Source organism: Abrus precatorius, unplaced genomic scaffold, assembly GCF_003935025.1.
Source record: "Abrus precatorius isolate BTA unplaced genomic scaffold, Abrus_2018 Scaffold8, whole genome shotgun sequence".
NCBI classification, from domain to species: domain Eukaryota; kingdom Viridiplantae; phylum Streptophyta; class Magnoliopsida; order Fabales; family Fabaceae; genus Abrus; species Abrus precatorius.
The window spans coordinates 4,793,120-4,864,159 of record NW_020874428.1 but is presented as its reverse complement, the minus strand read 5'-3'; the positions used below and the strand labels follow the sequence as shown (position 1 = coordinate 4,864,159).

Here is a 71,040-nt window from a genome sequence, read left to right as displayed (position 1 = left end):
TGTTTTCTTTTTTTCATTCATTCATCTATTATTATTTATGACAATGCTTTTCTTTTCTGCATTAATATTTTAACATACATATTTTTACAGTTGAACTTTCTCAAGCGCTTTTTAGGGGGAGGGTTCATCAAGCATATGCAGGTTGGCTTTCTCTTGGCACTTTTCATTATTTTCTAATTTTGCTGAAAAGCTTAGAATAGTGTTATTTTTCTCTTCTGCCTTGGCAAATTAGGAAAATGAGTTCCTTCAGGATGTCTTTGATTTCACACCAAAGAGAAGATATCCTAATGATAATGAACATCGGATGTCTAGTGGTGAGAAGGTTAGTTTGTATGACTGATTGTGTTTTAACTGTTGTATTTTTGTTACTGAATGTTCTCTTATCTGTTGGCTACTCTCACGTGTTTTATACTGTTTTTTTCCTTTTACATGTCATTATGTGCTGATTTTGATCATTCTCTCTCTTGCAGAGAATGTTCAAGTCTCCAAACTCAATTCAGAACAAGGCTAGGACCCAATTACTTAATAAGCAACGGTTGTTATCTGAGGTTGGCATCCTTGTCATACAAAGATTATTAACTCGTATTTTCCTGTTTAAAATGCTTGGTTAAGAATGGGGCACTCAAATGCCATTTAAAATTACTAGTCAACTATGATAGGTTTTACTGCAAGAAACAAGGGGCAAATCGTAGCTTACACCACCATGTAAATAATAGGGTTACCTCATGAATAGACATCATTTGCAGTTAGCCTGTAACACTCAGACAATAAAAACATTCAGTCTGTTTGACCAAATCTCTCGATGGGATCTCAATCTGTATTTCGACTCTATTGATCTAGACTGTTTAATACAAGTGTCTACCTAAAATTTTTATGTACACACTACTGTCGATAGTTATTGGTCTTTCAGTGTTTTCCAAATTTGGTCCTAAGTTGCTAAAATGTAGTCATCTTAAACATTACATGGGTTGCTTTAACAGGCATACAGTACTGAATCTTGTTTCCTGCATTTTCTTTCTCCTGGTGAATTAACAGGGCAGAAACTTGGGTCACTATGCAGCAAATAGGGTTGATGACGAGGCGTTTTGAGTGGGGCATATAATAATTTGCAGGGATTGTGTTCATTTGTGGATTCCATCATCAATTTTATACTTCATTATTTTTAACTTAATGACTAGGAAAACTGTTTCTGCAAACTATACCAGTGTGAATTGATATTTGCATGTTATATATATGCCTAGAAGAAGCTGATCTTGTTTGCTTAACGAGTCTATTGCAACGAAAAAGTTAATTTCAGTGCAATCAAAAGCAGAGTCTGAATGCTGTGCTTAGGTTCCACGGTGTTCCCCTTTATTCTTACACACTTTGTTCGGTAGTGGAAGGAAGATGATGGACAAAAAAAAAAATAAAAATAAAAATTGAAATTGAAGGAAAAATATAAAGAAGAGCTTGAATTTTTTTTTTTTTAATTTTTTCCTTTACCAAACAAAGAAAGATGCATTGTTATCTATGATTTCATTTTTTTCCCCATCTTTCGAAAAACAAGCTTAGTTTCTAATGGGGACAGAAGAATTATTGGATTGACAGTGCCGTTGTGGCAGAGTTGAGGACACATTGGACCACGGATTGCACAAGGCTGAACATATGTCATGTTGTTAGTTGGTGTAGTTAATGACATTAAATATTATAATTTGTAATAAAGTTTATTATTTTATTAAATATTTTTGAGCACAAGTTGAAGATATTGAATGAAAAAATTACCAACAAAATTTTACTCATTTAAATAAATTGACCAGCTTGACTTTTTAATCAAAACTGTCAAACATAATCATTTAACTTAATTGTGAAGGATAGAGGATGAAAACGAGAAGGAAGGTGACATGACAGGGGTATGTAGGGGAAGGTCGCCGAAGGAATCTACCGCAGAAAATTATGTAACGACAAACGAAAAGCCAAAGAAAGTAGGACTCCATGCTAATATGCTTTTTGAACCTTCATTCAGCAGATGCCCATGAATTCACCTCCACGTGATAGCCACTTGTGTTCTGTTCTGTTCCAAGGATGTCTCCATGTGCCTCCTTTTGAAATTTTTGCCAAGCATGATTGATTGTTTCTTTTTCCCAACCACTAACTTTTGAAATTTGTCGTTGATTATTAAAATGATTAAAAATATTTCTCTTTAAACACGTTAAACAGGCTTGATTTACACATGATTTATCATCTTTTTGAATTTAACCATTGATCAAGGAAATCGAATTGAAAATTCCGTAAATTAGTTTGGTGCAAGGCCATTAATCACATGTCCTGTCTCACTAATTTACAATGTCAACCAACCAAGTTGACCCGATCATGTTTCTTATAGTATGGAGTCATAAACAAGTCTTTAGATTCACGTAAATGATTTTATAAACACTCTTAAAATAATTAAAAGAAAAGAGTTCGTTTAATTTAATCCGTTTGAAGAAGAGAACACACATAGAGTCAGAGAGTTTAATTTATTAAAAATATATACATAATTTTAATAAATTTATTCTCAGATAATTTTTACAAGCCTCGGAAATCAAGAACATTGTGTACTCTCACGTGTAAGACGTTTGTAGTAACATGATGAAATTAATAATTTATTTAAAAAATTGTAAATATCTTTAATTTTTTAAAATATTAACCTTTTATTTCAAGAAAGTATACATTATCCTGTCAAGTTTATAAATAACAAACAACTCTATTTTATCATAATTAATATTTAATTATATATATTTTAAAATATTTAAGAATTTAATTTTGATACATTTTTTATAATAATTAGAATTGTTATTGACTTTTAAATTAAGCATTATAAAATTTAATAATTTTTACTGATATAATAGTACATAAATAAATGACCGTGCAAAAAAATTTTATATTGTGAATATATTTTAATTAAACACAAAACTTATCTCACTTTAAAATAAGTTAAATTTTATTCCATTTAAATCATACGATTACAAGATATTTTTCTTGAGTCAAATTTAAAATCAAATGTTAGAAGTTTATGTTCCTTAACTTTTTCTATCATTAAGTTCATTATCCTGAAGAAACAACTTAATGAAACTAAATATACCAACACTAATATTTTGAAAGAAAAAAAAAAGAAGATTAAAATTTTTCCTTACTCAAATTTGGCTTCCCTCCAAAATTAAAAAGTTTAGAAGAGTGATGAACGTTTAATTAAATAAAATTATTCTTAAATATATAATAGTAAATTTATTTATTTTTCTTCTTTTCTCTTTATAAACCAAACAAAGTATCTCTGATTTTCATTAATTTTGTTCCTCTTTTTTGAGTCAACAATACATAAGGACTAATTGAATAATGGCCACTAAATAAAATTATTTGTTAATCTCCCTAATATGTCAATAACCTCTTCTCCAAACAGGATTAAGTAATCTATTATAGCGTGGCAAACAAGAGAAAGCAGTCATTATTTATCCGCTAATCTCGTTACATGGATTAGTGTAATTTGGATTACTTTCAATTTCAAAAAGTGAAGTTATTATCCGAGACATATGTTTTCAATAATGCTGAACGGTACGAAAATCGATTCTTGATTTTCGTTTTTCTTCTAATTTATTTACAAATATGGATTAAATTAATTTCTGCTCATATGTGCTTCAAAAAAGGAGAAGACCTTAATTCCCTTTTCATGCCTAAGAAATTAAGATTCCTATAAAGACCTAATTTATAGGAAGGCTGTTTTTTAATGATTTCAAAATGAGAGAAATCAACAAAATTAATACTTTAATATCTTTTTTTTAATATAGTATTTTAATCTTCTTTTTTTTTTTTGTCAAAGCACCTGATTTTGATAAAGATAAAAAGAATAGGCACAATTAATAAAAAAAACTAATTTAAGAATAGTAAGATAAAATATCAAAAGAAATAAAAAATTTAAAGAAATAAATCACAACAAAAATATACCAAAGTAGTAATTTTGTCTGAAGAATTATTTAAGGAACAAATATGATTTTTTTTTTCTGTTAGAACTTATTTTCATTTTCTTATATCTCATTGAGTTAGAAGACGTCAACATGTGATACTTTGAAATGTTATACAGAGTTATATTTTAAAATTTTGGAGATTGAAATATCTCACTCATAATTTAGAATACTAAGTTAGGAATTTTTTCTTAATTTTGTGCTCTCATGAAACTATGAGAACTTTTTAGTAAAATAATATAAAATTTTGAATAATTGATTAAAATAAAAACACATTAGTTAAGTTATTTTAAACATATATTATATATAAATATCTTTGTAATTAGTGAACACATAAATAAACTAGTGAGAGTTCTTTTCGCTTAATATGTAATTTTAAATTTAACTTTTAGTGTCACTAATTACTGAAGGGAAGAATTTTACTACTACAATAAATAAAATATGAAATAGTAATCCTAATTAATATTTTTTAATAAAACTTTTTTATTATTAGATTATATATATATATATACTTTTTTTTAAACAGTGACAATTTTGAACGCCCACAACACGCAACACACCAAAATGTAATACGAAATGTTCTTTGGTGAATATTTTTATTTTTGCTTATTTGGACAATTTGTTTTTAGAATTTTTAAAAAATATATATTTTAAATTATACCTTTTCGCTTATGCACCCAATAAAAATGTTACTTGTTTCGTAGCATCCAAGAATTCATGTCTCACACCTTATGACATGTTGCAAGGGTAATAAATCAATTTGTATATATAACTTGTGAATATGCATTTTTGAACGATAATATCTTTAAGAATTTTATTAAATGAGAATATTTATAAAAATTTGTTAAATTTTTAATTCATTGATTAACGACATACCCTAACATTTACTCATTAATAAACAGTGAAATATTTCAAAGAGGTGTGTGAATTCTTATATAACCAAGCAGGTAGCAAAGTCATTATTTATGTTGTTGATACAGTGACTGACGAGAAGCTACAAAAGTAAACCACATTTAAGGCGACACCAATGTATGGGGACAAGTTGATGAGTTTCCTTTTGCCATGTTTGTAGCAGCCTTTTCCCTTGCTTTCATTTCACTTTCTTCTGTTAAATGTTTCTCCAACTCTCAAACCACCTCTTTACTTCACTGTAACACTATCACCATCAAGTATGAACACACAGCCACATTGTTGAAACTTTAAACTAACTCAAAGAATCAACCAACCACATCTGCTTCTTCTCTGCACCACATTGTTACTCCCATCACCTAACATTCAACACACAACAAGAAAGAGAGAGATAAGGGGTGTTGTAAAAAATATATATATTAAAGTAAGATCTATGAATATAGTTCATTCATTACATAGGTTTAAGTTTTGGATTGGTTTTTGGGTGCTCTTTATTTATTAGGCTAAAAGGTTTTGAATTTTTTAAGGTGCTGTGTCTTTTAAACCAATGAGGAGCAGTTTCAAATAATCCAAACATAGAAACAGAAAGTTCAACAGAAGGGTAGCTTTCATGGCGTCCAACACTGATAAAGTTCAGGTCTTTGGAATATGAGCTATGGTAAGTCCAAAGCACTGTTCTCATTATTGTTTGTCTTGCTTTTTTTCACAGCTTTCACATGGCCTGTGTTCATCTGGAAAAAACTTTTGTTCTCTTCTCTTTCTTATGACACCCATCATTGCCTTTGAATAATATGTCATAGCTCTCTCTCTCTCTTCTCCTTTTTTTTTCCTGCCAACGAACTTGGTTGTTTGTTCCCATGAGTTATGCGGTTTGGTTTTCTGTTGCATGAAAGTGTTATTCTTTGCTTTATGTTTGGAGAAAAAAAATTGTCTGGAGTTGTCTAAAAGCCACGTTCTGATTTTCGTTGGCGTCTTGTCACTTGTGTTTTATCAACCATTTCGCGACACAGGTTGTGAAATTCAAAATTCAAGGTAAAAGGGTACTTTGTGGCATTCTTCATTTATTTACTTAAGACCAATGTTGTTCTAATTCTATAGGCCTAGGCATCAGATAGTGTCATAGTAAGCATATTGCATTCCTTTCATTTCAACTGTGTTTAAGTTCATCAATTTACGTATTGTAATGCATTGTTGACTTTTAACAGAAGCGTGTTTCTTCAAGGTGTTGTGTCCTTTGTGAAATCATCCACTGAGAAGGGAATTATACGAGTTTCACTTTGAAACGGAAAAATGTTGTGTGCTTGTTCCGGGGAGCAATTCAAATTTGAAGAGGCGCCACAGTCACCTGAGTCCTTGGCTACAAGGGACTTCTCTGCCAGTGGAATTTCTTCAAGGACTGGGGATTGGGAATCCAAATTTGATGAAACACAAGTCGAAGATGTAGAATCTACTCTAAAAGAAGCTCTCTCATTAAACTATGAGGTAAGGATTAATGTGTTTCTTTCTTGGTGAAATTATGATTCAAAGTAGCATGTGGGCATTTTCTGCTAATATAAGACGAGTGTTTAATTTTAACTTTCTCTTTTTGGTGAATTTAAGGAAGCTCGAGCTTTATTAGGGAGGCTTGAATATCAAAGAGGGAACTTTGATGCTGCTCTTCAAGTGTTTCAGGGTATAGATATCAAGGCTTTGACCCCAAGGATGATCAAGGCTATAGCTGAAAGAACCAAACTAAGAAAATCACGTTCCAAGCCAGATAATGTGCTTCCTAATGTGATGTCAATGCATTCAGTAAGCCTCCTTCTTGAGGCAATTTTGCTAAAAGCAAAATCCTTAGAAGAACTTGGGCAATACACCGGTATCACCACCTTCATAACTCTTTTTGTGTTTTACATGTTCTTGTATTTTGTTTGATTTATCATGCTCTTGCTTAAAGCTACAATTTTTGCGTGTATGACATTGAAAGTTCTGTTTTTTTATGAAGTGTATCTTGAACAATACTCCATATTAGAATCAATATCATAATTATATGAGTGGTTTGCCTCTCAATGGTGACAATTATAATTACTGCTGCTTTCTTGTTTACCAGAGGCTGCAAAGGAGTGTAGAATAATAGTGGATACAGTTGAATCTGCACTTCCTAATGGAATGTCTGAGGGTATTGGTGAAGATTGTAAGTTGCAAGAAATGTTCCACAAAGCATTGGAGTTACTTCCAAATTTATGGATCAAGGCAGGTTTTCTAGATGAAGCTGTCACTGCTCATCGGCGGGCGTTGGTCAAGCCCTGGAATTTGGAGCCACAGAGGTTGGCCTGTGTGCAAAAAGATTTAGCTACCACACTACTCTATGGTGGTGTTGAAGTAAACCTACCTTCTCAGTTGCAAGTGAAGGGTCTAACAACACCTATGAGTAATATTGAAGAAGCAATACTTTTGCTATTAATTCTCTCAGGAAAGATGATACTTCAGGAAATAGACTGGGATGCTGAAATAATGGATCATCTCACATTTTCGCTTTCAATTACTGGGATGTTTGAATCGTTGGCAGATCATGTGGAGCAGATCCTTCCAGGTATCTATGATCGAGCTGAGAGGTGGTACTTTCTTGCTCTTTGTTACAGTGCAGCAGGGAACAATGAAGTAGCCTTGAACCTTCTGAGAAAGGCTTGTGGTAGTTCTGAAGCAAGGCATAGACCCCATTTTCCTTCATTTTTGTATGGTGCAAACCTGTGTTCCCTGTATCCAAACCATGCTCATGAAGGCATTAAATTTTCACGGGAAGTTATTGATCTAGCCAAGCATCACAATGAGCATTTTTTGGGTCAAGGCAAAAAATTTCTTGGCATTTGCCATGGTGATGCTGCTAGAATATCTGTAGTGGATTCTGAAAGAGTTATATTTCAAAGAGAATCCTTGAACTTTCTAAATGATGCTGCTATAACGAAAAATGGTGATCCAGAAGTAATATTCAGCCTTGGACTGGAAAATGCAATTCAAAGGAATCTAAATGCAGCTTATGACAATATAATGATGTACTTAGACATGATGGCTGGAAGCTCAAGAAGAGGTTGGCAGTTGTTAGCACTCATAGTATCAGCTCAGCAGCGGTTTAAGGATGCGGAAACTGTAGTTGATTTTGCGATCGATGAGGCTGGGAGGACAGATCAATTAGAACTACTAAGACTGAAAGCTGTACTTCAAATTGCTCAGCAGCAACCCAAACATGCAATAGAAACCTACAGAATCTTGCTAGCAGTAATTGAAGCACAAAAGGAGCTTTGGCTTCAAGCTAAGAATTTAGATCAAGCACAAACATTCCGGCATGAGGTGTGTATTCTTGTTGAAGGGAATGACACAACTTAACCTCTCTTGTATATACTTGGATTAAAGTTAACTGCTTAGAAGCAATGGCTCTTGTCTTTTGGAAGTTGCATTTATGTTGAGATTAGTTAATTAAATTTGAAACCATTAACCAATACTCCTCTACCTTATTATATGCTAGAATTTTTCATTTTTTGTTGCCCAAGATCGTATGCATCAATATCACGAATTTATTGCTAGTGACAATTTTGAATATTGTTAGTTCCTGAGAAGAATTTCCCTGCTTGACCTTTTATCTCTTTGTAGGCATTAGCAGAACGAAGGTTGGAAATGGAAGCCTGGCAGGATTTGGCTACCATTTATGCAGATATTAGTTCCTTTCTTGATGCAAAAGCTTGTGTTGACAAGGCCCAGTTGATAGAATTTTTTTCTCCCAGAAGTTGGCATATTACAGGTATGTTTCTGTGTTTTGTGTTCATTACACCATGCATATTAACAAATCACTAATCTGCAATGAACTGGCTGTAACGATGGCAGGGACATTGTTTGAAGCTCAATCATTAAACAAGGAGGCCTTTGTTTCCTTCTCTGTCTCATTGTCAATTGAACCAGATTACATTCCCAGTATCATTTCAACTGCAAAATTATTGCTTAAACTTGGCATGCAATCACTTCCTCTTGCAAGAAGCTTTTTAATGAATGCTTTGCGAATAGAACCTACAAACCATGATGCATGGTTTAACCTTGGATTGGTTTCAAAAATGGAAGGTTCATTACAACAAGCAGCAGATTGCTTTCAAGCTGCATATGAGCTGAAGCTTTCAGCTCCAGTACAAAAGTTTGAGTGACTGAGGCATTGGGATAACTTCAATTTTTTGTGGTTGAGGGAAAGTGAGATCAACCAACAGTGTTATATAGAAAAACCATGACAGAAACTAATGGAAAAAAGAAAAAACAAAAAAAAAAAACCTCATTCCATGGTTACACTTGGTTTCAACATTTGTTCAAAAATGTGTAGCTAAATCTAGCTACTTAATTTTGGATTCTGGTTCAACGAAATGTCCTTGCACTTGACTAGTTAACACGAAAGGACAAGTTAAGTGGCAAGGACTTGCCCTTATAACTTACTGTCCCACAGCAGACTGTACTATATAGTTTTGATCTCCTACAAGGTGTTAGGTTAGGCTAAAATAGAACTCCGCATGTTTTATTTTGAAATAAACCCTTCACTTTAGGGAAGGTTATAAAACTCATTATTTAAAGCTCGTAGGAAGAATTTCTTCAAATGATTGGGTTAAGTGTCACTTTTAGTCCCACGATTATATATTTTTGTTTCTTTGATACGCTAAACGTATTTGATTCTTCGTAGTAGCCGAAGATGGATAGAAAAATATCAGGAAATATACCAGTTAGTCTAATTATTAATCTGAATAGATCCAATTTCTCCACTGTGACTAGTAATACTCGCGCCAAAGCTCATTCCTTATATGTAAGATGCTCAAAGCTGGAAGTAAGTACACAAATTGATGGCTTGAATTTTTATAGAAAGAGAATGGAGTTGCCAAAATATCATTGAAGAGGGAAAAAAACACTACATTCTCAACTTATCCCCATTTCCAGTCACCATGAATTCTTTACAAATTTACAATCAACAGAATATTTCTTGGTCTGGAAAACAACAATTCCACTTATGATACAATGGCAGTAAATATCTTTTGTTCATCTGTTGAACATGGGAAGCATGCGAAGCATAGAATTTCACGGGAGCTGTCATTAATACTGTAACACAAAAAAGAAAACTAAGGCAAAATGTTCTCCCACGAAATAAAGAGACATTTACATTCCATGAGGTCAAAAGTACTTGATATTTGTTTCTACTTTAACACTAAGTTACAAACATAATACATGGTCCTAATCAACACAACCTGAAGAAATCAGAGAGTTAACCTAATTCAACTGAGTTGGTAAGATTCAGTATGCAATTTGTTTTTTGTCTAGTTCAGAATCAAATTACTATATTATGATAATCCAGGAACGATGGAATATATTGATTGACATAAAACAAATCTTTTTGCTACCCTCCCCCTAGCATTCTAAATTTTTAATTGCTGTATTCACTGAAAAAGAGTGGTCAGTGTGTAGTTGAGTAGCATTTTGCAGACACTGTTATAATACTACATATGCAGGGCTTGAACAGAATGTCTAGGAAAATTTATAAATTTGATTATCATCAAAATTTTATTGAGATGCATACCAACAAAATCTTTTTCTTTTCAACCTTAATAAATGCCATCACTGCATTTTGGACAGTGAGGTGCATCGCTGTAAACAAACATTGAACTTCTGTTTATGTAAATCTTGTTTACAACCCAAAATAGACCTAACATGCTTGTTTGTTTTCCATAGGTTTCCTCACATTTTTCAAAATCGGTTCAGTCCAGTATAGGCAGAAACTCGCTTTTATTGTCCAATCTACTGTTCTACATAATTTCATATAGATGTTAATGCTATCTGTCTTAAAACAAATTCTGTCAATAAAAAATAGAGTTACTTTTTGTAGAACTTAAAACTAAACAAAATTGCATTACTAAATAAATAGGAAAACTAGAATTTATCAGATAGATTGTTCACCTTACAAGTAATAAAAAGTTGACTTTAACAAACAGAATGTCCAATCTCAACCCATTTGCCACTGCATCCACAAATGAAAGTGTCAAAACATATCATTAGTGAGGTCTAATAAATGTGTGTCGTACAAATCTATTTGATGATTGTTAGTCAAGAAGCATGGGCAAGAAAGAAGCATATTACAGGGAATGATATTTTTAAAGAAATTAAAGAACAAATTGCAACGAACACTTAATCAAGAAGCACTGGATCTATCTCTGGAATTATATGATGAAACTTTAGCATATTTAAAAAAAAATAAAAATGCAGCATCTTGAATCACCAAACCTTTAGAACTGGTTCGCCTTTGTTGGAACTTGCAGCTTGCTTTGCCATTCCTTGTTGCTGTGCACGTGCAGCTCTTCCTGCTGGAGAATTCTCAAATTGCTCTTGCCTGCAATTCCAAACAACACATATCAGTTAATCTACAGTTACTTATACAATCACTACCAAATAAAACACCATTATAACAACATTAAAATATCGTTTGTTTTCACCCCATCTCTAAAAGTAATCTTTATTTCATTATCTATTTGTTATTTACAGTAATCCTTGCACCCATTTTCTATTGACTTCCACAAACATGTCAGAACATTTAGTAATACCTCACTCATAGGACCGTCTTTTTCTGTTATCCTATCTAAAATCTTGCAATAACCTGAAAGGCCTTACTCACTCTCAAAAGTTAATTCATAGGAGGGAGGTTACCCAAGCCTTCTAAAGCATATTTTGGTTCATTTCCTAGTTGATGTGGGATATCTTAACACACACTCGTCACACCTAAGACTAGACATCTAGTGTGTGAAGTTTTGTAGGACTGGACATTTGCAAGTGGCCCAACAGGATTGGACATTTGTGGGCAACCTAGCATTAAGCTAACTCATAGAAGAAGGATTATCCAAGCCTCAAGCCTTATAAAGAATATTCTGACTCTATTCCTAGTTCAATGGGAGATATCTTAACAATATCAATGTATGACAGTCAAGGATGAGAAGCAGCAATGAACTCTATGAACAAAATTAAGGCTTGGAACTGTAAAGCAATATATTATATTCAATTGAAGTTTAGACAATAGTTACCAAAATTCAGTTTGTTTATTTTTTTTTTTTCAAATTGGGGTTTACTATTGTTCTGAAGGGATAGAAGAGCAAAAAGCGTGATTGCCGAGATATAAAGCAAAAGGGCAAACAAAAGCAGATGCATATTTTTTTTTTCATACATAATGATAGCAAAAATAGATTAATCTACACAAGTACACTAAGCAAGATTCTAAAATACCATGTGGGTTCACAAATAAAAACCCAAATCAGTTTTTTAATTTATAATTTTTGCAGGAATAAAGTGGTTAATTAAGATCATAGAATATTCTTCTTGAAATTAAAAAGGAAAAAAGAAAGTTTGAGAAATGGACAAAGGTAAACCTTTTCTGTGCGGCTTCAGCGGCTTTGGCACGCGCTTCTTCGGAGGCCAATCTCTCTTCTTCCTTGGTCATGCGTTTGTCGCCTGCGCCGAAGCAACCAAAGCAAAGACCCATCTTTGATGTTTTCTCTCTCTTTCTCTCTTTCTGTGTTGTGTTCTGCGCTTCACCTTCTCTTCCAATCTCTGGTTATTTTATTTTATTTTTTGGACCTTGTCACCTTATCTTATATATTGTGGATTAGCAAATTACTATGTTAATTCATATTAATATTTCTTTTTTATGTGGTACCTCATATTAATTACTACAAAAAAATGAACAAACATTGCAAATTTAAGGGTAGACGTTAAGCTCTCCTAGCCCATGTTTATTCCGCGTTAAGTTGGTGTCATCCCTATTTTCCGTTGAAGCCTCGGGATGATTATGACACATTAATTGTGAATAAAACTATATTAAATAATAATATAATAACTAATTTTTCTAATACGTGTCAAACAGAACGTGTTAAGAATAAATATACTCTATTAATGTACATATAGAATATTTTTATAATTTTAAAATGATAAATATTTTAATGTAAATAAGAATATTATAAAATTGTATAATTAGTGTATAAAAATTAAATGTATATTAAAATTATTTTTTTATTTTTAAATATTGTGAGTATCTATTAAATTTTGTGAGTTAAGCTAAATTAATATTTTTTAATCTATTTTTTAAAATGAAGCAAACTAACTACTTTGTAAGTTTTTTTTTTTATAACTCAACTTACCAAAAGTTTATTATACATATTCATTTATTTTACACGTTGATTTTTGAGTTATGGTTTATTTTAATTACTTGAATTTATTTTTAATACTAATTTCTAATTTTAAAACTCAAAACAAATATCTTTATACATATTAGTTAATAAAGAAAAATTAAAAATTCAGTAACTACTTGTTAGTTAATTATTTGATATATATTTTGTTATTTTGACTTTTTGCTTGGACTTTTTTGTATAAATTTTTTTGTATATATTATTTTAATATAAAATAGGGTCATTTTTTTATTATGATTTTTCTAAAATAAAATTATAAAAATATAATATTTTTTACAAAATTACATAAATATGATGTATATAAAAATGCCAATGGCGATTTTAAGGCGCAAAAAAATAAAATTTGATAAAGTAAACTCGTCATTGCTAATTTTACAGTACAAAACAACTTTTATTTGTTGGAAAAGCATTAACTTTTTTAAACTCGCTAATAGCGATTTTTTACCAATGTAAATTTTCAAAAAATGTTATAAAATGTCATTAGCGATTTTTATTTGATAAGGCTATAAATACTAGAATTCTTTGCAATTCGTCTCTACAAGTTCTTAGAGAGTGTGTGTGAAGCTTGTGTGTTTATGAAAAGAAAAAATGAGTGTGTCTGTTGTAATTTATTTTAACGATGAGATTATACCAAATACAGCGAAAGCATGTCATTTGCATGCGAGAAACCAACATGTGTGTAAATTCCATATAATGTATCATTTGAAGATTTAAAGCGTTGGCTTTGTCAATATGTTCATGAAGTTTTGTTTCTAAAAATAGTGGAAAGTGTTATGTATCGATATCCAGTGTCGATATTTGGCAGTTTTATGCAATATCATTTGATTCCAATAACCAACGATGATGACATTCAACAAATGTTTCAGATACATCAACAACGTCATCCTCCAAGTGGTACGGTTGATTTGTATGTTGTTTTCAAAAGTAATGAAGTTCAATAAAAATTTGTCATGCTATTAGAGAACAACAGTGAAAGTGATGACTATGACGTTGAAGGAGATTATCAAAGTGATGAGAAAAGCGATGAGGATCTTGATGATGATGTTGATGAAGAGGAGCCCCATATGGGTGGGCAACATTCTTTTGGCGAGCCACCCTTCATGCGTGAATTAGATCTTAATTCTATGAATACTTCTAAATTTTTGGAGTATGCAAACTTATGTATGTGAAATTTGTAATTATATTAGTGAAATTAATTTTAGTTTTGTTAATTAGTTTATGTTTGCTATTAATAGGTGACACATAGATAGATGATGAACTGCATGTTGGAAAGCAATTCAGTGACAAAGAAGCTGTTATAAAAATAGTAAAGCATTACAGTATATCAAAAGGAGTGGATTACAAAGTGTTAGAATCAGAACCAAATACTTTTTATTGCAAATGTGTAAGATATGACTTAAATTGCAGCTAATTTTTTTGAGCTAGTTTCAGGAAGAATGAGTATTTTTAGAAAATCCAAAAATATAATAGTCCATACACTTGTACTGTTAGAATCATTTATCAAGATCACAGAAAGTTAGATACAGACACAATTGCTAAATGTATAAAACCAATGGTAGAATATGATCCTTCTTTTAAAATCAAAGTAGTGATTGGGAAAATCCAGTCTCGATTTAGGTATACGATAAGTTATCGAAAAGCTTAGTTAGAAAAACAAAAGGCAATTGAAAATGTATTTGATCAGTGGAAAGCCTCATTTGAAACTTTGCTGCAATGGTGCATAGCAATGTGTGATGCTATTCGAGGATCTGTTTTGAAATTAGATGTTGCAGAGGCTTATCGCAATGGTAAAATAGTTCCTAATGTTCAAATACTATGATGAGTATTTTGGAGTTTTGGTCCTTGCATTAGAGCATTGCAAAGGAGTTCTACTAGTGGCTGTTGCACAAGATGAAAATAGAATATATTGTCGATTGCATTTGCTGTTATTGAGGGTGAGACAACAAATGGTTAGAGTTTTTTCCTAGAAAATTTATAAAAATATGTTGTTACTAAAGATGGTGTTGGTATAATTTCTGATCGTCAAGAGTCAATTATAGCAGCAATAAGAAGAAGCAATGGCCAGTGGGAACCTCCAAGAGCACTCTAAATGTATTGTATTAGGCGCATTGCTAAATTTTTTTTCAAAGATTCAAGGCTCCTAACTTGCATAAACTTGTTATTCGTATGGGTAATTAACCTCATTTCCTTATTTGAAGTAATACAATGTACTTGTTTTTAGATGACAATGTTTATGCTTATGAAATTTGAATTTGTTATTTACAAGTTACTCAAGAACTGAGCATGAATTTAATATTTATTATGAGCGAATATAGAAGCGTGGACAAATTTATATAGACTGGCCTAATGAAATTTCACGAGAAAAATGAGTTTTAGCATTTGATGGCAGACATCAATGGGGCCATATGACAACAAATCTCGTTGAATGCATTAATTCTGTATTGAAAGGTGCTCGCAATTTCCCTATTACAACACTTATTCGAGCTACATACTTCCGATTGGCACAATTGTTTGCACGTAAAGGGAGTGAGGCTTATGCACGTAAGAATGTTGGACATTTGTTCTCAAAAAATATAACAAGTCGTTTTCAATCAAACTAGCATGGCTCAAGAAACCTTCGTGTCACTCAGTTTGATAGACGCAATGAGACTTTTCATATTCAAGATTTATCCAACAACTAGGAATATAGAGTTCATCTAAAACAAAATTATTATGATTGTGGAAATATTCAAACTAATAGATATCCATGTCGCCACGTCATTGCTGCTTGTTGTAGTCAAAACATTGACTGGCGTGCTTATGTGAATGAAGTCTATACAATCAATGAAGTGTGCAAAGTCTACAAGAAAGAATTCGGAGTTGTCGGGAATGAATTGAAGTGGCGCAAATATCAAGGACAACTCTGCCTTAAAGCGTACTTTAAAAGGTCGTCCAAAATCAACTTGTTTTCTTAATGAAATGGACGAGCGACAAATGAGGCAGCCACGACGCTGTAGTCTTTGTCGAGGTGAAAACCATAGTCGTAGCGGTTGTTCTAATGCTCTTGGCCCTAGTTCATAGTGTGGAGTAATGATGTTTTGCTTGTTATATTGTTATTGATTGTGATGAACATCAGTTTCTTTTATATTAATGTATTGTTATTGGTATCTTGTAATTTTTTAACTTATTCGATTATGTTAATTTACAATTACATGACCAACCACATTTTAGTAACTTCTATTTAAATTTAAACACATAGTGACAATAATAAGATTTAAATAAATAACATTACATTACAAATATAATGTAGAACAAGATTTAATAAACACATACTAACAATAATAAGATTTTGTTGACAAATGCAGAAACCACTAATAACTTAATAACAATATTACATTACAAACAAACACCACTCATAGTAAGATGTAGTAAATAACAACATTACATTACAGACATTGTCACTGATACAAAAATCACTACTAAATTTAATTACTATCCTCTTTTTTCTTTTTCTTTTTTATTAATGAAGGACTATATCTATCAGAAGGCTGTGTAAAGGGACGTAACATGCGAGAAAGAAATTCCCTTCGTTTATCTGGTTGACTTGCATCCTCTTGTGTGTCTACGTCCTCATTTGTTGCATCCCCATCTGCTTGGGGTTTTGACTCTTGTACATTTTCTGATGATTGGGTATCTATATATTCTTGAGGTGTGAAATCCCATGAGCTAATCGGCATAGACCATTGCACAGGTAGAGCATCATACACTAGTTCTAGTCGATATACATTCTTCTTATGTACATAAACATCTTCCATAGTTGGTTCTTCATTTAAATGAAAGTTTGGAGCCAAATTGCTTTGGGAAGGTGAAGTTGGATCTATCATAAAATCATATGTTGAAATAAATCCATGAGAAAATTCACTGGTTCTACTACAATCAACTGACCTTCGACCTTTTTTCTGCCTGCTTATTCTACCACATCCAAAATCTACCCTACCTGTAAACATACGTCCTTGTTGTGGTTATAGTGATTGTTCATCCCATTGAAAAGGTTGCCGCTCATTCCTTTCAGGTGACCAATAACACTATTGATTTGGTTGTAAAGAAGCTGTTGGAATATCTTATGGCTAGATAGGCGGTGCATCCATAGGAATGTCATCATGCTCAGAAAATGATGGCTCTATAGGCAACAATCATTATTGAGGTGCTAGGTCTTGCATTTGTGGGGATAACTATAACCAATCCATTGCATACAATGTGTACCATGCACAATATTCATTAGAAGAATAGAAATTTTGAGGCTGAACTTCTTCTAAAATATATTCATATCGATGCTCCTACATTGTTACCCACTCATGATGTATGACTATCCAATCCTTTGGTTCTTTTGCTCCATGTAGGTCTCTGTTATGGACTCCTTCAAGTTATTGGGGTTGAAGAGGAATAAGCTGAACATATCCAAATTGAAGTATCACACGGTCGGTTGCATGTCACTCTATAACTTCAAAATATATAAGAGGACTAACAGTTGATCACACTTGTTGTTCATGCCTCACTTCATCTGGAGTTATTGCATCAATTTCGTCGTCTAAATATGGTGTGCACAAAAACTGCAATATACAAAATTCAGTAGTGTTAATTCCTATTAAGAAAGATTTGTATAGATATCATGATGTAATATAATAATAAAATTTAGTAAAACTCTTTACCTCATTAACTTCCATTTGATCCAATACTAATCTAATATTCTGAAGATTCTTAAATAGAGTATTTGCTTGATATCTAAAGTGTCTCCATCTAAGAGCAAGTGGAAATATTATTGGTTATCCTAGGATTGGAGCCAGCCATGGGAGGTGATGTCATGCCCACACTTGCAAAAGTATCAAGCAGCCACAAATTTCTTTAGCATCATGTCTAGAAGCACGATCCAACCAGATAAAGAGAGGCCAAACATATTGATCTCCAACTGTATTTGTCAATTTCATTCACATTTGTTAACAACTGCAAGAACTTTAGATGTACCACTGAATTACTTTTATTTGGCATCAAAACATGTCCCAACAAGGAAAGAATATACCCACGAACATGTTGTAACATAATGTCATAATTCAAAGGAAGCCAACCAAGATGTTGTGATAATTACTTTAATCTAATTTTTGATCTGTCAATGCCGTTTGAATCAGGTCGGCCTTCTATTAAATTTTCACACATAACTGTTGCACCATTGATCTTAAGTCTAAGTAACATATAAACATCTTGTAATGTAATTGTGCATTCTCCAACAACTAGGTGAAATGTGTGTTTCAGGCTTCTAACGTTCTATAAGTATATTTACAAGTGAACTGTTTATTTGTATTTGACAAAGTTGAGAAATTCGATCAAAGTCATTATGCTGTAAAATTTTCATAATTTCTATTCTTAGAGGCGTTATCAACAAGTGATGAGAGCGTAACAATCTCATCACCTGTTATAAATAATATAAAAAACATTATTGAAATACATTATCTATATTAAATAACTCATACAAAATATTTATAAATTATAATTATTTAAAATACAATAAATAATTATTAGAAAATGTAGTAATTACTTGTTATTAATTATTTTAAATTAACTCTCAGATTTTATTAAAATATTTTATGCATGCAAATAATTTTTTACTAATTAATTTATTTATTATAAATTGCCCTAAATCATTTCATAGAAAATTAAAACATATTTAATAAATTTGAAACAAATTCAAAATAATTACTATTTAAATTATAATTATTTAAAATGTAATAAATAATTATTAAAAAATATAGTAATTACTTGTTATTAATTATTTTTAAATTAACTCTAATATTCTATTAAAATATTTTATGCATGTAAATAATTTTTTACTAATTAATTAATTTATTATAAATTGCTCTAACTCATTCCATAGAAAATTTAAAAATATTTAATAAATTTGAAACAAATTCAAAATAATTACTATTTAAATTATAATTATTTAAATATAATAAATAATTATTAGAAGACATAGTAATTACTTGTTATTAATTATTTTAAATTATCTCTCAAATTTTATTAAAATATTTTATGCATTCAAATTATTAATTATTAATTAATTTATTTATTATAAATTATCCTAACTCATTTTGTATGAAACTGAATATATTTAATCAATTTAAAAGAAATTCAGAATAATTACTATTTAAATTATAATTATAATTATTTAAAATACAAAAAATAATTATTAAGAAATATAGTAATTACTTATTATTAATTATTTTAAATTAACTTTCAAATTTTATTAAAATATTTTATGCATGCAAATAATTAATTACTAATTAATTCAGTAATTATAAATTATCCTAACTCATTCCATATAAGACTTAACTAATTTATTACTAAATTAACCTAACTAATTTTATAGAAAAATTCTTATAATATAATACATAAAAATCTTAAAATTAACATAATACATTAAATAATTATTATTAAATTAACCTAATTAATTTTATTGAAAAATTACCTTATAATATAATAATATTAAAAAAATCTTTAAATTAACATAATAGATTAATGATAATATATAAATATATATATTAAAATACACATTAAAAATACATTAAATAAAATTATAAAACTTACATTTAAATTCTGAATTTGTTCAAAAATATTTTCTTAAATCAACGGTTGTATCTTTCACCATTTTTTTAAAATTTTTTTTCTAATTTCCTACTATCTCTCTCACACCCTTCTTCTTCTTCTTCTTCTTCTTCTTCAGGCCTTCTTCTTATTCAACAGAAAAGTTCTTTTCTTCCTATTTATAATATCCCTCTCCCGCATGGAGCATCAGTCCAGGCATATATAAAGAGCATAAATTACCAATAATGATTTTAATAGTCTTTATTGCTACAATTATCTACAACGCATGATAAATAGAGTCAAAACTCGTTGATGGTAATTTTACAGTGTTCAGAGCTTAATCTTGTCATGTTTATGTGCATTGCAGTGTTTGCTCTTGCTTAAAAATGTCCTTGGCGATTTTAGCTCTTGACCAGCATCAAAATCGCCATTTGCAATTTTACAAGAACATGAAACTGTAGTTTGTTCAGATTAAAATCGCCATTAGTGTTTTTGTGGGGACCAAAAATTGCAGTCTGCATTCTGTCATGGTACTATTCATAGTCAAATCGTCATTTACGTTTTTTCCCAATATTCCGATAATAATATGAAAAAGACCATATTTCTGAACTTCTTTTCTTAATATACCATATTCAAATCACTTTCCCTAAAATAAACAATTTTCAATTTTATTCATATTCTTTTATGCTATCAAATAATTTTTTTGTAAGACTTTGTCGCACTTATTTCTTTCACACATTCATACTCTTTTATTAACTTCTCTTGCCTTTATTCATGGCTGAAGAAAAAAAATCAATCAAAAGAAAAGTCTCATTGAAAGATAAAGACCAATCACAAAACTTGTGAAATGCATATTATCTTTATCCAAGAGAAAAATTAATCACCATTATTGTTGACCCTCAACTGAATGGGCCAATTATCATTCTTTTAGCAAGAACTGCAATGTTGTCCAAGAACAAACACAAATTTCTTAATGGTTCCATTAAGAAACTTGATGAAAGCAACTCAATTAAACTTGATGCAACATTATTATATCTTGGATCATGAAAACACTTGTTCTTAAGATTGCATACTGTTATATATATAGATGATGCTTAAGAACTGTGATAAGATTTAAAGGATTGATTTTCGAATGGCAATCATTTTAGGATCTTCAATCTTCTCCAAGATGTCAATTATATCAAGCAAGGTGAACAAAATGTCTTTGTATTCTACATTAACCTAAAAATGTTATGGAAAGAATTGAAAATTTTGAGGTTAAATAAAATGCTCATGTGATCCTATAAAGACTATCAAGAAACAAAGAGATGTTGAATATGGACTATGCTTTTTAAAGGGATTGAATGATATGTGAGGAGTTAGATTCTTATAATGTAAGATCTTCTGTTAATAAAGAAAGCCTTTTACTTGCTAATGCAACAAGAAAGACAATGCACAAGATCAATGGGATCAAGAGTTTTTCCTACTATTGTGGACCAAAATTATGGTTGGAGAAGGTTCTACAATGGGAAGAGAAAAAATTCAAGGTCGCCAAGGGAGAGGTAGATCAAACCAAAGAGGAGGAGATGAAGGAAATTTTAAGGTATGTAACTTCTCTGGAAAAGAAGGACAAATAGTGGAAATATGTTACTTTAAGCATGTCTTTCCACCAAGCTTCAAATTCAAAAAATGTCTCTTAATCCTTTTGTTAATGCTTTGAGTTCAAAATACAATTGTGATGTTTACAAACCTCTATGAGTCAAAATTGTGAATGTTTTGATTTTTTCAAAGATCTTACATAATAATAGTACACACAAGTCATTAAAATAGTCAAGAAAACTGATATTTAGGAAAAATGAAACAAAATTAACCAAGTTTCTCCCTATACTTAAGATGACACTCAAACTCATAAAAAAAAATTAAGTAATCTTCTTGGACTCAATGTTTGGATTTTAGATATTGGGGCCACTGATCATGTCATAAATTTCCTTGAAAATTATATTACTTCCCATTACATAGATTTTATCCAAGTTAGCCTGCTTAATAGAGTTGTCACCTATGCTAACTTTCTTGAAACTTTTGCTTTCACCAATAATTTTTATCTTGATAATATTCTTTATATAACATATTTTCAATTTAATCTTATATGTATTAAGAGTTTAGGGTTTAATCTTATATTTAATCTAATTGAAATGTTGAATTATTTTTTAATTTTTGAAAAATCCTTGTGTCATGTATGATATGACTTCTTTAAGGATAATTGGTCTAACTAGAGTGAACAAGAACTTATACATATTGCAGGAACCTAATAAATTTCTGTTAAGAATGATGTGTTGAATAATCACACTATGTTTGACTTATGGCACTTTAGGTTAGGTCACCATCTGCTAAGATTTTACATCATATCAGACAACAATTTTCTTATGTACATTTTGATTCTGTAAAAATATGTGACTATTATTATTTGGAAAAACAATAAAAACTTTCTATTCCTATTAGTAATACTAAAACATTGTTTGTTTTGATCTCATACACATGGATATCTAAGAACCTATATCTGTCACATCCATGCATGGTTATTGGTTATAATTTTTTTTTTATTGTTATTGATGATTACTCTAGACATATGTGATTTTATTTTATTTTTGTGTGTGTGAAATCTAAATTGGAAACTAGAAGTTTAATTGATTTCTTTAATTGTATTTATACTCAATTTGGTACGAGAATAAAAAATATAATAAGTGATAATAGGATTGAAAATGTCATGCATCTATTTTTGCTAAGCATGGTATACTTACCAAACATCTTATGTTGAGACTCTCCACAACAAAATTTTATTGTGGAAAGGTAACACAGACACGTTGTCATCATTAGAACCTTGTTATTTCATTCTTATTTGTCTAATATTTTTTGAAATTTTACTATTATGAATGTTGTCCATTTAATCAACAAACTTCCTTGATCAGTTCTGCAAGGTAAATCTATTTTCCAAATTTTATACAATGAACATCCTACCTTGTTAAATCTAAAGGTTTTTGGAAGTTTATGTTAAGCTTCTACTTTGACTCAAAGAAAGAGTAAGCTTGATCCTAAGACCATGAAGTATGTTTTTCTTTGTTTTAAAACTATAAATAAAGGTTACATAGTCATGGATATTGGTAGTTGACATATTTCTATTAATAGGCATGTAATTTTCTATGAATTTTTTTTTTCCTTTTAAACCACATAAATCAAATACAAATGAAAATTTTAATAATATTTTTCAATTTTAACATAGATAATCTTCCTTCATAAGGAATTGATATTGTTATTACTGATTCACTTTTTGTTTCTATTTCTGATCTTAATATTATTTAGGAACCTATCAAGAGATTTGTCAGAACTAAAAGCTCATCTGCCTACTTTTCACACACTCATTGCAACCTTTTGTACAACACTGATTTTGTTAACAACATAACAATTAAACATCCACTATGTTTGTTCTTTCCATCTTTTCTCGAATTGAACCTAATTCCTATCATCAAGATAGTAAAGATGAAAAATGGATACAAGCCATGCAAAATGAGCTCTAAACCTTGGCTGAAAATAAAACTTGATTCATTGTTCTTATTCCTCTTGGAACATACTCATTGGTTCAAAATGAGTATATATAAAAAAATATAAATTTAATGGGTCAATTGAAAGGTATAAGTCCATATTAGTGGCAAAAGACATCACCCAAATAAAAGGTCTAGAATATTTTTATACTTTTGTTCCTATGACAAAATTAAGTATTGTTAAGCTTCTTATAGTAATAGACAAATAATGTCTTCTTACATGATAACTAAGATGTTTACATGAAAATTATCTAAGAACTCATTTTTCCTTCACCAAATTTTGGTTATAAACTTCACAAATTCCTATGTGGCTTGAAACAAGCTAGCATGCAATGGCTTGGTAAACTGTTCTCTTACTTAATAGTCTTAGTTACCAATAATCTTTAAATGATCACTCCTTTTTCACAAAATCTAATGATGACTTATTTTTATTTTTTTTTAGTATATGTTGATGACTTAATTTTAGCAAGTAACAACCTTTCTAAAATTGAATCTATTAAGAAGAAACTAGATAATCAATTTACAATTAAAGATTTAGGTCTTTTTACATATTTTCTTAGTTTAGAAGTTGTAAGATCTCATCTTGACATCACCCTATTTCAAAGAAAATATGTTTTGGATCCCCTTGCTAACACCGATTATCTTGCAGCAAAACCTATTCCTACCCTTATGACTAAGCCACATGAAGTCAAACCAATTGAAGAAGGACTTTATCCTAATGTAGCAAGATATACGAGGCTTATTGGAAAACTACTCTACCTAACTATAACTAGGCTTGACATCTCTTTTGTTATTCAACAGCTTTGACAGTTTATGTCATCCCTACAAACCTTCATCACAAAGCATCATTAAGAATCCCCATATATCTTAAAGTAGCTCTACCTCCTCCCTGTTGCAACTTAAGGCTTTTAGTGATTTAGATTAGGCAACTTGTCCCAAAACTCATAAATCTGTTACTAAGCTACTGCATCTTTTTAGGAGACAACCTTATTTCATGAAAATCAAAGAAACAATCAACCATATCTAAAATCCTCCTTAGAAGTCAAGTACAAGCCCTTGCCTTCACTGTGACTTAAGTGCAATAGCTAACTCATTCTTTAGGATTTAAAAATTCCTTTTATAAACCTTGTTATATTATGATAGTTAACCTGCATGATACATTACGTTTAACGCAATTTTTTTATGAACGAACAAAACATATTGAGATTGACTGCCATATTGTAAAGAATAAGCTCCAAAAAAAATTGTTTCATCTTTTTCCTATCAGCAATTATGAACAAATAATTGACATTTTTACTAAAGTCTCTAAGTCATATCTATTTTTTCATTTGATTTTCAAGTTAGGAATCACTAACATTTACTTCTAACCTAGTAGGAGAAAGTATCAATTAATAATTAAAAATTATTAATTAATTGTTAATTAGTTATTTGTATGTATTTTGTTGGTTTAACTTTTTTGTTTAGACTTTTTTTTATATAAAGTCTTTTGTTCATACTATTTTAATATAATATATAATTTTTAATTATATTTTTTTAATATACTATTTGAGAAAGAAAATTTACCTTTAAAGGAATTTTAATTTTTATAAAGTCAAACTTAAACAAATACTACTCATAACTAAGTAAAATAAAAGAAAAAAATTACTTAGAACAAATGTATCTATGATGGAGAGAAGATTACTATGATGGAAATTAAGAATAAAGTATTTCTTTTATGTATTTGATTAATTGTTGGTAAAAAAATTATATAATTTAATTATAAAAATATATTATACTTTAATTTAAATTGATTTAAATATATTTTACATATAATTAAATATGATAAAATAAATTTAAATCAGATGATATAATTTGATTTTTATAACTTATTTTTTAATTTAGTTAAAATGTGATTATTAAATTATTTTATTTTGTTGCTTTTTATATTATTAAATTATAAAATAAATATGCTTATAAATGTATAAAAATAATAAAATATATCTCTAATAACACTTACATAATTATACCACCGAATACATGGATGAAATATGACTTAAAATAGAATTATTTTTAATAATATTCATAGTGTAAATAAAAAATATAATTATAAAAATAAAAAATATTATAATTTTATAAATATTTAACTATATAAATATGAATAAAAAGTTAAATACATATGTGTATGATTTGAATTAGATTAGATTAATTTTCAAAATAAAATTTTAAAAATTGATACAACAAATCAACTTTTGTAGATATTTTAAATTTTAGTTAATTTAATCTCAGTTTCATTGAGAGTTTTTGTTTTTTTATTATAATTTTTAAAATAAAATTAATTTTTAATTCAATTTAAAAGTAATTTTAATTATTACGATATTATTATTATTATTATTAATTAATTATTGTTAGCATAATAACTATGTTCTAATATCATTACAATAATAATAATTATTATCATCATAATAATTATTATTATTAACACACGATTATTTTAGCCACCTTTATAGTTTTTATATAACTAATTTTGTTATCATACTGTACCACCATTATATTATCTACTAACTTATTATTCGTAAATTACCACAATCTTTATTCTTGCTATTTTATTTCTATTATAATTATCATGTTATTGATATTGTCAAATATAATTATAAGCATAACCACACTTGCTTGTATTCATCATACTAAACAAGCTTGAACTAAAAAAGAAGAAGAGTTCAAATGATTTAATTTTAAAATTTAATGTTAAAAACTTTTAAAACTAAAATTTAAAAATTTGAAATTTTGTTAGAAAAGTTTATTAAAAGAATTTTCTTATTCTTTATGTCTATACTTTTTTTTATTACAAAAAGTAAATATTTTTATATTTTCAAAATAATATAAATTTACTTAGTTAATATTTTATAAAATAATAACAGAATTTGAAAAAATATATAACGAAGCTTTAACGGAAGCATATATGCAGTAATTGGAGGGGAAGGAGGTGGTGTTCCGACAGGAAAACAGAAAAGCGACGAGGTTTGGGTGTTCTCCGGCAGTGGGAGCCAAAGCGAGAAGTGGAGAGAGAGAGTGAGTATGAGGAGGAACACAGAAGATGAAGCATTGAAGGAATTGGAGATAGAGAACGGTCTCACCCTGGTGCCACGCGTCAAGCTAAACCTCACAGTGTACCCTTCCACACCCCTTACTCTCACTCACCCAATCGATGACTGGAAGATGAAACGTGCCCTCATCGACTTCCTCTCAACCTCTCACTCCCTTTCACTCCCCGAAGACCATCTCCAACTCACGCGCCGAAGGGACACCAAGAAACGCAAGCGCCAGGACCCCGTCGCCTCTGGAACCCTCCACGTTTGGGATCTCTCCTTCCTCCAAACAGAGGACCACCTTCGCGCGTGGAGGACGCGCCTCGCCGAAAGCATTGACGGGATCGAACTCAACCTCCAAGGGGTTAAGTTCAAACTCGCCGTTACCGTTCCCGTTTCCGACGATTTCGAAGCCATCAAGAAAGACTGGGAACATTTTTACGCGTTTCAGAATCGTGGTTTGAGTAGAGTGAAGCGCGAACCCGACACCATTGTTCTGAGGGGCCTGCCCTCGCGGTGGTTCGCGGAGCCTAGGGTTTCTTCTAAGCCTTCCATGCTCGTCACTCATACCATCTTTTCCACATTTGGCAAAATAAGGTACATAAGAATTAGGGCTTCAATTTGCGATTGTTGTTGCGATGAGAAGTGCTTGTGACGACTTTCTTCAACACGTTTCCTATAATTGGTTAAATTTTTTTAAAAGTCAAAGCAATTTTTAAATAATGATCAATTTAAGAAAGAATATTGAAGACTGTGTTTAAAAGAGTGCTTTACTGGCATTTCTCAGATCGTTGCTGTTACGTGTTTTTGGATTGGTATTTTGTTGAATTGAAGGTTCCACTTGATTGGGATATTTATTAAGACGCATGGGTTACTTTCTCTTTGGTTGTTAGCTCTGTTGGTAAGTAGTGTAAATACTTCTTTTCAATTGCTTATTTTTCAGAAGTTCTTTCGAAAGTTAGAAAAATAAATGATTCTTTTTTTAAAATATGTTGAGCTAAAGTCGTATTGATGGTGCATTTGGATACACAGTTTTCTTAAGTGTTTATTCAATAAGTTCTTGTTACATAAGGCTTTGCAATATACATTTGATTGTGAAATTTGTTGGAATAAACTAAGGCCCTGTTTGGGTAAGTTTGTGGATAAGTCTCTGTAAGAGAAGAAAAACAATATAAAAGATTCATAAAAGTCCTCCCATAAGTTAAAATTAACTTATACTTCTCTATTTTTTTGAAGCTAATCTCGTTTTAACTTCTTTATAACTTGAAGAGAATTTTTGGAGGTTATACTATAAATTAGATCATGAAATTTATTGATATAAGATGAAAAAAAGCTTATTTTGATAAGCTATATGAAAAAATCTGTTTGAAAGAAGTTAAAAGAGCTTATAAGAGTCATAAACTATTTATAAATTCTTCTGAACATCACTTAAGCTTTAACTTAAGGCCTATGTAAAGATCATTTGTAAGCAAGAGCCCTTGCTGAGGCTTGTGCCATGTCCTGGTTTTATGTTGGGGGTAGTTTCCTCTCTTCCTATTTTCTTTTTCAAACCAGAAAAAGGGAAGAACGTAGTCCATGAATAAACTTGAAAAGCTACGGAGATATTCTATGAACCTTCTTAACCTGCAGTTCTTTGGCAGAGTGGTGATTTGTCCTTCATAAAGCCTTCTGAAGGTTTAGATAATGTTTGTATTGCCTTTGTGAGACTGAGAATTGTCTTATTTACGTTACTGAGCTCCCACATTACTATAACTAATCCCCTTGCTCGATGACTTGCGTTCAATAGGAATCTTAATGTTGCTGAGGATGATGATCTAGGTAAGGATGCAGATGAAGACGGTGGAGACCTAGTTTCAGGCCTTTACTGCAAGATTGTGGTTCAGTTTGAAAAATATAGAGACTTCCATGATGCATTGAGAGTGCTGTGTGGTCGCTCATTGCAAAAGGTATTGGCTTAGTTTCTGACTTATTTTTATTCACTTATTGTGAAATCATACATAACCAGAGTGTCTAATAAAGCCCTGCGATAAAATCTTGCATCTTTATTGTCATTATCTTGTATGAACTTTTTGGGTTGTGTTGTTATTTCACGATGGATCAATATTTACATAATTAGGCAATCTCATTCTTTGTGCTGGTAACGGAAGTGGTTAGAAGTGTTATGGCAATTGCTGAATCTGATAACAAAATAGCAGTTATGGTTTGCTTCATATTGGCAATTATAGCTGATTGTTAACCATACCTTGGATCCTAAGTAATCAGCCTTGCTGTCAAAGAACAGCTAGTCTGGATTGGCTGTTTTTGTTAGTTACATTCAGTTACGACGTATACCATGTGAAATAACCCAATCTATATATAGGGTATCTTACGGTACCTTATTGTATCTCTTTTCTGAATTTTACTCAGCAATAAACAAGTGATCATACTGCTCCCGTGGATGTAGCCCATGCAAAGGGTGAACCACGTAAATCCGTATCGTCCTTTTCTCTCTTTCTCTCTTTCTTTGATCTCTCAAGTCATTTTCTATTTTCTGTGTTGCATTGTTTATCAAGAAATCTTCATATGCAACTTGCATGTTCACAACAATTGGTATCAAGAGCCAAGTTCGAAGGGACCGAATCAAGATTACCATCTCTAAGGCCATATTAACATTCAACCTTCAATAACTTGATCTTTTCCGCTGCAAGATCATGCAAGAAGCGTTCAAAGAACAGTGGCAACAACTCTGAGATTTGAGAAATTCAATGGCAAGAACAGCTTCAACCTATGGCGCATCAAGATGCGAGCTTTGTTGAAAGAACAAAGATTATGGGGGCCTCTTTCGTCTGTCTCAATGAAGAAGAAGAAGAAGGAAATCATAGAGGAGAAGAAGGAAGAACTTGCAGAACAAGAAGAGAAAGCACATTCGATGATTCTGCTATCTCTATCGGATGAAGTGGTGTACGAGGTAGCAAATGAAGATACAGCAAGTGGTCTGTGGCAAAAGCTTGAAAGACTCTATATGACAAAATCCTTATGCAACAAGTTGCTCCTGAAACGATGACTATTCAACTTTCAAATGAAGGAAGGTACATCTCTAAAGGAACATTTAGATGAATTAAATTTCATCTTAATGGAACTTAGAGATATTGATGTCAAGGTAGAGGATGAAGATGCCGCTATGATTTTGTTAGCCTCATTGCCCCATTCATATGAAAGTTTCGTTAATTCCTTAAGTGTTGGCAAAGATCGCATTACCATGGAGGAAGTGAAATCCAGCCTACACTCAAGAGAATTGAGGAACAAGGTTTCAGGAAATGATGAAGACAGCAATGGAGTTGGACTCATGGTCACAGATTCAACCCAGAAAAATAAGAAGGATAAAGGTAAGAAAAAGGGGAAATTTGATCCAAAGGATATCTGCAATTATTGCAAAGAACTGGGACATTGGAAGAAAGATTGTCCAAAGAAGAAGAAACAAAAGTCAACAGTTGCAAATGTACAGGAAGATTCCTCATCTGAAACTGAGTTAGTGCTGTCAATTATTGATCACCCTCAACATTCTGCGGAACAATGGCTACTTGACTCAGGATGTTCTTATCATATGTGTCCAAACAAAAGCTGGTTTCATACATATGAAGATAGATCTGGCAGGAATGTTCTTATGGGAGACCACACACCATGTAAAGTTGCAGGAATAGGATCTATCAAACTTGAGATGTTTGATGGAACAATTAGAATTCTCACTGAAGTCAGATATGTACCTGAACTGAAGAACAATCTGATCTCCATGGGAGTTTTGGACTCTAGAGGATTCAAATGGGATGGAGAAAATGGGATTTGGAATATAAGGAAAGGCTCAACTACTGTCATGAGAGCAACAAAGAGAGGAAACCTATACATACTACAAGGATCAACAGCTAAGGAAGCAGGTGGAGTTTCACTTCTAACCAAATCAGTTGACTATGTGTCAGATTCAACATACTTATGGCATATGAGACTTGGACACATGAGTGAAAGAGGAATGTTGATCCTTAATAGGCAAGGACTTCTAGGCAACAAAGTTTTTCAAAAGCTCAATTTCTGTGAGCACTGTGTCTACAGAAAACAACATAGAGTGAAGTTTCCTAAATCAATGCACACCACCAAGGGAATCCTGGACTATGTTCATGCTGATTACTGGGGACCATCACAGGTTCTATCTCTTGGAGGTGCTAGGTATTTCTTATCCATTATTGATGATTATTCAAGTATGACATGGATCTACATAATGAAGCATAAGAATCAGGCCTTTAAAAATTTCAAAGACTGGAAAAACTTAGTTGAAAACAAAACTGACAAGAAAGTTAAATGTCTTAGAACTAATAATGGTCTTGAATTCTGTTCAACTGAATTTAATGATTTCTGCAAGGAACATGGTATTTCAAGACAACTAACAGTTAGAAATACTCCACAACAGAATGGAGTAACTGAAAGAATGAATAGGACCTTATTGGAAAGAGCCAGGTGTATGATATCTAATGCTGATTTAGATACAAGGTATTGGGCAGAAGCCATCATCACTGCTTGTTATTTGATCAACAGATCTCCCTCAACTGCTATTAACTGTAAAACATCAATTGAAATATGGTCAAACAAATCTGCAGATTACTCTAAGCTTAAAGTCTTTGGGTGTCCAGCTTATTATCACAGTAATGAGGATAAGTTAGAACCTAGATCTAAGAAAGGAATATTTGTGGGATATGGAGAAGGGGTAAAAGGATACAGAATTTGGTCACCATCTGAAAAAAGGGTTATATTAAGCAGAGATGTTATTTTTTGATGAAATTGTTATGTCTGACCAAAATTTTAAGTATGTTTCAAAAGAAATGTCACAGGTGCCCAAACAAGTGGAGAATCACACTACTCCTCATAAATCAAAATGTGATATGAATACTTCAGAATCTGTTCAGTCAAGTTCTTCAGATGATGAATCAGAATCAGACTCACTCAATCAGAAATCTAGTCAAGCTGACAACCAAACTGATCAGGAAGGTCAACAAAAATCAAAAAGGGTTATTAAACCTCCAATCAGATATGGTTTTGAAGACATAACTGTCTATGCCTTCCATGTAGCTGAAGAGGTTGACAATCCAGAACCAAATAACTACAGGGAAGCTATCAATGGACATGATGCTGACAAATGGATACTTGTCATGAGAGAAGAATTGGAATCACTTCACAAAAATCAAACATGGAAGCTGATCAAGAAACCTGAAGGAAGATATGTAGTGGGATGCAAATGGATTTTCAAAAGAAAAGATGGTATTCCCGGAACTGATTCAATAAGATACAAGGCACATTTGGTGGCAAAGGGGTTTAGTCAAAAGGAAGGAGTGGATTATAACGAGATCTTCTCACCTGTTGTGTGACACACCTCTATAAGAGTTCTACTTGCTCTTGTAGCATGTCAAGACCTGGAACTAGAGCAACTAGATGTGAAAACTACGTTTTTACATGAAAAATTGGATGAAGACATCTTAATGACTCAACCTGAAGGTTTCAAAGTTAATGAAAAAGAAGACTATGTCTGTAAACTACAAAGGTTGTTGTATGGGTTAAAGCAATCTCCTAGGTAGTGGTACAAGAGGTTTGACAGCTTCATGATCAGCAAAGATTTTCAAAGAAGCCCCTATGACTGCTGTGTTTACCACAGCAAGGTGGAGGGTGATGCTATGATATATCTTTTACTCTATGTTGATGATATGCTCATAGCATCTCAAAACAAGTCAGAAATTCAGAAATTAAAGACATGGTTGAGTGAAGAATTTGACATGAAGGATCTTGGTCCTGCTCAAAAGATCCTCGGCATGAAAATATATAGAGATAGGATGAACAAAAAGCTATTTGTGTCACAGAAGGAATACATACAGAAGATTCTGAAGAAGTTTGGAATGGTCACTGCAAAACACTTAAGTACTCCTCTGGCAGCTAAGAATCACCTTTCTGTTCAAGCTCATCAATCTACAGAAGATAAGGAATACATGAATCGTGTACCTTATGCAAGTGTTGTTGGAAGTCTCATGTACACTATGGTATGTACAAGACCTGACCTAGCACATGCAGTTAGCGTGGTCAGCAGGTTCCTACACTCACCTCAAAAGGAGCATTGGCAAGCAACAAAGAGAATTTTTAGATATTTTAAGGGTACCTCAGATGTTGGACTGGTTTATGATGCCAATAAAGACTGCACCTTAGCAGGGTACTCAGCTGCAGATTATGCAATTGACCAAGATGGAAGAAAATCTATTACTGGATATGCCTTCACATTAGGTAATTCTCTTGTAAGCTGGAAATCAACACTCCAACCATCAGTGGCTCTATCTACCACTGAAGCCGAATACATGGCTTTGACAGAAGCAGCAAAGGAGGGAATATGGTTGAAGGGCTTAATCACAGACCTTGGTTACCCTCAAGATTATGCCGTAATTTACTGTGATAGTTTGAGTGTTATATGCTTGGCTAAAGATCAAGTTCATCACGAAAGGACCAAACATATAGATGTTAGACACCACTTCATCTGAACTGAGAAAAGGATAAAAGTTCAGAAGATAGACACAAAGCATAATCCCGTAGATATGTTCACAAAATCGGTCCCAAGAAGCAAGTTCATGCATTGCTTGGACTTGCTTAATGTTGATAAGTGGAAATAGTTCTTAGGGACAGGTGGCAGTAGCATCACATCTGAAGCTTAGCCTAAGACTCCAATGCAAGGTGGAGAATTGTTAACCATACCTTGGATCTTAAGTAATCAGCCTTGCTGTCAAAGAACAGCTAGTCTGGATTGGCTGTTTTTGTTAGTTAAATTCAGTTACGACGTATACCATGTGAAACAACCCAATCTATATATAGGGTATCTTACGACACTTTATTGTATCTCTTTTTTGAATTTTACTAAAAAATAAACAAGTGATCATACTGCTCCCGTGGATGTAGCCCATGCAAAGGGTAAACCACGTAAATCCGTATCGTCCTTTTCTCTCTCTCTCTCTTTCTTTGATCTCTCAAGTCATTTTCTGTTTTCTATGTTGCATTGTTTATCAAGAAATCTTCATATGCAACTTACATGTTCACAACACTTCTTACATGTTCATAACACTGATGAAAAATGGGTAGCAATTGACGTGAAGAATATTTTGCAAATTTGAAAGCTTAGATATGTTCATGCCTTATAAATGATTTATTGGTGACGATTTATGAGTTGTCAATGTACAGCAAGGATCACGATTGAAGGCTGATTATGATGTTAGTTGGGACAAAGATGGGTTTTTTCGGAATTCAAGGAATCAAGCGCAAGAGAAGAACGACACAGTATCCACAATAGCAGCAGATCATTACAGAAGTGAAGCTCCCAGACATCAGGCCCACATCTCTCGCCACAGTCCAGAAAATGTCCGCCGGAGGAGATTCAAGGTTAGATTTTGGTATCTCAATTCTCAAGTGTCTCTCTTTGTTCCAAGCATTATTTTCTGTTGATGCCATTTGGCTCACCAGTTTGACCATCTGTAGCGATGGCAAGTCTGCCAATATTGACTAAAAACTCCTTTACTTAATACAGGAATAAGGACTGGAAATCTCTTTTAATTATTGGGTACAAATTTGAACGCATTTTAATTTTAGACTGACCTCCAGATTAGACTCGTAGAATGTTCTGTTATGTGGACTGCATTCAATTTCTTAGGGTCATTGACTTGATCCTTTTAGGGTCTACTCAAGCATATCACGTGGGATAATGGGAATATCTTCAGAGATCATCGGTATTAACTCCTTAAAATCACTGCTCCAAACTATGATTAGTTATTAAATCAAAGCTGTATCGAATTCTTTTTCTAAACAGTTCCTTTCTTTTCCTGTGATGCGGTGCGGTCAATTATCATTAACAGCAGACAGCACGCACTTATTTTAGTTAGCTCTTCCAAAAAGGAAATCTTTATTTTGTTGGGCCGAAATCTGTGAGGTTGGCTGAATTAAGTTAATATCATTTGTGGGTGTCCTGTAAAATGATAGTGAGAAGAATGGTGCTTTTCATGTTGTATCAATGTATCTCTTTGAACTCACTGCAAAATATTGCATATCTTGCTAAATCATGACAGCTTTTTCTATAGCTATTAATAGCATTGGGTCCATGCTAAATCAATGCTATTAATGCTTGTTTGGATGCGTGTTAAAAGTCTCCGAACTCAATTTGGAGTATAAATGTGGGTTTTTGGTTGTTTTATGACATAATTGATTGTCTTTTAAACTTGCGTTTGAGATAACATGTCTTTAAATCACATCACTTTAAACTTTTAAATAAAATTAATTTACAAAATTAAATTCTTTGAGACGTTTGAAAATGTTTGTTCAAATATACAATTAGTTATAGCTTTTCATTGGATGTATATTTATAAGTTTTCTAACGTTGTTTTCAAACATACACTAATTATTACTTGTCTTATGCGGAAATGGTTGGTGTAGAAATATGCTTTGAAAACAAAGTGCATGAACTTTTAATTTTTTTGCACAAATCATATGATTTTCTACTGATTTTGCGATAGGACGCTCCCTGTTACTATTTGAGCTTACATTATAGTAATGCATAAAATTAGACTAGAATAAATTTGAATAAATTTTTTAATAAGTATATATAAGGAATACAACTAAAAAAAAAAATGAATTAACTTTTTTATTTAATTTTTTTGAAATTTGAAGTGTATAAGTTGATTTTAATTTAAAAGAGAAGTTTTTATTTAAAATAAATACTTATGCAGAACTTGACTTGAGTCTTAAACTGTGTCAAGACCTACGTGGATTATCAATGAGTAAATGGCTCCATCACCCTAAAAGAAGTAGAAAAAAAAAAAAAAGATGAGGAAAGCAAAATGCTTAGTTGGAAATTTTTTATTTGGTGTGTGCTGTGATACTCTAAAAGTTTTTGTTTTATAGATATCATATTTAAAAAATTTATCCAATAAAAAAATATGATAAATTAAAAAATATATTATTATATATAATTTATTTAAAATTATATTATTTTTTTACATAATAATAATAATATTATTATTATTATATATTGAATTTTTTATTTTATTTTTTATAAATTTTTAGTTTTAAATAAAATATAATTTATGCTCAAAATTTTTTTATTTATTATAAATAAAAATTTATTGATATAATATTATTATTTTATTTTTATATTTTAGGTTTTTTTTTGTTTTAATTGCATCTTATTTTAAAGATTTAATCATTTTTTAACTTATTTAAATACAACAAGTATAATAATTTATTATTTAAATACTTGTTTAAATATTATTGTTAGAATTTTTTATATACGGTAGTATATTACAGAATTTATCTTTTTATTTTTTTGGATATATAAGATGATGGCAGGAACATGGACTAAGTCCGAATCCGAATCGAAGCAATCGATAGCTGGCAAGCTTAGTAGAGGAATTTATGGAATGTTTTTTTATCCAATAATAAGGATCGTAATTGTCGACTGACATAGTCACCACCAAGCTTGTGTGTGTATATATATATATATATATAAAACGATGTTACTGATAAAATGTTGATGCATTAATAATTAATTATCGCAATCCACAATGTGTCAATTTTTTTATTGATTTAGTATAACTAATTTGAGTGTCTGAGATTTATCCAAAAATTTCTTCTAAGTAGATTGGACACTTCTTTTAAAAGGCAAAATAAAAGTGAACACTAGTGACTCTGAGTTAAACTTACGATGCAGAACATTTCTGTAATATTACCCAAAATATATGCTTGGGGGCTATTCCACCTGCCAAGAACCAGGATAGTAAGGAAGTTCTTTTCCCCTAATTTCGAAAAGACAAGAAAAAATACAAATGAAATCATCAGGAAAATTCAAAACATGATGTTGTTTCCACAATTTTCTCATGAAGAGATCACGATTCTTAATGGGAAAAAGAAAAAGTCAGAGGAAACTACTTGGGATTTCCCCCTCAAAATCCGCAATATTCTTCTTAGTAAGAGAATGACCATGACTTGTTAAATATTTTGAATATCATGTTCATTTTCTTTTATTTCATGCCAAATTCTTCAAAATGTAACGATTCTAAAACAAGCGTGGTATAGGAACTAATTTATTGGACTAAACTGCACTAAAAATATTGATCTTGAAATTTTTTCTTCTATTTTGTTTTCAACAGCATGAATGAATCAAAATCCATTGCTCCAGCAGGTACTATTATTCATTATGGTGGCATGGGCACAAAACAACTTAGATCTTCTGTAATCTCGATCAGTTACCTAACTTTTATCATTTGGCATCACTTGAATTTCAAGAACCTTAGGACCAATTAACCACCCCATGTACATAACATGGCGTGGCATGGATTGCCATCTAATTCTACCGTACTTTACACTCAAAAAAAATGTAACGAGAAGAATTGAATTTTCAACCCATCACCAAGGAAACTACACGTATTCACACCAACAAAATGAAAAAAAAAAAGAAACTTTCTCCTAATTCAGAAATGGAAATAGTAAGAAGAAACAAAAAGGAAAATGAATAGCAGATAATAGTCTTCACTATCAACTGCTTTTCTTATGGGTATGTTGTCCTTGAATCTTGTTCTTGGAAGCATCAGAATCACCCCTTCTTGGAGAAAGTAACCCCGATGTGGCAATCTTCTTTTCACTCCACCATCTAACAAAATCTTTCTTCTTGTTGCTCCCTTCAGCCACCACCATCTTCTTCTCACTCAACCCTCTAACATAGTTCTTTTTCTTGGTCCCTTCATTTGCCACCACCTTCTTCTCACTCACCACTCTTACATCTTTCTTCTCCATCGATGTCCTTTGGTTTGATGACTTATCTTTCAATGCGAAGATCACATACCACAAAACACAGATGCAAAGACTTGTCACTGATCTTCCAAACACAGTCAATAACAACAAAGTCGATGTTGTGATCACTGGCAAATAGAAAGAAGGCTTCTTCATAACCTTGAATGTAGAAATTGTTAATCTACCCTTCAATGTAGAAATCACATACCACAAAACACAGGTGCAAATAGTTGCACCTGATCTTCCAAACGCAGTCAAGAACAACAAAATTGATATAATAACCACTGGAAAATACGAAGAAATATTCCTTATATCCAAATTCTTCTTCATGTTCCAAAAGAAGCTCTTTGTCTCAGTTTCCATCTTGGGTTGCTCTCTTTCTTCAGCAGTATTAGCCATGGATTCGGTTGAAGACTTGTCCGTTGACTCTTGGGTAAGACTCAAAATTCTTGCTTTCACCACTCTCAGTTCTTGGCTCTTGTGTTTCTGATCCTTGTTGTTTTTAACCTTCACGATCACAGGGACAAAATCGTTTGTGTTGGAGTGCACAAAGCGAACAAAAGAAATATCATGAGGGTTCATTTGTGAATAAATCTTTTGCCTTTTCTCATCAAGATCAGACAAAAGTGCGGAAAACTTGTCTAGGCCACGATTGGAGTAAGGGTTGTTGTTCCTACTATTTTTTCTGTTGTATTTTCTGCATGGTTCATCATCTTCGTTATGGAAAGTTCCACAAACAAAAGGGTTTAGTGTATGCATGGAAAAGATGTTTTAATTTAGGTGCACAAGGTGTTGCTTTGAGGCGTTTTGGGAATAAGCTATGATATCTAGCTATTGGGTTTAAACAGAGAAAGATATAGATGACTAGACCAGGGCATTCCTCAAAGTCAACTCAAAATAAAGGGTTTAAACTTTTAAATGCAATGATCTTATCGAAGCTTCCAAATGATCTTTGACTAATTTAAATGGAGGGGAAAGAAATAAAGATTTTTTTTATAATAATTCTTATGTGTTTACTGTTATTTTTATTTAAAATATTTTTTATTCATTTTTCAAATTAATAGTAATTTTAAAATATATATATATATATAACAATAAACACATAAAAATAACAGTAACTTATCTATTTAGTATAGTCTTTCTTGACCATTTACTCAATAATATGAATATATATTGAGTATAGTGCCGTAGAAAGTGAGCCAAGGATTATAAATTAGACTACAGAGAACATGTTTCTTGTTGAAGAGGGTATGGAATCAGTCTTTTCATTCAGAACTGTAACAGGTTCCAAAGTGCCGCCATTATTTTTATTTATATCTGTCTATAATGTCTTCTAGAAGGAACATGGTTTGAATATGAAGCTTGAAATTAATGATGGTAAATGTAGTTGTCAACGAAAAACAATGGGGGTGGTCTTTGTGAACGTCAAGAATTCATATATAATATATTTTTTCTGATGTAAGTTTAACAGAGTATGTTTGAAAATTTGGCTGATAATCGTATTCTTTTATTGATTAGTTTTGTAAAATCATATAATCTGAAACTGGGTTAGCACTTAAACTCACCAGAGTAATTATATTTGTAGTTATACTATAATTTTTATATGCAAGAGATAAATAAAAAATATTTACTAAAAAATAATAATGTGACAGATAGATAAAGAAAAAATTGTATTATTAAAAATGAAAAATAATTTACAAAAGTAAAATAAGAATAATTTAACCCAAATCACACTGAATGTCTCGTAATATTAAAATGTTATTTTTGTGTACTAAATTCTCCATGTTTCAATTGGATTGACTCAATGATTTGGGTAAGTACTAATGAAATTGCACAGTTGTCTGAATTAATTAAATTCCCTAACTAAAGTCACCCTAATTTGTTCCTCTAGAGTGATTGCAGCCATGATGTCATGCAATAAAAATATTGTTGATTCAGACTTTGTTATTATCTCCTTATATTTAGACGATTTGCATTGTCCAAATTCAATTCATCATTTTTTATTAGTGATTTTCTGTTTACTGAAAAATTTAAGAACATGTCAGCAACAATTAGTGTGATATACCATAATACTCGCAAGAAGTGCTGTGATATACCATAATTCAATCCAAAGCATTATTTTATTTTTATAGATCGCAGTCAATGAAGAACAGATATGTATCAGCGGAATAACCAGTTCAATTATTTGAACAATGTTATATACTTAGCTTACTTTTTTTTGGGGTATATATCATATAATTATCTACTTTATTTTGAATCTTATTATTAAGATTTTTTTACCTGAATTTTGAAATGGTATTTAGATACACAAAATATAAAAGTAAGGTAGAGTTTGTTAAGATAATAACTTTGGTGATTACCTGTGAAAATAAGTTATAACAATTAAATGATTAGACTGATGATGAAAATAAATAAACAATTACCAAAATAGAATCTTGATTTTGGTTGCTCGTAAAAGAAATTTTTAAAAAATATCCAGTTTAAGAAAATTATTAGGAAATGTTAGTGAAAAAAATAGGAAGAATGCTGTAGAGAAATTAATTTCAGTTTTGAGCATAGATGATAACTTTTAGGAGTTGTAAAAAAAATAAAATGAATGCTGAATATTTATTTACATATTTTGAGGAATAGATCGATCTCTTTTATTGAGTTACAAAGCTTGTAATAGTTATGGATTAATTTAATATAATGGGCATATTTATAGTTCTTTGAGTTTAAAATTAGTTTAATATAATGCTAATATTTTTTTAAAAAAATTATTAATAATTTGAGAAATTAAGATGTAAAAAGAATACATGATATAATTATCTCTTTTATTTTGAATCTTATTGTTAATATATTTGTACTTGAAAATTTTAAAATGTCATTTAGTGCATTAAACATAAAATTAATGTAGAATTAGTTGATGAATAGCCTAGGTACTCATCAAAAAGTTTTTATAATTAAGGAGCTAATAGAATCATGAATATTCTTCTTCCTCCTGATATTCCTCTTGCCTTCAATAATGAAAACAATTTCATTTCTCTACAAGATTTTTCCTATTTTCTCACCAACATTTATTTAATTTTTTCCATTTTCTTGAACTTGACAATTTTTTATGAGTAACCAAAATTAGGATTCATTTTTGCTGATTGTTGATTGTTGATTTTGTTTTTGTCATCAATCTTATCTTTTAACTACCTTAAATCATTTTTTACAATGGATACATGCAAAATTATAAGAAAACAAGAGGGAAAACAAGAGGGGTTTAAGAATAAATAAATGTAAATAACTACATAATAAATATTTAAAGATGCAAAAGATTATTATTTTTTTATTTTAATAAATTTTTGCAAATAAAGGGGTGCTGTGTTGCTAACATTTCTCTGATGAATCTGCTTAGCCTGATTCATAGTTTATTTTTCTCTTGGCAAGTAACTTCTTTCATGTTTTGAAGCTTTATCTAGATTCATAGAAGCAGGGGCAAATTTTACAGGTTGATATGAATCACTCCCATCCTACATAGCATTCAAAACTCAAGTTAGATAGGAAAGGAGAAAAAAAAATGTTTGGCAGAATATTACCACCCCACATTATACCAAATTTTACATTTAAATATGATTGCATACCAAATGTGGTGCACCATATCTATCTCAGAAATTTCCCTATACAATCTGTTAAATGCAGACTTATAAGCAATTCAGAATAAAGAACACAAATTTGACAAATAAAAACTTTAAACGATGGGGCATTCCGAGAATCGAACTCGGGACCTCTCGCACCCAAAGCGAGAATCATACCACTAGACCAAATGCCCTGGTTATCAAAATATAGATAATGTTGTTTAGAATAACAAGAAAGAGACCCAAATGACGAAATGAACCTTGTTAAGAAGTTGCAAAGTGAAGTTTTTGTAGTGGGACAGTAATAGATTAAACACGCTGTCATCATAATTGGAGTGGGAGGCTTAGATGGCAATAACCATAGCACGTACACATACACCCCACCCAACCCATCATTGAAGCTTTGTGCCAAATCACAGAGTGTGAGACATTTACTTATCTCTCAACTTTATTTAATCATCTAATAGTTGTTCATTTATGTAAAATATATAAATAAATATTTTCACCCACCCGAATATTTAAAGAGATTTACTCCTAACTAGATCCATAATTGTATTAGATGTGATATTATGAAAATGAAAAGAATAGCAAACCTTTTCTAGATCTAGATTGCCTATACAATTACCCGAGGTTGTATGTTGGAAAAGGTGCTTAGTTTGGTCCATCAGAGACATAAATGAAACTTCATCCATCCTTGTAACTCAAGAAATTATGTGTTGCTATTTCAAAAGTTAGATTCAAGACTGAAAGCAAGCCAGCTGGATGTTGAATGATAAGTTGCTGGCAGTTGCAATTTTGAAGCCATGGGACCCCACGATTACAAAGTTGCTTTCTAATGAAATACACATTGATTAAATATTATACGAAGAATCTGATTACCCTCTCGGATTTTTAGGCTTTTGGGAGATCTATTTTAATAATTAGCAACTAGTTAATACCCTAATATGGGACTTAATTAGAGGGCCTACTTGGTATTAATAATTTTTTGTGGGTTATATGACTATTTTAGTATAATATCCTAGTATTTTATATAAAAAATATGAAACGAAAAGATAAATATATTTAATAAATTTATTAATATACTTTTATTTAATAATTAAGAGAGAGTTATTGAAAAGATGTTGCAAGTTAATTTAAATTTATTGATGTATGATAGAAAGTGGAGAGGAAGGACTTTGAGGCAAAAGGCAATGAATCCATGTTCCCAAGTGAGAATATGCTAATTTTGTTAATGATGTGAACTGTGCAATTAGAGAAATGATGCACAAGAGTTTTGGCAATAAAAAAAAATCATGTTAAACTTATTGTTTTCCTTAGTTTTTACGCATTTATATTTACAGTTGAATACAGGGGTAGAACATTAAAATATACGAGAGAAAAGTGTAGTTAGGTGCTTAAAATTTGACAAAAATGATTGTCTGTGACATTATAATTGTAAGGAAGTTTGCTTTAGTCTCCGCAAATTTCTGCCTCCTTCCCTTTTTTTTTTCTTGTCTCCTCTTCAATCTTCATTGTCCTGTTCTTCCCTTTAGTGGCAAACCAATAAACAGAACTCAAATAGATAGATACACAGGCAGAGATCATAGCCTGCTTGCACCTTTGTAAGTTGAGAAGATACGAAAGAATGGCATTTGCAGGAACAACCCAAAAGTGTATGGCCTGTGACAAAACTGTTTATCTGGTTGATAAGTTGACTGCGGATAACCGAGTGTTCCACAAAGCTTGCTTCAGATGCCACCACTGCAAAGGAACCCTGAAGGTCTCTCTCTCTCTCTCTCTCTGCCAATTCTTGTTCATATATGGTCTAGTTCAGGCTTCTAGCTTTGGATCTGGTGTCTGCAATTGGTTGTTCTTAGAAGGCATGTGAATTTGCTGGAATAAGCATTCTCTGGTTTAGAAGATGGACACATAATATGGGAATAACTTTACCATTTGGTGTATTAAGGCTAGTTACCACATTGCAATTTTCATAAGATGAAGTTTGCTAACAGATTAATGTATCTGCAGCTTAGCAACTATAACTCTTTTGAGGGAGTTCTTTATTGCAAGCCACACTTCGATCAACTGTTCAAAAGAACTGGTAGCCTTGACAAAAGCTTCGAAGGTAACCAAGGATCAATAATAGAATTATTAAATGCCTCACTAAACTTTTCTTCTCATTAACTCAACTGTAATTCCTTTTTTTGCCTAACTAGGGACACCAAAAATTGCCAAACCAGAAAAAAATATGGATGAGGTAAATAAATCCTAAATCTAGGTACTTGTAGTGCACAACAGAGTTTTCCAGCGTTCATCTAATTTTTCCGCTGTTTTAATTAGAAACCTGCAGCAGCCAAAGTCTCAAGTATGTTTGGTGGAACAAGGGATAAATGTGCTGGTTGTCAGAAAACGGTGTATCCCACTGAGAAGGTAAATAACACAACCATAACTGTTGTCCGCTAACACTATCAAATGCTTATGAAATCAATATTTTATAATGACATAGGTTACTGTTAATGGAACTCCTTACCATAAGAGCTGTTTCAAATGCTGCCATGGAGGGTGTGTTATCAGTCCCTCCAATTACATAGCACACGAGGGAAAACTCTACTGCAAACACCACCATATCCAATTGATCAAGGAGAAGGGCAATTTAAGCCAGCTGGAAGGAGACAATGAGAAGAGTTCAATGCAGGGAAAAATCAATGGTGAAGAAGTTGCTGCGGAGACATGATGAAAAGAGTTCTGAGCCTCAGAATTTCCCCTTTCTCATGTTCCATATTTGTGGACCATGTTTCTGCTATCTCTCATGCTTTTACCATTACTTGCAGTCCGGGAAGCTCTTTACCCGTGACAAATATGGTATTCAATTTTGTGTTAGTTGAAGTGTGTGGATCTTCATCATTTGTTTTTGCTGTTGTGAGCGTTTGATTCAGAATGTGTGATTCAGAAGTACATGTTACTGCACTTCTTGAAACCCTCATTGACTTCCTATTGATATTACTATATACATACGTCACAATACCATATTACTATACAGGAACATCGCACAACTACGCTTGTGCACAACTCTCGTCCAATTACTATACAGGAACGCAACTAACTTTCTATTCCATCTCAATTGAACATCGCACAATGAGAACTTTTTTCATACTTGTAAAGCAAGGGCGTGTAAGTACCTGGGAAAGGATACTCCCTTTCAAGACAACTATAACCACAAAAATGGAAAACAATCAAATACGTTTCAGTTGTTCGGATAAAAGCATAGTAGTCAATCCTGGATAGCGGCGCGGAGCGGCCGACCTAAAAAACGCTATAGACGCATAGCGGATAGCGGGATGGCCGCTATTTTAGGTATTATAAATATACTCATAAACTCATAAATTAAATTACACACATATATATATGTTTAGATGTCAATAACAAGTAACAACAAAATATAAAAATAAATTTAACTAACTAAATTTAAGTCTCTAATGCTTAGATGTTTAAAAATACTAAGTGTTTAATTCAAATACAAATATTTTAATAATTATCATCATCTTCATCTCCAAGATTTGTCATGTCTTCTTCATTTTCACTTTCATCACTACTTTTGTAAAGAACCTCCTCCTCCTCCTCATCCTCTTCTTCAAAGTCTTCGTCATCACATTCTTCTTCTTCTTCTTGTACAATTTCTTTCCCTTTTTCCTTAGATTTAGATGAAGAAGCAATTGTAGTTGTCTTGGGTTTTGATTTAGCTTATCGCCTAGTGTAGGTTATAGGCTCACTAGCCCCAATTGCATTAGCAACAGCTCCCCAAGTCAAGTTATCATCATCAAACACTAATTCATTTACAGTATCTTCATCATCTCCAGCTATTCCTTCTAGCAACCAATTATTACTATCATCAACATCCTTTAAGATAATAGGATCCACCACGTTAGAACACTCAAAACGTTCATTAAGAGTTTGGTTATATTTAATAAAAACCAAGTCTTGTAACCTCTAATGCTCAAGTCTGCTTCTCTTTTTAGAATGAATCTATTTTACCATAAAAAAAATATTAGATTTTCACTTTTCATATAAGAACTTTAAATTGAGAATTCAGATATTTACTTATGTGCTCAAAAGTACTCCAATTTTGTTCACATTCAGATGAACTATAAGTCAAATTCAACACTCTAATAGCAATTTTTTGTAAATGTGGTGTACGTACTCCATAATTCTTCCACCATTCAGATGCAAGTTATGCATCAACTTATTAACCTTTTGTGTTATATCTACATAATTACATTACAATAAAAAAATTAAACAAATCTCTTACCAGGAGCCATTGTAGCCCTTTGTCTTTTTGCTCCACTTAAACCAAAGAGACCTTCAGCTCTTCTATATGTTGACAATTGAACTGTAGCATTGTCTACATTATCTTCACTTGTACATAGCCTCTCAATACATTTATACAAGCCTTCCACAACTTCAGGATCATTCTTAATTTGTTTATTGCTATAAAAAAATTGAGGATTCAGATAATAACCTGCAGCATGTAATGGATGATGAAGTTGACACTCCCATCTTCTATCAATTATAGCAAAAATCTCCTTATATTTGTCTACATTTCCTTTGAATGCATTTTGAATGCTTTCTTTAGCTCTATCAATTGCCTCATATATATAACCCATTGCAGGCTTTCTTTCATTATCAACAAGTCTCAAAACTTGCACAAGTGGCCCCATAGCTTTAAGACAGAAAACCACATCATTCCAAAAAGAAGGCATAAGTATAGTGTCTGTTGCCTTTTTTTCCTTTAGCTTCTTTGGCTGTTTTGGACTTTAACCACTCATTGAAAGTGAACATTTTTCTTAGGTTGTTTTTTTGATTATACAACCTTTGTAATGTGAGGAATGTTGTGGCAAACCTTGTCACTCCATATCTAACCAATTCAGCTTTATTGGTGAACTTCCTCATAATATTCAAAGTCAATGAATGATTATAAATAAAACCCACAAGAGTAACTCCCCTTTGGATTGTTCTCTTGACTCTAGGTATTTTTTCAATGTCTTCTAATATCAAGTCAATATAGTGTGTAGCGCATGGAGTCCAAAACAAATGTGGTCTTTTAGCTTGCAATAACTTACCTAAAATTAGATTACATAGTCTAAAATTAGAAACTAATAAAATAATTAGTAACTGAAATTAATGGAGAGAGTTAAGAATAATTCTTACCGGCTAATACATAATTACTTCCATTATCAGTAACTACTTGCACAACATTTTTCTCTCCAATCTCTTCAACAAAGCTATCCAAGAGCTCAAACAACTTTTCTCCAGTTTTCATATAAGCAGATGCATCAATGCTCTTTACAAACATAGAACCAGTTGGACAACTTACTAAGAAATTGATCAATGTTCTATTTTTTTTTATCCGTCCACGCATCTAACATAATTGAACATCCACATTTTTCTCTTTCTTCTTCACGACTTTTCAACATTTCCTTTGTATACTCTAACTCCTTTTTAAGAAGAGGAACTCTACACTCATGATAACTAGGAGGCTTTAGATGTGGACCATAGTTTCCAATAGCTTCAACCATTAATTTGAAACTTTTTGAGCACACAACGTTGAAAGCAATTCCATTCCTACAAAGGAATCGCTCTGTGTATTGAACTGTTCTTGCTCTTGCCTCTTTGACACAAGCATCATTTATACTTGTTTGTCTTTTTTATTTTGCTAATTTGATGTTTGTTTCTGGACTCTTTAACCACAATAAATCCAATGGGCCCCTTGACATTTTTTTCTTTTTTCGTGGCATTACAACTACTAACATAAACTGATGCAACACTTGAGATTGCAGGTCGTTTTCCACTACGAATATTTTGAATTTCTTGCACCTCTTCTTCATCATCATCATCTTCATCATGCTGAAGTAAATATACCTCTTTTTCAATTCTCTTCTTTTCATGAGCTGCTATTAGTGTTTCTTTTATTTCTTTGGGAATCCTTGGACACTTATCAACATCTCCCTTCACTCCCATCTGATGCCTCTTTGCTCGGGTAATACCGCCTGTAGTCGTTTTTCCACAAAAGTCACAAGTAACAGACTTTTTATTATTTATGTCTTTCAAACTATTCCATTACCAACCTAATGCACAGGATGAAATTGTAACAGAGAGCCGGTTCCTTGTGACAGATTGGGAGGAGTAGATATTACTTCTTTAAGCTTTGAAATTTCGAACAGAAAATAATAGAAGAATCAAAACAGAGAAGAGAAAAAAAATAGAGAAAAATATAGGGAAAAAAAATGTTCAGTACCGGAAAGTTCGCCAGAAGTCTGCCGGAGTTGGAGATGATGACCGGAAAGTTGTGCTGACCTGGAAGAAGATGAGAAGAGATGAAGAAAATGACTCAAAATAGTTTGGGTCACCTTAGAAGCTTGCCGGAGACGAAGAAAATGACCGAAAAATCAAGTGGAAGTCTCGCCGAAAAAACAGAGCACAGCAAACAGAGGATCACTGGAAAACAAAGAACAGAGGAGAGAAAACTGAGAACAGAGGAGAGAGAACCGAGAACAGAGGAGAGAGAGCCGACGGGAGAAGAGAGGAGAGCAGATGGATGGAGGCTAGGGTTGAAGATGATTCAGAAATATAAGGGGGGTCAAAATTCCAAAATTGCCCCCCCCTTAAAGGGCCCTAACGGTAAAAGATGAGGGGCAAAAAGGGGAAACGCGCGAGAATGAGAGAGCAGCCGCTCCAGCCGCTATTTTCGGTGTTTTCCGCCGCTATTCGCGGTGCGACAGCTGCTACTGTGAAACGCGACGCGACAGCGTTGCCGTCACAGGAAAGGGCCGCCCTGCTCCGCCGCAATTGCGGCCGCTATTTCTGCTATTGACTACTATGGATAAAAGATACGGGGGCAGCAGAAGAAAACAAACCCAAATATTTGCTGATTGCATGTTTTGGAATTTAGGTTCTATCCCAATTTCAGTCAGCATATATTCAAACACATTTTAGCTCTAGCATTTTAAAACTTTTGGGATATTGGCAGCAGAGGTAAGAGTCCTGTATGTGATCATAGAAGGGAAATATCTGAACAAATAAAGGTAGTGTTATAACTTCAAATTATGTTTAAATTGATGAGAAAGGATGGAATGTAAGAGAAAGGAATGAAAAGACATTAGTTGTCATTATTCGGATTGACTTAAAAGGATGATGGAATGAAATGAAACGTGATGAAATCTATAACATCTCATTTCATTCAATACTTATATATTCTCCTTGCTTTTATTTGAGGATATGAGATAGATCGAACTTATTGTTTACTAATCTCTTCACAACCTGTTCACTTTCCATAAAATGGAAACAAAACTTTCCTCCATTCTACCACAAAATATAAGGACAAATGGAATGATAATTCTATTCCATTCCATTTTACTTGTCATTAGATATCCAAACATAGCTACTAAAAAAGCTAAGAGTTCATTTGTAGATTTGCGACAATATTGTTGAGCCCAAACTCCAAACCAAAGGATGTTGCAGGCAAAGTAATGGGAATGGCATGCTCTTGCAATTAAGTAGATATTGCTAGCCATCGAACATCAACAGGTGTGTATGTGTGTGTTGGGGTGGGGGAGGAGAGGCGGGATACTATCTAAGGAAATTGTTATTATTATCACAGCTAATAATACATTATGCCACAACATTTAGGTGACATCCAACTACACAATTTATCTATGAACAAAAAAAAATTGCAGACGGGAATCAATCAGCAGAAGTATTTACTGTATCCACCAGACAACCATTGTCGACAATATGTTTCATGTCTATAACAAAATTGTCCCGAAGGAATCCAAATCCAAAAGTACCATTCTGGTACTGCCAAATCCTTCCCTCCGCACTCCTTGGATTTATTGTTCCAGCAAGTTCTGGGCTAAATAAATCATAACTTGAGCTTATGTGAAGAATTCGGTTTACCACTTCATTGTCTGATAAATGGAACTGCTGAATTCGATCTACCACTTCATCATCTGACAAAGAGAACTGCTCGTGTATGTCATTATCTGGTGGTTGAAGTGGTCGAAGATGAATACGACTGTCATACAAAGATTCTTCCTCTAGAGAGAAGGGTGATTCCAGAAATGTAGTATCAGATGTCCAGAAAACTGGTCCATAACTGGAAAAATGTTCCGGATGATCCCCAATCCGGCGGCAGGCAATGCCCCCAATGTCATCATATGCCACAAGGTAAAAGGCTAAACTCATGTCATCACAAATTCCCTGCAACAATGATAGTAGAGAGCTCAAAATGCTATTCATTCGTACCACCACTTGAAGAGCTCCACCATCACTCATCTTCAAAGTAATTATATATTTAAGAAGAATATGGAAATTTTGAAGTATAAACACGGTTCACTCAAAATGCATCAAGCAAGGACATACCGTTGCTTACTTATCTATATTGAAATAATTCATCAATAGATATGCAACTCCGCAGGATCATTCAAATCCACATTCTAATCAAGAGACCACAAAGATAAAAATGCCCCATCTTTCTCAACGGCTAGGCACATCCTAAATCCCAATTACCAACGACCATGGTTCATTCTTATGCTCATTTCCTCTTCTTTTAACACTAACCAGTTTCATTGGGTGTGTTTGGAAGAGCTTATTTTGAGCATATGAAAACAGTTTATGATTCTTATAAATCCTTTTCAGCTTATTTCAATAAGCTTCTTCATATAACTTATCAAAATAAGATATTTTTCAACTTACACCAATAAGTTTCATGGTCAAATCTGTAGTATAAATCCCTTATAATTTCTTGAATAAACACTCAATTAGGCTGTTATCCAACACAATATAAGACTTAAACATCCAAGTACACTAACTGCTCAACTAGTTAACTATATTAATCATCAAATGACCCATGACAGATATCAAAGCACCAAGCCATGTCAACACTCCAAACACAACTGAGCATATAAACAAGGAACAGTTAAGAAACACCTTCCACAGGCCCTGCAAAGGCCGTGATGGCGTGGGAGAGCAATTCACAATCTTCACAAAATGCTGAGTCTCCCATTTCCTCCTAGCCAACCTCTCCTTCTCCCTCCTCCTCTGCCTCCTCGACTTATCGCTGCCGGGACTCGTCCGGTTCGCAAAATGCTGATAAATTTCCGACATCAACCGGTCCGGCAAGCTCCCCGGCGATCCACTCTCCCCACCACCGACCCCATCCTCTCCACCACAATCCTCTCCGCCACAAAGATTCACGGAGCTGGAACTCCTCCTAAACGCGCTCTCCTCCACCACAACGTGCGTCTTCCCCATGAAACTAACACTCACCGGAACCAACAAAGCCTGAACCTCAGAAAATCCGAGGTCAACATTGGGCGAAAAGTCAACCCTACCGTGAGGATCGAGAAAACAGACGACATGTCCCTCCTGGGAGAGAGTCATCCAGAGAAACGGCGCTTTGGTGACGTCATAGGCTCCAGATTTGGAGGGAGAAACCCTAGAAGCTGCGAGAAACGATGGGCCCCACTCGAAGAAGAGCAAGGAAGGGGTTCCGTCACCGCTTCGGCGCCAGAAGCCGAGAAGGTTCTCCCAATCGTGAAGGGTATTGTAGAGGATCCTGTAGGAGATTTTGCCCTTGCCCCATTTCGCGATGCTGGTCTTCGAACCCCACCTGCGCTCGCACATACTGAACCACACCCTCGAGTCGCTGCCGCAGAGTGAAACGAAGCGTTTCGATGTGCACCCGAAAGTGGCGATCTCGGTTGGGCCCAGGAACGAGAGGATGCAGACCAGAACGTCGTCCGGGAAATCCATGAATGAACAACTTCCATCCTTTTCTCTAAGCTCATTTTTTTCATTATTCGCCATTTTTTTAGAAACTATTATTATTGAGTGAGAAATGAAGAACTGATAGATAATAATATGGTGTTTGGGTGTTTGGTAGATTCTTCCACGCTTTGGAATCATTCCCTCTCAGCTCCGATCCTGCATTACTGTACTGGGGAAACCTCTGTCGTGCACTGCTTCTAAAACGACAATGGGAATCGTGACGTTTCTAATAACCTCCCTGCGTTTCGTGCTTCATTCCTATAAACGACCTTTCAACCCACGGCTTTCCCATGAGGTATCCATTATTTAATTATTTATATGGTCAAAAATAATTCATGTATTATTATTTTTTATTGAAGTCAACATTAATTTTTATTATAAATTGACAAAAATGAAATTATAAATTATTTATTTATTTTTATAAAACTGAAATTAAAATAATCATTAAAATGTAAAGAAAAAAAAAAGAATGAGCGAAATATAACGCTTGTTACGTGAAAATATAAAAAACTGATACTTTTTTCTTCAAGTTTCAAAACAATACTTTATATGCTTCTTTCTTATTCGTTTGGCTCAGCATATTGTCTCGGAAAAAACATACGACTGTTTATACCTTGTACGTTTTGTTAATTGTTATTAACGTGAAGAATAGTCAACGGTTCTATGATATGTACATGAATTTTTTTTATTTTCATTCGTTTTGTACTTATAAGGGATGGTTGTAATAAAATTTTCGCCATATTAATAACAAAAATAATCATATATTAATAATGTTTTTATATTTATAAAACAGTGTAAAGTGTTGTTAGTTAGTTAACACGCGTTGTAACATGCTTACTAATTACAACTAAACGATGTAACAACATGAAAAATGAAAACACAAAGTAATTACAATAAGAATATAAGATTTACCTTACCATTTTCTTTGTAAGTACATTAATTTACTTGTATGTATGGGTTACTTTCTAGCAAACGTGTTTCATTGTTCCTAATCCCAAAACAAAAGAATTCGTAACATTTTAAAGGTATATATGAATGCGTCAATTCTCTTCTAGCTCAATTGTGGGACAAAGAGGAGCGTTTGTGAATCCTTTCAAACATCACCATTGGAGGATCCAACATTCCAATCATTGGAACAAGAGTTTCTTCTCTTAAACTTAACATCACCAACATCAAAAGCCTTCCCCACCAACCCTCTCACTCTTTCAACACTTGGATACACTTTCCTCTGCAACAAACCAGAATAAGACTCCACAAACTCCACGTAACTCGGCACCACAAACTTCACAGTGGCTTCTCTCATCTGTTCCCTCAAATCAACATCTGGTATACTATAAACTCCTCTATGCCTCTCACAAACCTCATTCAAACTCTTTAAAAAAGCCTCAATCTTTTCACTCACCAACCTTCCAAAACTATCCTTCCCTTGTTCCCTCATTTCCTCAACACCCAAAATCCTCACCAGACCTCCCCACGCTAGCTTCTGATACAAGTAAGCCGATTCCTCAGCCACTGCCTTGTAACCATCTTTCATATATTGCTCCCCCAAAATCTCACCAAGCTCAGTGTTCTTAGTTCTCATATAAATGTACCAATAAGTGTTCATAGTGAATATATGCATCAAAATCTTGTCCCTACAACACAAACGTTTAGACTCAATGTTTCTTTGAAGTGCCTCCATCACATTGGAAATCGCATGCTTTAGTAAACTCTCATCCGTTTCATGCTTGCATGATATGTCGCTGCCACCTTTCCATGTTTGTTCTGTCCGAAGAACCTTAGCCATGGTTGTTCTATAATTCGCTGTGGCAAGGTACTTGAGGTAATTAATAGCATACCTAACGAGTTTTGGAACAGAACCATCTTGTGGGGGTGGAAGACCATCGATGTTTCCTTCAATTTGGAGACCAAATTCCCAGAAAACTTTGCTTGAAGCATCAATGATGAGTTTTTCTAACTCTCGGAACCGTGTGCAGATGTCCACTCCAGGTTCACCATCGAAGATTTGCAACACTTGGGGTTTGAGTTTCTCTAAGGATTCGAACATGTCTAAGAGTTTGAACAGCTTCTGAGGCTCTTTGGTGCTTCTGGCAACTCCTTCTCCAAAGCGAAAGAAAACGGCCATGATCTTATCTGAGATCTTGACGAAGCATTCGGGCCATACTAGTCCATCCATGAAATGCCCCAACACTCTTTGGCAGAGTTTTTTTTCTGAGAGAAGGACCCTCTTTGCTGCAACTTCGAGGTGTTGGATCCACAGGGTTATGGCTGTTTCCAATGTTTCCCATTCCATTTCATCGATTCCTTCTGGGCTGTATGTTCTTAGGTAATCGGGGTTTAGCTTCATTAGTGCTTTGGCTGCCCTTCTATATCTTGCCTGTTTAGGCGTTTGAAAGACAAATCATCTGAAAGATTAGTTGCATAATTTTGATTGATAAGGCATTTTTAAACATAAAATCAACCAATCCAACATCTTGTTATCGTTATATGATTAACTAATTCACTTCACTTTTTTTAAGCAATCTTTTTTAAAAAATATATTTTATAAAATTACCAACTCTTTGTCAACTAGTATAGAAGCGTGTGTAAGAAAAGGATCATCAGAATACTTATTATTTTATTTTTAACAATGGTATTTATATTTTTTTTATCTTTTTCTTCTTTTCACCTTTTATATTCCAAAAATAAGATGCATTAATAACATTTTTCTTTTATTTTTCACTCAAATGCTAATATTTTCATACTTCTATTTTCATAACTTTAAAGCTTTTAATATCTCTATTCTTTTTGCATCATATTTTGATCATAAGTTTTACAATAAGTCTAGGTGTAAGTAAAATATGACCCAAAAGAAGTGGAGATAACCCATTTGTCTTCTTTCATTTTCATATAATATAAAGGAATATTTTTTAAAATGACGTATAATAATTTTGTACAACATTTATATTAAAATTCTTGAATTTTGTTAAGATTTTTAATTAGACGATGATATATAATTTTTTTTATACTTTACAATAAAAATTAAATGAAGATTAATATATATTAGAAAGCGAGAATCAGAAGTGTTGGACGAGTAAAAATTAAGATGTAAAAACATCACTACTGCATACATGATGCAAGTTTTATTCAATACACAATATATATATATATATTATTAAAATAATTAAATTTTAAAAAATATATTTAACCTATATATAATATTATAATCCTGATTATTCATGACGAGGGTTACCTTGACGTAGATGTCAATGCATATATCTAGGCAATCATTTGCGGCAAGAGTGGTTGAAATTCGTCTAAGAACTTCAATTTCCAGCTCCGAGCCTAATTCAGAGGTACCCCTGACAATAACGTGTTGAGCATCATTGGCAGCATGATCCTCCAACAACAACGTTAACCCATCTCTTAGGTTCCTGTGCTTCATTCTCAGCAACAAACCCTCAAACTCATCTTGCACATGAACCAAAGCCTGATCCAACAAACCCTCGAACCTCATCTCATCCACCTCCGTCTCATAAAGCGCTTTCAGAGTCACCAACGCCTCTTTCAACCTCTGCGTTCTGTATTCATCCGCAGCCTTGGTTCTGCTTATAAACTCCACCACCTCTTGAAGCTTCTGAATCACCGCTTCAACGTCTTCGCATATCGAGTTAATAGCCTCGTTCAAGTCATCCATGTACTCCACGTATTCTAGAAGCTTCTGGAGCCTTTTATGTTGTGTCTTTTCCGCTGAAAGATTCGAAGAGAGGTTAAGGAGGTTGTTTTGGAGAGACTCCGTGAGTTTGAACGTGTTGAGGAGTGCAAGTGCTGGTGAAATGGCTCTTGTGATTCTTGTGTCGAGTGCTTTCCTTGACATGGCTAATGATTGCAAAGGGGCAATTCTTCTTGATGCTGTTGTGAGTGATCCTTGTAAGAGATCGAACCTTGTCTCCATGGTTCCGAGGTTGTCTTCCATTTCCTCGGAGGATCGAAGGAGGGTTTGCAAATCGGAACATGCTGATTCCAGCGTGGCAAGTGTTGGGTCACTGTTGCTCGGTGGCATTGTTATTGTTGTTGATGATGAGCATTGATTGGAGGCTTTGGTTTGGGGTTTGGGAATGTTATGTATGAGAAGGTGAAGAGAGAGACAAAAGAGAGAGTGGGTCGATGCGAACAAGGACACAAATGGCGTTCAATTGTGGGAAACAAACAAAACGACAACCTGGCAGCTTAGAATGTGCAAAGCCGGTGTCCTTATTCCTTTGATCCTCTCAACACTCGGTTTATCCTTTTTATTATAATAATCATGGTGACATTGACGCCCAAAACAGCTTCTCCCACTCCTTGGATTCACTTTGGAAATTTTATAATCGTGAATCTAGTAGAAAAGTTACAACTAGTTCATTATCAATTAATTGTAAATCTAAATATAATATAAATTATTAGATCATATCAATTCCCGTATTTATAATTACACCCAATTACACGCTGATATGTATGAAAATTATCGTATTCTATATGGTAATTCACCGAGACTATCTTAATATTTTTTTTGTTTTCGTGACCATGGATACTTTTCTATGCCCCTATTGTTTGTTTGTTTTGATGACTTTAATTTACTTTTAATAGATAATATTTATTTCGCATCTCCCACAAAAGGATATAAACTAGTGGAAAGAAGGGGAAAACAATTAATTAAAAAAATTGGAAGTTTAAGTTTTGTTTTGTATCAACCTGTGCGCGTTAGTAGAAAACCATTTTTATTTTTGCTACTTTTTTCTGTTGACATTTGTCTGTTTAGATGAGCTTGCTGTTTCATCACCTTGTGCTGCCGCGTGCGTGTAATAATTGTATTCGTACTTTGGTAATTTTAAGTGCCCCTAAAGGAGATAGGAGAATAAATGCGTAATAGAGTATCTTTCTTACTGCTCTCATAATTTCTTGTTCTCATTTAAACCATAAACTTTTCATAGATATTCAAATACCACAAAATTAAGCTATGCAGTGCTGAAGAAATTAAAAGAGAATTTTTTTATTAAAAATATTATTAAATATACGCCTACCATAACTTTGTTCCTTTTTACTTCGTTAACCAATGCTTATGGCAATTGAATACTTATGACATGGAACTATTACTTATATATACCTACATAATTACTAAGTAATTAGATTAGTTTCTTTGTTCCTCGTGATCCCATAGGACCTCTTTGAGCGTAAAGAGGTGTCATCACATCCCTTTTAAAGATGAGATGGCTCCTTCATCACTTGGAAGCTTATTTAAAACGTGTCTCTGCCTTGAGGTGTTTTAAAAACCCTTTATTGTCTCATCCTTTTCGTGGGGCAGCATGAAAATGTAGTACATGTCCTCTTTCACTTTCCCCATCATCCGTTGCATTAATTTCGCCCTTTTTCCTAAATTTCCTCCCACGGTCTAGATGAATACCACCTTAAAAAATGTGGAAAGTTGCGTCTCCATCTGATCTTCTTACTGTTATCAGTTTCAACCTCTTTATTACGTCCTAATTAATATGAATGAAGACAACTTCATACGGCAAAGAGCCAGCAAAATAGTGTGGATGCATGCTATGCAGTTTCCCCATTTTGTGACAACTTCATATGTTAAAAGTGTAAGCTAAGCTAAAATAATCGAATATACATTTATGGTTTTATGTATATGGAAAATAGTTTATATAGTAAATAGCTGTTCTTAACAATACATCTTTTGAGCACAAGTTCTTGTTGGCACTTAGTAAAAGAGACTTAGAAAGAAAACTATGCTTAATAATCCCTAATACTATATAATATAACCATGTACATATATGTATTGATAACAGACAAGAAGTGACCAGTTATACTAGAGTCTAGAACTATATGTGCAGTGATTATACTAATTTCAAGCGTTGCAACTGGATTGAGAAGCTTCCCTGGTACGAGTGTGGAACCTCCATGTGAAGTGGTAGTCCCTCGATTCACAAGACAACTTTGTAACGTCACAGAAAGCATTCACCGAGTTCTTCTTCTGTTCACTTTCCCATTCTATCCTCACCCAGCAAGAGAAACCATTTGATGAAGCTGGTATGTTGGAATCACAAAGATTCAATGTTACCTCTCCACTGATCCTCTTGCTAGATGAGCCACATTGAAGGTGTCCATCACCACCGTTTACCATGGACTCAAGCCAAGAACATTCTGGCTGACCCACCATTTCCTTGTATGCAGAATTTACCATTCTAACCCTGTTGTTTGAGTCTGATATGATAGCTGGCAAGGCCTCAGACTCAACCATTTCCTCAAGCTCCTGTGGTTTTTTGGGGGTTTGAGCCACATATGGAAGGGTTGAGTCTTCACTAATGCACACAAGACTTATGCATGAGCCAATGGGGCGAACTGGTTGAGGTGCTATAACATTGCTGGAAACTGGTTTTTGTAGTTGTTGCAAAAGATCCCTCTCTTCAGGGATATCCACTTTGGTGTTCAAATCAATGACCTCTTCCCTACAGGGGTTGGTTTTTAAGTCCAATTTGGTTTCTGTGAGGATGGAATTAGCAGAAGGGGAGCATGGAAGAAGTGGAAGTGTAACCAAGCTTGGATTGGTAGCAGCAGTGTTTTGCAAGCTGCAATTGAGCACTCCAATTCCATGGTTAGGAGGGAGAGGGAGTTGAGGAGGAAGGGTACGAGGAGGAGCAAAACTCTGTAAAGAAAGGTTCTTTGCTGGGGATGTTACATGACAAGGGGGACAAAATCCTAAGACATGTGTTTTCTGTCTCTTGAGGGAAGAGGAGGGAAGTGTTATAGGAGTCCTACCTCTCTTTCTTGTCCTGGTGGGCCTGGCTTGCAACTGTGGCCATAGGTTCCTAAGATAAGGAGACTGCTTGATCTTTTGGGAGAGGGAGGAGGAACCCTCACTCATGGAATTTGAGGAAGTTTCAGGCTTTGGAGCTATGGGCCTGTACCTGGACATGATTTCAGCAGTTTTTGCTGGGTTGGGATAAGGATTTAAGGTCTTGATCATGGTGGCTAGCTATCTCCTTTCACTTGTGCACCTCTATTTTTACTTTCTTGAGTTAGCCAACAAAAGCAAACCAAGCTTGGCCTTGACTAGTGCAATGAGACTGAAGAGGATCCTCTAGGGTGTTTAAGAAATTAGCATTTTTGAGAATGGCATAAAAGAGGGTAAGTGGGGGAAGAGTTATAAAGGAGGGAGGCGTTGGAAAAGAGGGGTTATGGTCTCTATGTCTTAAGAAGGGGGGGGGGGGGGCGCTGTGGAGATGACTTATGTTTGGTGGAATTGAAAGTGTTTAAGAAGTAACCAATGAGAGATAGGCAACATGAAGCAAGAAGGGAGGAGAAAGGGACACTTGTAATTGTACGGTGGGTACGTGTTAGCTAGGCTCATGAAAGTGGACATGTGGGGATTGGGCAGTGAGAGTGGGTCCATGCATGGTTACACATAGTAGTAGTAATATTATTGGATAAGAACACAATGGTAAAATGGGAATTTGAGTGAAAAATGTTGAAGGGAGAGAAGAGTGAGGGGCATTTAAGAAGAGGGGGAAAGGCTCAATGTCTAACATGCACCAATATGGCTTATTAGACCAAAAGGGCCTGTCATCATAACGCGTGTGGTGTAGAGTGCCATGCATGAAAACACCTATTAGGATTGGTTTGGTCGCCCTGTCTTTTTCCCTTGTTTCATGAAACAGTCCCCTTTCCAGTCGGTTACATTTGTTGGTTTTCCACCTGTCTCATCCACCCTTTCCCATTGCATGCAATCAATCAGATTCAATGTGATTGGAGAGCCAATATTGCCAGCCAACTCATCAATCATCACTCTCAAACTTCACTACCCTTTTCTTCTTGTTACTTGTTACTCGCTTACTGTTTTCACTTACTACTCCCATCTTTGTTTCCCCTTCAGAGTGATCTTGGAACTTTGAACTTGCATGTTTTCATGCTGTCTAGCCACGTCCCAAAGTCCCTCCTCATTCACATTCCTCAAATCAGTTTGAGGTTAAATACTACATACCAGGACAATCAACTTTTCATGAAACTCTTTCCATCGGCTTGTTAATTAACTTTGCTTCTACTTTTATTTTGGAAAACGTTACTAGTAAATTTTCAAGTGAGATATTTGTAATATTTTTCTATTTAAAAGAATTGATTTTCAGATATCTGTATATATAAAAAATTAAATAATTATATATGATATCAATTCTATTATAATTTTTAGGTTCCAACTTCTATGCATTTTAAGCTTAATTCCTGATAAGAAACTTTTAATTAAATTATATAAATTTAAAAATTGATAAAATTAATCAATGTGTTATTTAAAAAAAATTATAATATTTTAAGTCTATCTCTAATAAAACAGAAAGCTATTATCATACTAATTATGAAAAAACTATAAAAGTTTAAGTTTATAAAGAAATAGATATGTCAATAATAATAAATACTTTTAAAAGATAGAAAAACATCTTATATTAAGAAGTACCAATTTTTAAAAAAAAAACACTCTTATAAAAAATACAGAAAGAATATTGATTAAAGAATTAGTTATTAATTTTTTTTAAAAATACCTTAAAAAGTACATTAAAAACAAAGATGAAAAAACATATCAATTACCTTGTCTTGCTCATAGCCCGTTAAAAAGGGAATTGGTCCAATCCAATTCATATAAAAATTTAAAAACAACAAAATAAAAAATAAAAAAAGTAAGTTGATATATTAGTCCACCTAAAAAAATTATTAAAAATTAATATAAAATATTAAAACAATATAAAATTCATACATATAAATTAATAATAAAAAATTAATAAATATATTTTATCATTAAATACATGAATTAATAGAATAGAAATTATTTTTGCTTAACATGAGAATTTGAATTTAAATTGTAGTAAATCAATTGTGTTAAATATTTTAAGAAAAATATTTGTCTTTCAAAAAAATATTATGCTTAAACAATAAAAAATATATGTAATTTAAAAAATAATAAATACATTTTAATTATTACCAAAATTTTAAAATAAAATTTTATTATTTATTTTTAAAAAAATTATTGTTCATAAAAATTTTATTTAATTTAAATAAGAGTATTTTTATTAAAAATATATAATTTAAAAATTAATAAATAAATTTTCATTATTATTAATTTTTTAAAATATAACTTGATTGATGAACCAACTTACTTGGCCTTTTCAGATTTATATACTTTTTTATCTCGTTCATCTAATTCACAGATTACATAAATCAATAAAAAGTTAAGTCACGCATATTTTACCACTCTTAATTAAAACTATGATAGTTGACCCCAAAAAAAATTAAAACTATAATAAAAATAATAATATATTAAAATCATATTATTATTATTATTATTATTATTATTATTATTATTATCATTATTATTATCTAATGTTTTTTAATTTTTAATCAAATTATTTTAAGGGTTTTAGTTAGTAAGTATCTTTAAATTTAAATATTATATAAATTTACTTTGAAATACAAACGAGACCTTGGATTATCAATTACAAAAACATTTGGATATCATCGGAAATTATGTTTCAGGTAAATGAAATGGAATTGCATAGAAATTCAAGCAAAATAGGAAATTGTTTTAAATTTTGGACTTTTAAAATTTTCTCTATATCAAGTCAAAATATTTTAAAGAGAATTTTTTATTTTTTTTTACAAAAATGGTTCTGTTTACATACATAAAATAGTTATATTTTAATAAATATTTTATTGTTTAAATAAAATCAAATATTTTAAATTAATGTTTAATATATATTATTTTCAAATAAAAAAATTAAACTCAATTATATGGAAAATAATTTTAATCTATAACACCAAAAAACAATTGTTCAAACTTCTTTTAAAACAATAACAAATTAACATATTATATTAAATAATTTTATCAACACCAACTTTAAAGATTGATTTGAAAAAAAAAATTATTGATTTTAATTTTCTTAGTTTGGTAAGTTGATTTTTAATTATTTTTAACATAGCATATATTTATTTTTATATATAAAACTTTAACATTTAATTACATAAAATAAATTCTAAAGATAGATGTAAGAAAGATGTTATATTAAAAGATGTGATAAATAACATTCTTTTTAATCAAATAAAATTTAATATATTTTTTTAATAGTTCAAATTGTTTAAAAATCAAATATTAAGATTGCTATAGTTAAATAAATTGAATATATATTTTTTAATTAACATCTTAAAAATGACAAATAACAAATAACTATATCAAATAATTATTATTAATCCTCAAATATGTAGATTAACTACTCTAAGAATATTTTAATTTAACTAAAGATTTTAAGTTGAGTTTCAATACAACTATATTAAATATTAAAATAAAAAAAATTCGTTAATATTTTGCTACTTAAATAAAATTAACTACTGCAAAAAATAATTACAGTATAGAAATAATAATAATAATAATAATAATAATAATAACAATAATAATAATAATTAGTTTTAATAATTAAAAAGATAATTTTATGTTTTTCAAAGTTACCTTTGATTTAACCTTGGAGCTTTGTGATTTTCTGAGTATGGAATTAAAAAAATAGTTACGAAGAATATGGAATTGAAAAACATTTCAAAAACAAATAAAATATGTAACTCTAAAGAAGACAATATTTCTTTAAAGAGATTATAAAAATAAATAAAATTAAAACTATTAAGGTTTAGGTAATATGTTGTATCCTTTCTAATACTTGTACTTTTAAAAATTATTTACATTTACTGTCATACATGCATGAATAATAATTTTAATCTTTATTTCTTATTAAATATATAAAATTTTAAATTTATATAAATAATTTTTTTAATTTAAGCTAAAATTATTTTTTATTAAAATTCACTTAAACAAAAAAATTTCACTTAAAGGTAAAACTGTCGAAAACTACAGGCGATTCAAATATCTGGTTACATAGATTTTCTTATAAAGTAATACAACATTAATTAGTAACAGAGACTTAAATACTTTAGGCTTTATGATTTTTGTACTTTTTCATGTAAAGTGATAAGACATTAATGCATTTGTACAATCGAGAATACGTCTTTACTTTTTGCTTCTTCTTTTTTTATTCAGTTTTTTTTTTTTAATAAGATATTTATGAGTATTTAATTTTAACCTTTTATATTAATGTAATTCAATTAAGAAAATTAACATGTATGAACTTTTCAATTAGTGAAATTATTATTTAAGAGTTATTAAAAATAAAAAATTTAAATTTTAAAAGAACAAAGGCCAACGCCATCATGATAACTTTTAAACTAATAAACAAGATTTTTAAAAAAAGAAAAATAAATAAGTTTAGCATATTCTATTGACTTCCGATTGATAGATTAAAATAAAAATAAGATAATTTATTTTATTTTATTATTATTATTATCTTAATTATTATCTAAGGATTTAAATAGTTTTTTATATTTTTATTAATTGTAATTAAGGGTGATTGCCAGTTCAATTTTAAAAATTGTAATTCAATTTAAATTGCTTTGAAAATAATATTAAAATTAAACCAATTCAAACTGTTGTATCACAATTTCAATTTTTGGCATTTTTTTAAGAGGTAGAATTTTAATTTTTATTGATAAATAAATAAAATCTTGTTAAGTAAATTATAAATAGAGTCGTAATTAAGAGATCATATTTATTAAATAAAAAGTAAAAGATATAATAATTATGAAAAAATAATTAAAAGAATTAAATTTAATCATATATCACAATTCTGTCTAAATCATAATATTTTTAAGTTGTTCATTAATTAATTTATACTTGAACATGATTATATTATAAATCTTTTATTAATATTATATAATATATTAAATAATACATTATAAAAAAATTTAAAACTTAAGTTATCATAAAAAATGTATATTATATAACTTATAAAGTTAAAATTACATACCTGACAGTATAGCTATTTTTAAAATACCAATTTAAATCAGTTTTCCCCTACAAATTCTTGACTTAGAAGGTTCCTAATTCAACTACGTAAACCAACCAATGCGATCAAAATTCTAATTACAACTACTGCAAAAAATTAAAACGGAGAACGACTTGTCTTCCAAGTCACGAAATAAAATTTAAAAAATAATAAGTATATGTCCAGAAATATAACATGTTTAGCATTAAATGTGTTAAATATCAACACTTATATAGTTTAATATTTTTTATGAAATATAAATTAATTAATCTAAATATTAAATCATCTTATATTATATTTATTATGTATTTTAAATTTTGTATAATTTATATATTATAAATAATTATTTAAAATTTATTATACATACAAATTATTTAAAATTTTAGAAAATATATAAAAAAAAATTCAAAAGCGGAAGAGCTGTAAAAAAGAATACAGCCAATCGCTTTCCTCGTCTTCCAGGTTCAACTTTTCTCTTATCAGAGTAAAAAGAAAACAGAAAACAGTGTGCCATCGATGGAAGAGAAGAAGAGTTTCTCTTCATTTCCTTCCAACTATGTCACTCTAGCTCAACTCCAAGAGCGATGGCTGAAGCAACAGACTCAAGTCAACCAACCTCAACCACAAAATCAACCCCCTTCCAAGCACCATCGCCTCAAGAATCGCAAGGATTCGCAGGCTCACCACCGCGCCACGGGGATGGCCTCCCATGACCACAGCAAATCGGAGCCCGGCGCTGAGATTGGAAATGAAAAGGCCGATCTAAACGGCAAGGTCAGCAAATCGAAGGAGAACAAGAGATGGGGAAAGAAAGTGAATGGGAAACCTAAGGGGAAAGAGAAGGAAGCGAGTGAAGGAGCTTCAACACAGAGGAACCAAGAGGCAGAGAAAACAACAATCAAGAGCACATTGAACGACCAAAAGATCGGGGTTTCGGTGACAGTGGAAGAGGTTGAACAGAAAGTTACGGTTCTATCTGTGAACTCAGAAAACGGTAAACAAAATCAGAGATTAAGAAAAATGAATAACGGTTTTCGTTGCTCTATATCTCATAGAAATTATTACAGTGACCGAAGAGGTTATGGTTATGGTTATGGCCAACAGCGCTCCAAGGTTGGGGAGCAAAGAAGAGAGAAAATGGTTTGGGTTAGGAAAGATGGAAATGGTGGTGAAATTGAGACCTAACTTTGGCCTCGTCAAATAATAACAATCTATTTCTGCAAATTTTTATATCATATGTTATATGCTTAGTCCAGTCTATTAGGGGTAAAAACAGTGTTTGTGCCTAACCCATTCTCATTATTGGAGATTGTAATTTCTGGCAAGGAAGAAGAATTGCTATTGTGTTTAGTTAATGTTTATCGATAAACATAATGATTTGAAGGTGTTTAAAGTGTTTTTTCTTTCAGATTTTTTTAAGGGTATCATTTGTATACCATGGGATTGAAGCAGAAAATTTACCTCGCAGTAAACGAACGAGGGGCTTCTTGTTTCCTGATTTGAGTCATTGCTCTGTAATTTCTCAGGGTGAAGTGGTGGCAGTCATCCTCTTTCAGGGCAATTACTTGCATCCTAACAACTGGATAGTTAATAGTTAATGGATTCTTGACCTCCAAAAATTAGTAATTAGTTTGCTTCAGGTTTTTGTTTGAAAAACTTAAGATAACTCCACTTTCACAGCTTATTTTTACAGTTGAAAATGAGATAAGGACAAAAATAAAGCATGGGATAAAATAAGCATTGAAAAAAATAAAATAAGCGATAAGAAGTATTGTAAAACTTTATACAACAGTAACATTGCTGTGAAAGAATAAATTAACTACAGTATTGTTTGGTCTCTACATGTAATTCATGTACAAAATAATCTAAATTATTCAAATGTAGCCTACATGTGACATAACCAAGTGCACCCCTTAAAATTATAAATAAAATCTAAAAGTGTGATTCACGTTCCTTCTCAAATTCTTAAAATATTTTCATTCATAATGGGCTAGCATAGCAACTAGCTCTGAACTTGTTTGCCTAATTCAGAGAAGCTAAAAATAATTATAAAACTTTAATTTTGTGCAATGCCAACAATGTAGAAAGCCTAGTACACATTTTAAGTTGTTGAACATGATAATTATGGGATTGGACACCTAATTTATTGGATAAGGCACCACTAACATACCTAATGCCTAATACACATTTTACAGAGTGTAGAATTATTCAAGTAGAATGGGAGTATCAAGGTAACACTTTAGAACGAGACTCTGTTAAGTGAGATTTTGAATGAGTTTCGATATTTGAATCTTCATTTACGATAAAAGAAAGAATTAGCATTAAAAGATAAAATTTAAGTGCAGTATTACATTTTCTTTTAATGTTGCTTTTAAATCAAAATTAAAGTTTTACCTTAATAATTTACATAATAAAAACATCAACATTAAATATCACTATTCCAGTATTAAAAGTCCACAACATTAATATCGACATCAGTTATAATACTACACTAAAAGACAAAAATCATGATGGGACGGTTGACAATTTTTGTCCCTACCATTAATCAATTTTTTTAAAATTTGTGTTTTTTATATTTTTAATAAAAAATTAATAAATTTTAAATTGGTCTTCAAGATTTTAACATTCTAATTCCTTAAATTCCCCTTGTTAAAAAAAAAAAACAATGACAAAATGTTGTTAAGGAAGAAAAATTAATAAATTATACCTCAATTTAGCTTCATCAACTTAAAAAATATTTCCTTTTTTCCTTACAATCAAAGAAGAAGAAAGAACTTTTATCACACACAATCAAAGATTATTTGAGAAAATAAATAAATTAGTATCAAAATCTTCACAATAGATCACCCCATAAGTATTTAAAATATAAATATACAAAATATAATTTAAAAATAAAATACACTCTTCATAAAAAAAATACACCTAAGATGGCATATCATCCTATCAACTTAAATATTTTATATAAATATTAATATTTTTTTAAATTTATATTTTCATATCTCTATAAGAAAAGATTACTAAATAAATATTGAGAATAAAAATATACAAAATATAATTAAAAAGACGAAACACTCGTAAGAAAACGAAACACACTCTCCAAGATGTGCATCATCCTATTAACTTTAATATTTCATATAATATATTGAATGGTTAAATATTTACAAATATTAAATATTTATTATTCGTGATATATTCACACTTTATTTTGTAAATTTGGTCATTTGACACCAAATACTCTTAAGAGTATATATAGTGCAAAGACCTTTATTACTATTCGTATTTAACAAATCATAAGTAAGTTTAAATTAAAACGAGGTACATGCCAATTTTTTAAAGTATTTTTCAAGTTTGAATATGTTTTCTATTTTAAATTGAAGCATCAACCATCCTTCCTAAAATATATGTCATAAAATAAATATTAACCATTTGAAAACTATTAATGTTTGATTTATTTTATACTTATAGCCTTTTTTAATTGATAATTTTTTTAAAAAAAGTTATACTTATATATATATATATATCAATGTCGTACACTTCTTTTATACTATTAAAATTGCTTTATAATAATATTTTTTATATTTTTTTTATTTATTATTTAAAATTGTAATTTCTATCTCAACACCATCAAAATTCTATTAAGGAGTGCCGAGAATATGTTTTTTAATATATAATTAGTTATTGACTAATATTTATTAAAAATTATAAAAATATGAACAAAACTCATTAAATTATAAATAAAACTCATAATTTTCATAAGTTTTAATAAATAATTAAGAATGTGTGACATTAATGAATGGTAAAGTAATTTTGTAAGAAAAAATGTTATAACTTTAACAAAAAAGTTGCACTAAAGACTAAAAAAGAAATTTATAATATTTATGTTAGGTTGATAGTTATATATTATTTTGCTGTAAGTTTATTTTTAAAATTAAAATCTAAACTAAAATTACTCTACTTAAATTTATTTTTATCAAAATTAATTTTATAAAAACAAAAAGATCTACAATTAAATTTATAAAAATTTACACAAATACACATAAAAAAATATATAACAAATTCATAGTCTGACAATTATTATAAAAAAGTCAAACTCTTTTAAATAACTTCTTTCGTTTAAATAATATTGAATCGCTTGTTGTTCAGACTAATCTTTGTTAATATATACTATTTATAATACCTAAATATATCCTTGAAGTAGTGCAAGATTGAAATTTTTCCAAAATGAATATGGTGATAATCAATGCATTAGACCGTTTTAGGTGATTAATGAAAATAATGGTGCATAATTTCAATACCCAATCTTTAATCATTAGGTCATTTAACTACTAACATTCATAATAATTAATATTAAATTCACAATTTTTTCTTTTAAATAGAAAAGTTGAACCGTCATTTTTATTAGAAGATCAACTTTTACTTCCATTGAATTGTTAATATTAAAATTAAATTAAGAATTATCTATTATAGGAGAACTGTACGATGCTTAATCTCCTGACTACTAATTAACAATCATGTTCTACGTTATACTTTTACGTGAAACTGAAATCTCTTTGTCTCATGTCTTTGATTGGAAGAAAAGGGTATCGACTCTCAAAACTCATTTTTGGTAACAAAAATTTAAATTAAGAAAAAGATAAAATTAAGAGAAAAAATGAGATAAAATGAACAATGAAACAAATATAAATAGAGAAAAAAAATGAAGTACATAGAACATCAAAATTACTCTACAAAAATTAGATATGGCACCATTGATGTACAAAATAATCTAAATTATTTAGATGTAGCCTCTATGTAACATAACCAGGCACACCCTTGAAAAATAAAATAAAATTATTTACATTGCGGATAAAATGTTAATATGTTCTTTTCATGTCATTAACAAAGTTGAAAATATATAAATTTTGTATTATTTTATCAATATATTTGTCAAAATATAAGATTTGGGTTATTAAATGTAACGTTCAAATAAGTCAAAACTTTTTAAAAACTAAATAAAGCAAAGCTAGCTCAATTCAAGTTGGGTCACGAGAGCTTGAATTATTCACATAATTTGCCCTCTTATTTGAAGTCTTTTCCAAAATAGTATCCGAATATCTTCGATTTACGTGAAAATAAAATTTATATTTTAAACAAGTGATTATATATTATTTTTACAATAATTTTTTTTATTTTTTTATATAAATAAAGTTATATTTTATTAGTATTTTAAATTTATTTTTATTACAAAATAAATAAATAAAATATTTAAAAATTTAATAATAAATAATATTTTTTTATAATTTAAGTTTTAATTGAGTCAAATGACTTTGTATGATCTACCTAACTAGCTTACTCTTACTCATTGTTACATGGCTTAGTTGTGATTTTTGTTATATTTAAAAAAATTTACATTAAAAATTGAAATAAAATATAATTTTATTTATATCAAAATGAATTAAGTTTGAAAATAAGATAATGACGAAAATATTATATTTATTTTTTGAAAAATTATTCATTAAATTCTAAAATAATAAAAAAATTATTTTAAATTTATAAAAAAAAATTATGAATAAACTAATGAGTCAAATTTAAATTTTAAAATGGTTAATAAATTAAAATTTAATTTTAAATATGAATTTTTTAAATAAATAATTTAAATATTTTTTTATCTCAAATTAAGCTCATGCTTTAAATACTTATTTTGAGACATGTCGTTGGCATAAATTATGGAATAAATTTTTGAATATATTTTTTGTGACAAATATCTAGTCAACTATTATTATAAAACCATTTTTTTTATAAATTAAAAATAATAAAAAGGAGATGACACGCATTGAGTATCATTTGCGGAGATTAGTATAAATTCAAGATAAAATTATTACATAAATTTAAATAACAAGCCATTTTATTTCATGAGAGTTGTTCAATTAGTTAGTAAGCATCGAAAGAACTTTTAAAATGTTTGGAAAGAAGAGTTTTGAAAAAAATATATAATTTTTTAATTTAAAATAGTTATATTTAAAATTAACACTTTTAACATAAAAAAATATAAATTAATATATTAACATAAATTGAATATATTAATTATATATTTATCATTATAAATAATATATAAATCTCTTAATTTAAAAGTTAAAAATACCTTTCTCCTCCAAGAATCCTCACAGACATAAGGCAGATGTCTACTAAGTAAAATTTTGAATGACTTTGAGGGTTTGTCTATGAAAAAACAAGAGTTAGCATATTTCTTTTTAAACATAAAAGGAGACATAATTTATCGAAAAAATATATCAAAAAACTAATTGCATATTTAGATTTTAGTGATGTGAGATGGTACGAATAATATATCTTTATTTGAATTTATATTTTCATATTCCCATTGAAAAATAATTTTTTAAGTGCTGAGAATGAAAATATACTTAAAAAAATAGCACTTAATTAAAACATAAAAACGCATTCGAAGACGTGAATCATCCTATTAACTTAAATATTTCATATAAACAATTGAAAGATTACATACAAATACAAAATATTCACTATTCATATAATGCTCACACTTAATTGTAAATTCGTTCATTTGATCTGTTAAATGTAATGGCCTTCTTAAATAATCTCGTTTATATAGTTTCAAGACTTTTGTCATTATTATATTTAAGAAGTTATAAGTTCAAATTCTTAAGATAGTTTGTTTTCTTTTTTAAAAATAGTTTTTTTGTTTTTAAAAAGAAAATAAAACATGATTTTATTATTTTCTTTTAGAATGTAGTAAATAAAAGTTCTTCATATATGCTTTTCAAATTTGGGGCTTTCTTACTTTAGATAAAAGTACCATTTTATTCCCTTTAAAAATTTGTGTACCAACAAAAAAAGCGTCGATCAATTGCTATTTATTAAGAGTTGAGTCATTCTATTTATAGTATATTTTAATTGATAAAAAATTCAAAAATTGAAGTTTTAGAGAAACTTTTTCAATACTAGCTATTTTCATCTTTTCAAAGCCATCTTTGATATTCAATAAACATTTTGTGCCTATGTCTCTCACATCATCCATAAAATATTTTTCATTTTAGTATTTTCTTTTTGAAATTCCTAACAACCTCAAATCCTTGTTGAATGAATGACAAGGTAATTTTGTAAAAGAAAATTATATTTTATTATTTTTAACCAAAAACTTTGCTCCTAAAAGCGAAAACAGATTATAATTATTGCGTTAAGTTAATAGTTATATACTTTTTTACTGTAAATTTATTTATTTTAAAAAATAAAACTAAAATTACCTTAATTTAAATTCATTTTAACCTAAAATTAACTTTGTAAAATAAAAAAGAGGACCATACTCAGTCAATTTTAATAACGAAATTTAAATATATTTTTTAATCCACATTTTCTTAATAAGCTTTTTAGCAGTGTGTTGTTTAGCCACTAGGATTCTTCCATGGTTCTTCTGCAGTATCTTAATGGACGTATATAATATACATCTAGTGGTGACGGCTTTGAAATTTTCAACAATGATTATCATGATAATTAATACATTAGACCGTTTTAGATGATTAATGTAAATAATGTTGCATAATTCCAATTTTTGTAACTGATGAATTCAATCTTTAATTATTTGATCATTTAACCACTAATATTCATAATTTAAATTCACAAATTTTTCTTTTAAATTGAAAACTTGAATAGTCATTTTTGTAAAAGATCAACCTTTTCTTCCACTGGTGCTTGCAGTAGATGGCTCAAAATGATGGTGCTAGCAACAATGCAGGTGGTGCCACTGAGAACAATGCTGGTGGTGGCACTAACAAGAATGCTGGTGGCACCAAAAAAATGGAGGAGGTGCAGCCACACCCTGTGAAAGAGCAATTACCTGGAGTTCAATATTGCATTAACAGTCCTCCGCCATGGCGTTCGTACATTATTTTTTACTTATAATAATTAATGATATGTTTATGATATGGTCAGAAAATTTAGAAATGTAACGTTTTAGTATGGAAAATGTTTTTTTTTTTATGAAATGAAGATATGTTTTATGACATTTCAATACTAAAAATAGAGAGTAACAAGAAATTCATTAAAATGTTATTGATAGACTATATGATTTGAGTTTTTCATCATAAGGCAGGGGAAGCAGTGGTGTTGGGGTTTCAGCATTACCTTCTGACTCTTGGAATTACTGTTCTGATTCCAACTATAATTGTTCCTCAAATGGGTGGAGGAGATGTAAGTACTTTTTGAATTTTGTTTGCCTTTAAATTTCTTTTAGTGCTATTATTGAATCTAAATCCTTTGATTAAATGTAGGCAGAGAAGGGTAGGGTGATTCAGACCCTTCTGTTTGTTTCTGGATTAAGCACATTACTCCAATCTTGGTTTGGAACCCGGTTGCCAATTGTAGTTGTTGGTTCATACACTTATGTGATACCCATAATTTCAATTATCCAGGCTAGCAGATATGCTTCCATTACAGATACTTATGAGGTGAATGATACTATTTTTGCTGTTCATTTTTCCTCTACATTTTATGAATGTTTTATTTTCTGTT

At 31.2% G+C, this 71,040-nt stretch overlaps 9 protein-coding genes and 1 non-coding gene across 19 annotated transcripts in view; 5 read left to right on the top strand and 5 right to left on the bottom strand.

The window, feature by feature from the left end:
* Positions 1-1,256, top strand: part of LOC113846208 (interferon-related developmental regulator 1-like) — a 6,006-nt gene extending 4,750 nt beyond the window's left edge. For 4 of the 5 annotated variants that reach the window (XM_027474209.1, XM_027474208.1, XM_027474206.1 and 1 more), the window contains exons 10-13: positions 91-141; positions 233-322; positions 471-548; positions 1,036-1,256. In XM_027474209.1, the coding sequence (XP_027330010.1) occupies positions 91-141; positions 233-322; positions 471-548; positions 1,036-1,089 (273 nt within the window). In that variant the 3' untranslated portion in view covers positions 1,090-1,256. The remainder of the gene's footprint in view (positions 1-90; positions 142-232; positions 323-470; positions 549-1,035) is intronic. The other variant, XM_027474205.1, reaches the window with a different exon arrangement.
* A 3,988-nt stretch (positions 1,257-5,244) lies between these two features.
* On the top strand, positions 5,245-9,144 carry LOC113846469 (protein NPGR1-like). Its single transcript, XM_027474790.1, has 6 exons — positions 5,245-5,541; positions 6,106-6,365; positions 6,483-6,741; positions 6,973-8,210; positions 8,511-8,658; positions 8,742-9,144. Exons 2-6 carry the CDS (start codon positions 6,174-6,176, stop codon positions 9,050-9,052), a joined length of 2,148 nt encoding a protein of 715 aa, XP_027330591.1. The 5' UTR covers positions 5,245-5,541; positions 6,106-6,173; the 3' UTR covers positions 9,053-9,144.
* On the bottom strand, positions 8,405-12,636 carry LOC113846471. Of its 5 annotated transcripts, none has more exons than XM_027474792.1 (4): positions 12,293-12,489; positions 11,160-11,265; positions 10,836-10,896; positions 9,724-9,983 (listed from the first exon to the last, which is right to left on the bottom strand). In XM_027474792.1, the coding sequence occupies exons 1-3, from the start codon at positions 12,403-12,405 to the stop codon at positions 10,882-10,884; spliced, it is 234 nt and encodes a 77-aa protein (XP_027330593.1). In that variant the 5' UTR covers positions 12,406-12,489; the 3' UTR covers positions 9,724-9,983; positions 10,836-10,881. The 5 variants fall into 5 exon arrangements, with proteins under 5 accessions (XP_027330596.1, XP_027330593.1, XP_027330597.1 ...); XM_027474796.1 differs by having other exon boundaries at positions 9,794-9,983; positions 10,841-10,896; positions 12,293-12,460; XM_027474797.1 differs by lacking the exon at positions 9,724-9,983 and adding an exon at positions 9,997-10,129 and having other exon boundaries at positions 10,841-10,896; positions 12,293-12,460.
* A 13,603-nt stretch (positions 12,637-26,239) lies between these two features.
* Positions 26,240-34,506, top strand: LOC113846470. Its single transcript, XM_027474791.1, has 4 exons — positions 26,240-26,957; positions 28,147-28,306; positions 33,594-33,791; positions 33,937-34,506. The coding sequence occupies exons 1-4, from the start codon at positions 26,350-26,352 to the stop codon at positions 33,940-33,942; spliced, it is 972 nt and encodes a 323-aa protein (XP_027330592.1). The 5' UTR covers positions 26,240-26,349; the 3' UTR covers positions 33,943-34,506.
* Positions 34,507-40,911: 6,405 nt separating this feature from the next.
* Positions 40,912-40,983, bottom strand: TRNAP-UGG. The gene has a single exon. It is a non-coding gene; the product is annotated as a tRNA-Pro (tRNA).
* A 1,236-nt stretch (positions 40,984-42,219) lies between these two features.
* Positions 42,220-43,608, top strand: LOC113846822 (LIM domain-containing protein WLIM1-like). Its single transcript, XM_027475491.1, has 5 exons — positions 42,220-42,548; positions 42,797-42,893; positions 42,985-43,025; positions 43,109-43,198; positions 43,275-43,608. The coding sequence occupies exons 1-5, from the start codon at positions 42,414-42,416 to the stop codon at positions 43,500-43,502; spliced, it is 591 nt and encodes a 196-aa protein (XP_027331292.1). The 5' UTR covers positions 42,220-42,413; the 3' UTR covers positions 43,503-43,608.
* Positions 43,609-48,418: 4,810 nt separating this feature from the next.
* On the bottom strand, positions 48,419-50,741 carry LOC113847653 (F-box protein At3g12350). 2 transcript variants are annotated; one of them, XM_027476884.1, is made up of 2 exons: positions 49,751-50,741; positions 48,419-49,096 (listed from the first exon to the last, which is right to left on the bottom strand). In XM_027476884.1, exons 1-2 carry the CDS (start codon positions 50,726-50,728, stop codon positions 48,506-48,508), a joined length of 1,569 nt encoding a protein of 522 aa, XP_027332685.1. In that variant the 5' UTR covers positions 50,729-50,741; the 3' UTR covers positions 48,419-48,505. The 2 variants fall into 2 exon arrangements, with proteins under 2 accessions (XP_027332685.1, XP_027332686.1); XM_027476885.1 differs by having other exon boundaries at positions 48,419-49,021.
* Positions 50,742-51,683: 942 nt separating this feature from the next.
* On the bottom strand, positions 51,684-54,632 carry LOC113874124 (exocyst complex component EXO70A1-like). Its single transcript, XM_027512346.1, has 2 exons — positions 53,823-54,632; positions 51,684-52,967 (listed from the first exon to the last, which is right to left on the bottom strand). The coding sequence occupies exons 1-2, from the start codon at positions 54,630-54,632 to the stop codon at positions 51,684-51,686; spliced, it is 2,094 nt and encodes a 697-aa protein (XP_027368147.1).
* A 1,830-nt stretch (positions 54,633-56,462) lies between these two features.
* On the bottom strand, positions 56,463-57,581 carry LOC113874123. Its single transcript, XM_027512345.1, has one exon. The coding sequence runs from the start codon at positions 57,579-57,581 to the stop codon at positions 56,463-56,465; it is 1,119 nt and encodes a 372-aa protein (XP_027368146.1).
* Positions 57,582-70,308: 12,727 nt separating this feature from the next.
* The window catches only part of LOC113847756 (putative nucleobase-ascorbate transporter 10), a 4,392-nt gene continuing 3,660 nt past the window's right edge, over positions 70,309-71,040 (top strand). The window contains exons 1-3 of the mRNA XM_027477022.1: positions 70,309-70,405; positions 70,622-70,719; positions 70,800-70,976. Of these exons, the coding sequence (XP_027332823.1) occupies positions 70,327-70,405; positions 70,622-70,719; positions 70,800-70,976 (354 nt within the window). The 5' untranslated portion in view covers positions 70,309-70,326. The remainder of the gene's footprint in view (positions 70,406-70,621; positions 70,720-70,799; positions 70,977-71,040) is intronic.

Coding starts and splice junctions, on each gene's coding strand:
- LOC113846469 (XM_027474790.1), top strand. CDS start 6,174: ATGTTGTGTGCTTGTTCCGGGGAGCAATTCAAATTTGAAGAGGCGCCA. Junction 6,366..6,482: donor CTCTCTCATTAAACTATGAG/GTAAGGATTAAT, acceptor GGTGAATTTAAG/GAAGCTCGAGCTTTATTAGG. Junction 8,211..8,510: donor CACAAACATTCCGGCATGAG/GTGTGTATTCTT, acceptor ATCTCTTTGTAG/GCATTAGCAGAACGAAGGTT.
- LOC113846471 (XM_027474795.1), bottom strand. CDS start 12,405: ATGGGTCTTTGCTTTGGTTGCTTCGGCGCAGGCGACAAACGCATGACC. Junction 11,266..12,292: donor GCTGAAGCCGCACAGAAAAG/GTTTACCTTTGT, acceptor TTGGAATTGCAG/GCAAGAGCAATTTGAGAATT.
- LOC113846470 (XM_027474791.1), top strand. CDS start 26,350: ATGAGGAGGAACACAGAAGATGAAGCATTGAAGGAATTGGAGATAGAG. Junction 26,958..28,146: donor TCCACATTTGGCAAAATAAG/GTACATAAGAAT, acceptor TGCGTTCAATAG/GAATCTTAATGTTGCTGAGG. Junction 28,307..33,593: donor GTGGTCGCTCATTGCAAAAG/GTATTGGCTTAG, acceptor GTCAATGTACAG/CAAGGATCACGATTGAAGGC.
- LOC113846822 (XM_027475491.1), top strand. CDS start 42,414: ATGGCATTTGCAGGAACAACCCAAAAGTGTATGGCCTGTGACAAAACT. Junction 42,894..42,984: donor CCTTGACAAAAGCTTCGAAG/GTAACCAAGGAT, acceptor TTGCCTAACTAG/GGACACCAAAAATTGCCAAA. Junction 43,199..43,274: donor CGGTGTATCCCACTGAGAAG/GTAAATAACACA, acceptor ATAATGACATAG/GTTACTGTTAATGGAACTCC.
- LOC113847653 (XM_027476884.1), bottom strand. CDS start 50,728: ATGATTCCAAAGCGTGGAAGAATCTACCAAACACCCAAACACCATATT. Junction 49,097..49,750: donor CTTTGCAGGGCCTGTGGAAG/GTGTTTCTTAAC, acceptor ATTACTTTGAAG/ATGAGTGATGGTGGAGCTCT.
- LOC113874124 (XM_027512346.1), bottom strand. CDS start 54,632: ATGCCACCGAGCAACAGTGACCCAACACTTGCCACGCTGGAATCAGCA. Junction 52,968..53,822: donor GCATTGACATCTACGTCAAG/GTAACCCTCGTC, acceptor ACGCCTAAACAG/GCAAGATATAGAAGGGCAGC.
- LOC113874123 (XM_027512345.1), bottom strand. CDS start 57,581: ATGATCAAGACCTTAAATCCTTATCCCAACCCAGCAAAAACTGCTGAA.